The 72089-nt window shown below is 33.6% G+C and overlaps 2 protein-coding genes, 1 long non-coding RNA gene and 2 pseudogenes across 4 annotated transcripts; 3 read left to right on the top strand and 2 right to left on the bottom strand.

The window, feature by feature from the left end:
• Positions 1 to 15318: 15318 nt before the first annotated feature.
• LOC145564976 (uncharacterized) lies at positions 15319 to 22577 on the top strand (annotated as a pseudogene).
• Positions 22578 to 22752: 175 nt separating this feature from the next.
• LOC145562318 (uncharacterized) lies at positions 22753 to 26358 on the bottom strand. The gene is made up of 2 exons (XR_014094319.1): positions 25416 to 26358; positions 22753 to 23285 (listed from the first exon to the last, which is right to left on the bottom strand). It is a non-coding gene; the product is annotated as an uncharacterized LOC145562318 (long non-coding RNA).
• Positions 26359 to 34167: 7809 nt separating this feature from the next.
• LOC145563739 (putative glutamine amidotransferase GAT1_2.1) lies at positions 34168 to 37671 on the top strand (annotated as a pseudogene). The gene is made up of 4 exons (XR_014094589.1): positions 34168 to 34577; positions 35718 to 36449; positions 36620 to 36829; positions 36951 to 37671. The product of XR_014094589.1 is annotated as a putative glutamine amidotransferase GAT1_2.1 (transcript).
• Positions 37672 to 39311: 1640 nt separating this feature from the next.
• On the top strand, positions 39312 to 44106 carry LOC145564975 (uncharacterized). Its single transcript, XM_081625115.1, has 8 exons — positions 39312 to 39421; positions 39571 to 39989; positions 40606 to 40710; positions 41834 to 41892; positions 42219 to 42281; positions 42409 to 42453; positions 42543 to 43209; positions 43299 to 44106. The coding sequence occupies exons 1-7, from the start codon at positions 39312 to 39314 to the stop codon at positions 43095 to 43097; spliced, it is 1356 nt and encodes a 451-aa protein (XP_081481241.1). The 3' UTR covers positions 43098 to 43209; positions 43299 to 44106.
• Positions 44107 to 49077: 4971 nt separating this feature from the next.
• On the bottom strand, positions 49078 to 51939 carry LOC145564974 (uncharacterized). The gene is made up of 2 exons (XM_081625114.1): positions 51876 to 51939; positions 49078 to 49658 (listed from the first exon to the last, which is right to left on the bottom strand). The coding sequence occupies exons 1-2, from the start codon at positions 51937 to 51939 to the stop codon at positions 49078 to 49080; spliced, it is 645 nt and encodes a 214-aa protein (XP_081481240.1).
• Between the last annotated feature and the right edge of the window lie 20150 nt (positions 51940 to 72089).

The raw sequence follows: 72089 nt of genomic DNA, 5'->3' as shown, positions 1-72089 counted from the left end.
ATAAGTGATCATGGACATTGAACACAGAAAGACTGCTATACTTTTGAAACATCCTCCCAGAAATTGAATCCTTGGGCCATCTCCTACCTTAGACCTCAATAGGTAGCACATGTGAAACGAACTTTTTGAAACCTCCATGTCTTCCTTAGGTCCCTCAAAAACAATAAATACAAACGCTTAGTCCGAAAATGATTAGGGGTTAGCTACCATGAATCGTCATAGGGAAGTGTCTTCCTAAGGTCCCTCAAGTCATTTAAAAAATACTACATTTTCTAATCTTGATGAATTTGTTGATTTGTACCTCTACGTACTTTTTAGCTTTTGGGTGTCTACACTCTGCAATAATTGAATTGATATTAGGTCATTCTGATCATTTTTCATTGTGACTTGTGACATAAACAAGGTGTTGAGTAATTAGGTTTTGATGATTATAAACTAATGATGATTATCTATCTAACATGTTTGTTTAGTTGTGCATAGAAAGAACAAGTTATGCTTGGAACAGGGTACAAGAAACCTGAGTAATGACAGGTATATATCAGGAACTTAAGCAATATAGGATAAGCAATAAAGGAACAAGAACAATGATGAGTGTTATGGTTGATAAGTATGATGATGGCTAAGGAACCATGAAGGTAACTATGTAAATAGGTGTTTGCATATGTTAGCTTCATGAGGTAAGTGCACTATGCATACATGAGTCGTATATGTATAGGAGTATTTACATAAGCTTTAAGTTTAATCCGTTCTCTCACTTGAAGTTTTTTTATGACAAACAAACTTCAATCTAATGTTTCTCTTAAGTGTTTATGTGAAGACAGGAACTGACTTAGGTGAAGTCAATGGGTTGGAACATAGAAAACTTTAGGAGGAACAAGAGAGAATGAATGAACCTAAAACAGGTTCTCCCACGAGAACCAAACCACGAAGGAACCTGAAGGTATTCTCTAACAAGATCCAGAAGGAACCTTCGACAGGCTTTCCCACGAGAGCCGGAGCATGTTCCCTAACAGGTACATAAAGTGTTCCCTAACAGGCGCACACAAAGAGCTTCCTAACAGAAGCATGACAGCAAGTTCTAGAGGAGCTTGGACTGCGAAGATGACAGCAAGTTTCAGTTAGGAACTTGGCCTGCGATTCCAGAAGTGGAACGTTGCCCCGAGATCTAGAATACATCAAGACTACAAGATTCCAGAACAAGAGTTTTAGAGAAACAACATGAAGACAGATAAATTGAAGTATATCGCTCTAGGATTCATGTAAGTATGTTGGACATAAAAGTCAGTCTGGAACAAGTCTATAAAACCAAGGTGAACTCCAAACAGTCAATGAAATTAGAGTTACTAACTTGTCAGGAACTCCGAGACTGTGAGAGTTTCAGAACCTAATCGGAACTTAAGTCTGCACGTCGTTAAAAGTCGGTTTTAATGATATATATATTTACCTAATACGTGCATATCTTTTAGGGACTTGGTTTTACAGAATAAAGATATTTATTTTCTAATAAATCCCTTTTGGAAAAAGATAAGTTATTTTTGGAAAGCATTTTCAGCAAAAAGAAGTTTTGAATAGAATCTGATTTTATGGTGAATATATCTTATTAATATTGACAGAATATATTCTTAACCAAAAGATATATTTTTGGAAAACTTATTTTTAGAAAATATCTTTTAAACATATCTTTCGAGAAAACTTATCTTTTACGAAAAGAATAATTTGGGTGTACTATAAATATGCTCATATGTATCCATTCAAAGTTGAGGCTGACGAAGTGGAGTAGTCGTGCTTAATGGTTTCATCCTTCACCACGAAGCTAAGTTAGTCCTCCAGGTCAAAGTTCCAGTCAGGTTTGGTTTCTGTTCGTCCAGTCAGTTCCAGACAGATATCGAGTGTCCAGCATATCAGTTTTATCTCTTAATTCATTGATATGTATTTAGAGTTATTCTTTGAGATCTTGTAAAAGGGAAAAAGGGTTTTGAGTGTTTTATTTATTGGGGTGCGAGAGTTCGTGAGGATTCTCGTTATTGTAATTGAGATATTGCAAAGTGTGAGCTTCTAGGGTGAAGTCGAGTGAGCTTCTAGTGAGAGGTCGAGTGAGTAGTACTCAGGGAGTACGAGTGAATCTAAGTGTGGGGCTTAGGTTGGGTAGGATAGGGTCCTATCGAGTAGCAAGTGTCCTTGGTGGATCTTGTGAGAAAGGTCCGTGTATAATAGGATGTAACTAGGTGTTTCGCCCTATTATAGTGAAATGGTTGTGTTGAAATCCCTTGGAGGGTCGAGGTTTTACTTCCAGTTGAGCCCTGGAAGGTTTCCTCGTAAAATCCGCTTTGCATTGCCTAAGTTCCTAACAACAATCAGTTTTATATTCCGCAAAAAGTAGGCACTAGGAACATACTACAATTCACCCCCCTCTTGTAGTATATCATCCGAAATAACACAAGGTGATTTCCTAATTATTGTCTTGAAAAACTTACTGGAATAACAAGCTACTTGTGGCACCCAAATAGTTAAAGTTATACTCATGTAATTAAGGGATCATTCTGAACATATTTTTGACTACCATCTCTCCAATCCCTTAAAATTATGAAAAAATCGACTACCATCTTCCGTTAATTGGATTCCCCAGCCTGTTTAGGTTTTAAGACATCTGGCCATGAGGTAATTTTTAGTTCTAATTTAATCATATTTGTTCCAGGTTCCCGCCAATACTTCAGTTAGTTGATCTTTTACTTACATGCTATTATTCTTTTTCGTTTTGTTGTTCTTATAACTTAGCTATTTTAATTTATTTAGGCTTAAATACTATGTAAACAATCATCTTTAAGCAAGTTCAAAGCTCAAATATCAAAATATACTAGTATATATGTAGGGAATATTTCAAGGATCCTACAGTTGAGCCCCACTGTGATCATACACTTAAGTATGGTGGCGTCCAAAGGGAAGGAAGCTAGAGTAAAAGAGTCGCCAACAAGTTTTAGGAGCTTGTAAACCGTTCACGGGGTGAAGGTTACACCCCTTCACGATCCATGAGATCGCTAACTCCATAGTGGTCTGGAACCATGACTGGATATTCAGGGATGAAGGTACAAATCCAACCTAAAAGAGATTGAACCTGCCCTAAAAATAGGCCTCTACTTTATTCTTCTCGTATTCATGTGCGCTTTCTGACTAACATATAATCAATAGATTAACCCTAAACCTGTTTAATCTATGTTGGTTGAATTTAATGCACAAGCAAATCTATTATTTGCGATCACTTGAATTATAATCATATTAGCCTAAACAAGATTATTAATTATCTTATTAAGCGTGATTACAAGTACAAATTCCCTTTAAACATGCATAAAAGGCGTGATCAAGCAATAACAAAATAATAATATAATATCAAGCAACATAATAATAACAATCATCATCATAATAATATTCTCAATAAAGCTTAATAATAATAGCAAGATCCTAGGCATGATACTAACATGATTAATAACAAACCCTTGCATGTCACTAAGCAATAAAGATCAAAGCTTTATCCCTAACATGATATTTAGAAAAGAAATAGGAAGCATCATAAACATACATGCTATCAGAAATCTTAATTATTGCCCTAAACATGATACTAGGAATCATAATAATCTAAGCATGATTCCTATATCAAAATAACAACAATTAAATCAATTACTTAATTCGATGCCTCGTATCTCTTTCTAATAACAAAATACACGCGTTAGTAACTTCAAGGAAAATAACAAACAAATAATTAAATTAAATAATTGAAATAGGAATTTGGGACCAAACCCTCAGAAATTATAAAGCTTTCACGTCTAGGGCGAAGACAACTTCGAACTTGGCTAGGTGTGTCTAGAACTTGTGTATGTGGAATTTTGTAAAAGGGGAAGGTTAGAAAAAGAAGAGAGAGAAAGCTTCTAGCTTTAGAGAGAAAGAAGAGATGATTGTTGATCGTTGGTGATTATTTTGTGTCGATGATCGAAAACGGGGAGATACGACCCCTATTATAGAAAAATAGTCCGGAAACAAATCAAGTCCTAATCGAAATAAAACTGGCATCTGTCGACAGGCGACAGACATCAGCGCTAGGCGACATGATTAGCGCCAGGCGACAGACTCTGTCGTTTGGCGCTAATTAAAAGATAAAACACGTTTGTACGCGGAATACTCTTCTTAATATGATTAAGCAGCAAATACCGTGTTTATCAAATTAAAATCAGGTTTATCATAAAACACTTATTTTATTCCAAATAAAACTCTTTAAAATATAATTATTAATCCTAATACTATTAAAATAAATATTCTAGAAGATTAAAATCAATCCTAATAACTTTAGGAATAATAATTAATAGGCCCTCCTCTAAATCATTGGGCCGCATATAAAATTCATTTCGGGCCCAAATTTAGTTTAAGCCATAACTTCCTCATTATCCATCGGAATTGGGCTTATAATATATCGCTGGAAAAACTCTTTTCGAGCCTGACCCAACTACACTATAATTGGACCCTACATCATGGACCAAACTAAATTGGACTGGCTATTTTCATAAATAGAGTAAGAAAAGAAATGTTTTCAAAAACAGAAAGAAAGATATTTAAAAAAAAACATTCACATCACTAGACCTTCCACACTTTCACTTCGTTCGATAATCAAATGACGTGAAAGGTATCCATCACTGCGTTTGGTTTTGGGGAAACACATTTGGGTGTTTACAATATATTATTGAAAAAAATAAGTACTGACTAGACAACATCAGAATGTTGCATGAAGGAATGCATGTAATATATTTATCATCACTTTCTTTTGGATTACCGTACCAATGAAAACAAACTTTGGCATTAGTTATACTGCTGATTTTTTTTCATCATCAAATTTCACGTACACAGTACTACCATTGGAGTAGGTTTGGAATTTGAAATGAGTATGTGAATGAATGGTAAGTTTTGAATGAGCTGAGTGAGTAATTAGTGTTTAGGTTTTGAATACTGACTGAGGGGGCATGCCATTAGAGTACTACCCCGAAGCTTGGCGTTGTAAATGTGAGAATAAGTTATACATGAAAAGAGAGGGAGAGGTTTAATTATTGTAGGTACTATGTAAACGAAATTTGATGATGAAACAAAATCAGTAATGCAACTAATGAGATTAAGCTAGCTAGGCTATCAGAATACTCTTATTTCTTCTAATGTACTACTTTTACACTAGGAGTATTATTATGACTATTTACACTAGAAGTATATATTTACATTGTAGTGAAAAAAACAAAGTTTGTTTCATTTCATACTGTAATAAATTAAACTATATCTTATAAAAAAATTAAAAAATAAAAAATAAAAACTATGTGAAATCTTGAAAAGAAAAATTAAAAAAAAAACTAATTGAAAGTAAGATCACATAATACTACCTCCGTTAAATGTTATGTGCAACTCGAGGTAGTATAAAATTTAGACCATTTAGTTATAACTCATTATGTTGTCTACTAATAATATATATGTAGGAACAATCTTCTCTAATCTTTGTAGGTGGTAATAATATATAAACTTGTTTAAATTAATATGAATCTTTTATATAATTTAAGAGTTGTTTTTCTAAGTCTAACCAAATTCCTTAAGAACTCCAGTTCCTCAATTTTGTGCACTTTTTTTATTTTTATTTTTCCAATAACCTCCTAATAATTAACTTCCTTTCTCCAAAAAAAAAAAAAGAAAAAAAAAAGAGAAATTTTTTTGGGAAATTCTCTTTGGTAACATCAAAGTTTTTAACTTTCTCAGTGGTGAATTGTAAAAAAACTTATTATCTCTGGTAACATTAAACTTTATGTATTAAGCTACTTATAACATTAATGATTAATTTTATTAAAATATTAACTATGGTTAGAAGTTTTTGGTTAATTTTTTATTTATTTAATAATTAAATTATTATAAAAATTATTTTTTAGAAATTAAAAACCACAACCCTCCACCTACCAGCAGCCCAACCCCTTCCCCTGGCGCCGCTCTGCCTCCACCACCCTGCCGGCGACGCCCAGCTTCCCCTATCCCCGTCGACAATTTTCGTCCCCACCCAGATGTCCCTTTTCGATTCAGAATAAATGGGCGAAATCTCCTCCAAAATAGGTTTGCTTCTTGTTGATAATTTTGGCTTAATTTAAGCATCTAACAATGGCGACTTTACCAGAATCAGCTTCAAAATCAGAGAAACTATTCGCTATACAACCAAGATTTCCTCCAACATTAATGGTGCAGCAACATCAGCAGCATCAATAGCAAATGGCAGGGATTGCGTCATCTTCGTCTGCGAATTCGCCGCCATTGAGTACACCACACTCAGGCCACCCGTGCTCACTTAGTGTCGTTCCAAACATCCCCTACTTCTCCGCAACCGATTGCGGTTGCTTTCTCATCGCCAACTTCCTTCTTCTGCTTTGCCCCCTTCCTACAAAACCCCCAAACTCGACGCAACTCGCCACCAAGGTAATTGAAACCCTAATTCCTCACAATTGAACAAGAAATTATGTGAATTCCCGGTAATTGGAATTAATTTGACGTTTGTTTAAGTAAAAGGAGTCGCCGGCGGGGATTTACAGTTTGGGGTTCGTCGTTTCGGGAAAGGGAGTGGGTGGGGGCTAGGGGTGTCGAGGGTAGGGGAAAGGGGAGTGTGGATGGAGTGGGTGGGGGCTGGGGGTGTCGAGGGTATGGGAAAGGGGGTGGGGATGGAGTCGGCGGCAGGGGGAGGATGTGCGCCGGCCAAAGGGGCTGGGCTGGGGTCAGGGAGGGGGGCTAGGACGTCGGTGGCTAGTTGCTGGTGGGGGAGGGGTGGTTGTTTTTATTAAAAAAATTATCTCTAAAATAATACTTAAAAATACAAAAACTAACTATGGTTAAAGATTTTAATTAAAATTGTAGTTATCTTTGGTAAACAATAATACGAGTTTACCAAAGATAATAAGTTTTTTTACAATTCACCGCTGAGAAAATTAAAAACTTTAGTGTTAGTAAAGAGAATTTCCCAAAAAAATTTTACTTATACTATTTTCTTCTTTCTAACTATACATACAATGTATATCCCGTTTATAAGCATGGATGCACTCTAGTTAAGTTAATAAAAAAAAAATAATAAAAATAAAAAAAATAAAAAAAAACGTTAAGGGCTAGTTATGATAAATCATGAGATAAGAGTGTATTTTTATGAAGTGTTATCTTTACTACAAAAAGAGTGTTTTATTGACGCTTACCGCTCGACGCTAAACATGTATCGCCAGCTTAAAAGTAAACTACGCGTGTTTTATCGACACTTGTCAGGGTCGAAATTAGTTTTCGATAGGAAAAAGCGTCGAAAAACACTAGCACATGCTCCACACGTGAATGAAAACCCACGATTACAAAATTTAGGGGAAAAACCCCAAACTCCGTGCTCAACAATTATAAACCCTAACTTTTCTTCTCCTCTTAAATTCATTATTCGTAATTCTACAAAGAAGCTCACAGAATCATGGATTTCAAAATCCAATCTATGTCCCTCTTTGAGTTGATTTTGAAATGACGTATATCAATTAGAAATTCAGATCTTCATCTTCTTTGAATCAATTTCGAAGTGCGTTAGATCATTTTCAAAATCGGATCTTCGTACCTCTATGATTCTATTTCGATATGAGGTAAAACAAGATAAATTTAGATCTTTGTCTTTCTCTAAATCAATTTCTTATTAAGTTACATCAATTTGAAATTCAGATCTTTGTCTAATTGTAATAAATTTCGTCCCTTATCTATGTGCCGATAATATTGAGGTAAATCTGTTTTTTTTTCCTTTTTATTTGGAATTGATTTTGCGGATTGTTTTTAGAGTTTTTTTTTTTCTCTTTCAATAATGCTACAAAATAATGGTCAAATTATGGGTTCAATTGATGAACAATAGAGATTTCAAGATTTCTTTATGTATATGAATTATTTAGTTTAATTTTGTGCTATTGTTTAATTCAATTATAAAAAATTGGCCTTCATTTATATTCTACATTTGAAGCACGATTCTTTTGTGATACTATTTAATTCAATTTTGAAAAATTGGCCTTTAGTTATTGTACATTTGAAGCACGATTTTGATGAGTATAGTGCTATATGATAGACTCTTATATTGATTAAGTTATGATTATGTTATTTTTCTTTAGGAAATGTGTCAGGTGCTGCCGCTACGGATCTTAAACCTACGGAATAATGTAAGTGTCGCTCATACAATGCAAAATTTACCATGAAGTTTATAGCTAGAGAAAACAATGCCATGTCAGATCAAATACTCTATAATGTCAGTAAATCTAATCCTTTGATGAAAATTGTTGCTTTTTGTACTAAATCATATTAATTGACATGTATGACTTTCAATAGTTGCATTATGTGAAGAAAAAAAAAACTTGCACTTGTGAAGTTGTGATGTCTTTATATGTATGGAATATAATTGTAGAAGCTTTTGTCTTAAGTGTCTAATTGTCAATTAGTTGGTATTCGTTCCGAGCACAAAGTCATCAATTAATCTGTTATAAGCTTTTTCACTTTCTCCTTCATGAGACTCTAAGTTGCTCAAAGAATATATATGGAAAATATTTTAATTTATTGTAGGATGATGTAGTTTAAACACCTTTGTCCTTTCTCCTAGTAGCTCCATATAAAAATTATGGTTTTAGAAGCAAATCAAATATGTAGGGATCAGACTTAATTACAAGTTTCTTCAGGTCGTGTTTTGAGAAGAGAGAAACCTACAGATCATGTTCTATTTCATAACTCTTTGTTATTATTCTGTTTTGGGGATGTGTTTAGTTAATGGTTAGTGGATTGTCTAGCAAGTTGGCTTGAACTTGGAGTATGCATGGGTTGTAGGTCTATTCATAATCTATTCTAGTGTTGCTTTTGTAGTTGTGTTTAATTGTTGGCTGTTTATTGGTAAAAAAAAAAATAAAAATCTAAAATTGCCATACTTAATTAACTAGACTAATTCCTTCTATTTTATTAGTTTATTGTGATGTAGATAAGCATTATTATATTGATTGATTTGACTATTTGCAAACAGAATAAGGGTTCAAAGGAATAAATAACCCATATTTTCTAGACATCCTTCTGGTAAGGCAAAGGTTTTATTTTGGAGTGAAGGAGTGAAGATTTTGTGATCAATTTGCCTAGAATTTAGTTTCTGCTTGGTAATGTTGATGTTAAGGCTGATTTTATTGTATTATACTATTGAACAAGAGTGTGGTCAAAGGGCATTGTTATTGTTTAGACTATAAAATTAATTCGGTAATTGAACAAATTGGGCTATAGCTGCTTTGACAAAGAAAAATTATTGTTTATTATGATCATTCTGGTGATGCTTGCCTATTTCTAATCAGTAATTTCCTTATGCAAATTCTCCTTCGCGTATGGACATGAAGGTCATTACTTTATCTTCTCTAAGCTATGTGTCATTTAAAGATAATATGTATTGACTATCATATCATGATGTCTCTATGAATTTTCCCAATGGATTTTCAGTGAGCTCCATCAGTGATTTAGTTTAGAAGATTTAATTTGAATTAAATGCAAGATAATTTCCATACAACATACTGCACAAGAAAGTGAAATGGAGGATCTTTAGCAATAACATAATATGATCAAATAGAAGTAAGTTCCACCCTTAATCCCTGCAATATTGTTATGATTTGAATTTCTGTTGTATTTTTGTAATACTACTCAAATCTTATCAGAATTGGGTTGAATTTTTAGATGAAAGATTTACGTCTACAATCAAGCATAAATTTAACTTTGTAACACAATATTATTATCTGTATTCTTCAACTGAATTTTGAGACTGTTTTGCTAGAGGTATATGCTGAAACAATTTTGTGTGGGCCTTGTCTTTGAGTGTCTGTATAAATTGAATATCATGAATGTCAGTTTATGTTGTGACTATTAAAGTTCTGTTTTATACAACAGAATAGATAATTGAGAAGGATCTCTATCTCGGCACATATATCAATTAGGTAATCTTAATTAATATTTTGTGTGAAAAGTTTGGCATTTGATATGAAAAGTTGGTTTGGTTAGTTTTTTTTTTTTCCTTCTCTGTTGTTGCCTAGCATGTTCTTTGTCATCTCTCTCTCAGTCTCTTAGGTAATTTTTACTTCATAAGTTGTTTTTTCATGCCAATATTGGACTATTTGTTTCTTAGATCTTCATTTTTTCTTGAAAGGTAAAATTAGCTGGGTATTGGTCTTTGTCCTGCTCCTCTCCTTACATTAAGATGCCATAATTTTTTTTAATTAAGGATTGTTGTCGATTTCTTAACCTTCAATATTTTCTTTTAGTATACATGGTTGATATATAGGTCAATAATATACTTAAAATTAGGGCCTAGATACCTATAGATTCTAATGTTAGTGACGTTTATGAGATATTTTAACTTAGATTGGATATACAAGTTTGCTATTATATGCTTGAGCTTGCAGGACAACTATGCAGGTAATGACTCTAGTCTATGTCATATTCTTAGGCTATAGAGTCATCTTGGTGTAAAAACTATCTCCTATTTAAATTTTATGAAACCTTAATTAATTGTGACATGTATTATGCATATGTTACAGAAAATTTAGAACATAATAGTTGTTTTTAAACACTGATTTCTTATTTACATTCTAATTTAAGAGGGGCATCAACTCTGAAGGCATAGATCCATGTTAAATTCTTGTATAAGTCACTTGTTAGTCAATCTCCTTACCGTATTCTTGTAGGCTGTACTCAAAATAAACACTAGACATGTAATAGGAATAACCAAGAAGAAAAAAGGGACTTCACCATCCTCTCTTTTTCTATTAATACTCTGCATATTACCTTAAAATTAAAATTTATTACAAAAGTCCAAACTTAAGAATTTGATAATATGAGCAAATGATATCTTTTCTTCTAGGTATGGATACCCTGATACTGTAATTTCTTTACTCTGTAATTAGTTTTGAAGGTAAGTTGCGATTTTGGCTTAATTAGATGGAATGTATTTTTTTATTTTTTATCTTTATTTTTTATTTTTTGATATATGGCTCCCTAGTGTTACTAGTTTTGGTATGTTATTTTAATTAGATTCTTTTGCTGATATCTTGTTGCTAATGCTGAACTGTGGTGCAGGGTTAAGAGATTTTGCGACATCCATTACATGTATGAATACCTAGAAATGGTAGAAAAGGCTGATAAATACGGTGCAAGATTACAGGGATGGAAGAAAGATAATTTTATAGCTATTTAAATATTTTAATTATGATTTAAAATTTCAGCCGATATAATTAGTCAAGAATGAACCATTATTTGTAATTATATCTATTATAATAGAAAACTAATTACTATGAGATATTGTACATGTGCTATAATATATTTATATGCAATAAATATTTTTGGCATAATATTGTTGTGTGTGTGTGTGTGTGTGTGTGTGTGTGTATATATGTATATATATTAGGTAATACAAGTATACTAATTAGTAATAGTTTTCAGTGACTGAAATTTTACATATTTGTAGGCAAAAATTTGTAAAAAATATTTTTAAGGACAAGAAAATGCGTCGTCAACTTTGAAAATATAGACAGAAAAAAGCGTCGCTAAACTATTAGACATTAAAGGTATGAAACTCTGGACATAAAAAAACGTCGCTAATTGTAAGATTGTAGACAAGTAAAAGCGTCGCCAAATTTGAGAAAGTGCGCGAACTGTGAGAATTGCGATGCTTAGTATAAATTTTTGGACAGTAAAAAGTGTCGATAATTGCGACGCTTTTTAGTGTCTTGTAAATTTCTGGACTCACCTTTTTTCGACGCTTTTTGAAGCGTCGAGAGAAATATTTTCGACGCTTTTTGGCGTCGAAAATAAGCCTAAAAGCGTCCTTAAAACACGGAAATTCTAGTAGTGTATAAATGAATCATCGTCCTATCAAATCACATGCTTTCAAGGTCCTATCAATAAATTTGTTTTGAAGGTCTTTAAAAGTTTTGAAAATGAGAGGTAGGTTTGGAATTATACTGCTATGTTCACATAATGTAATGTATGTTAAATGGTTACTTGCATCAATGTTTTGAGTTTATTAATGTGACAATGTGCAACATCTAACTATAGAAATTGAAAATGAGATTGACATACAGTAGAAAGGAGAGAAGTGAACTTCATAGTTAACAGTAAGAAGTTAACTACTTTGTGCATGCATGACTGCATGTGCTTTAAAAAAAAAAATTTGTTCCAAATTCTTTATTTATTCTCACTAACACAAGTTATTACAAGGTATAATTTATACTCAATAATCAATACCCAACTGCTCTAGCTTAGTCCTTAATTTATTATGGGTTGTAATTATTTACTACTAGTACAATTATTCACTATTTCAATTTGCTACAATAATTGACTATTCAATTCTCATCTAAATCTGATTGATATTTCATAAATTCATTAAGTTACATAATAAATGATCACGTTCGAATATTATGATATTATCATTGTTATACACACCGTGTTTTGTAATTCTGGATACGAAGACCCTAATATCAAGTGTTCAGATGTATGTTAAATGGTTACTTGCATCAAAATATTTGTTTTGAGTTTATTAATGCGACAATGTGCAACACCTAACTATAGAAATTGAAAATGCGATTTACACATGATGTTTACTAGTAAAAAGGAGAAAAGTGAATTTCTTAGTAAACACTTAGGGAGTGTTTGGTATAGGTTTTTTAGAGGGATGGAAACGGAATCATGTTAGTTTTTCCATTACAGTGTGTTTGGTTACGGACTAAAGTAACACAAACCGTTAGTAAGGGGTAACCCAATCCACCCAATTGTTTCCGCTATAATAAGTGAGGAAACAAATTCTCTTTCCTTCCTCTAACACAAAAAATAAAGAAAGCTCGACAATTCTCAAAATTGCTCGACAATTCTCTGAAAATTCCCAAAATTGTTCGACGATTCTACAAGGAAAGCTGCAATTCTCCAGATCTTGCTCCTAAATTTTCAATTTTTTACTGCAAATCTTCATAAATTATCACAGGTTTGCGATCTTCATTTCTCTCATTCAATTTCTAGGGTTCATGTAGTATCAATTTTTGAATGTTTGAATCTGATTTTGTGCATATGCATTGATCAAAGTTGTTTTTGTTTGATTTTTTATTGTATTATTGTAATTACTTCAAGTTTCAGCTTCGAATGTTATTATTTTAAGCTTTAATTCATTTATTTTTGATGTCAGAATATTGATATATGTAAAATCATCTTTTGTACAATGCATTTGATGCAATTAATCGTAATATTATGATGTGAATCTTAGCTCAATAGCTATGAATTATCATCATTGTGGTTTAATGGTGTATGTAAGCTGCGATTTCTATTGATTGCGGCTCATATTAGGTGATTCATTTGAAATTATTTAACAAACATTGGAGATTTGTATAATTTCTTCATTTGGTAATTATATCTATGTTATGAATGTAATAGATTATTACTGGTGTTGAACATGTCTTATTTTGGAGTTTTGTATAAGGTTACTTATTTTTATTTTGTGTTTTCCCCCTAAATTTCCCCAATTATTAAGAAGTTCATTAGAATTTTGATTTGGGATGGTTATCTAGATATGAAATGACAAATTCAGATTATGAAATTAAAGAATGTATCTGAAGAATAAGAATGTATCTGTCTATGTTGGTATGAGGTACTTATTCATTGCTAAAGGGCATTACAGTGAGAAAGTTGCCGCTACTATTTTGAGTATATAGATCATGGTTTTCTGCTTAATTTTGCTTGTTTCTTGACTAGTTTACTCTTCATGATCTGGTTGACAATATTTGTTATTTGATTAACTAGAGATTGATATAACTATTGTTTTGTCGTTTATCAAGTTCAATTGCCATTTATTTTCTGTGTTTCTTGTACAATGCCTTGACTTATGCGTTCTATAAGGAAGAAAAAGCTAAAACAAATACAATTAGTAATTGCAATGGTTATTATTATGTTGATGATGTATTGGATGTGGTATATAATTTGCATTGTTACAATAAGGGGGGTTCAAATAAAAGAAAGGAAAAGAAACAAAAAATTGTTACAAATGTTAGTATTGAGAGGGCTTTATAAGGGAGAGTGATGTGAAATGCAAGAGTGAGCTTCGCGTTAATAAAAGAACTTTCAATATTATTTGTGAGATGCTTAGAGACATTGGGGGTTTGAGTGGAACAAAAAACATGTCGCTTCAAGAGATAGAGCCATGTTTTTATACACCTTGGCTCATCATAAGAAGAATAGGTCTATTGGACAATACTTCTTTAGAAGTGGAGAAACCGTGAGCCGACAATTTCACCTTGATCTAAGGGCTTTTCTCAAGTTGCATGAAGTACTACTTTACAATCCCACACCAATATCGGATGATTGTGAAGATGAAAGGTGGAAATCCTTCAAGGTATTGGTATTTTCTAAGCCCCTAAATTTTGCTAGGATTTTCTTATTTTTGCTTGTTTGTAAATAATATTTTTTCCTATTTTTGTAGAATTGTTTAGGGGCATTAGATGGGACTTACATTAATGTAAATGTGCCTTCACAAGAACGACCAAAGTATAGAACAAGAAAAGGAAGGATTGCTATGAATGTATTGGGCGTTTGTGCACCTAATATGCAATTTATTTATGTTCTTCCTGATTGGGAAGGTTCGGCCCATGATATGCGTGTATTTCGAAATGCTCTTTCTAGACCAAACGGTTTTAGGGTACCTCGTGGTAAGTGAAGGCCTTTTTTTGTGAGTATATATGTTTTATTAGTTTTGGTAAGTAGTAATCATTTTGTTTAATAACTTTGAAGGTAATTATTATTTGGCTGATGCGGGGTATACGAATTGTGAGGATTTTCTTGCTCCATTTAAAAGTCAAAGATACCATTTAAAATAATGGACGTATCGACAACCCGAAAGTGCCGAGGAATTCTATAACATGAAACATGCTAGGGCGCGAAATGTGATTGAGAGATGTTTTGGCCTACTTAAAGGAAGATGGAGCATACTTAGAAGTCCTTCATTTTTCCCTATCCGAACTCATGGACGTATCGTGATGGCTTGTTGCTTATTGCATAATCTAATTAGAAAATTCATGCCTACGGATGATATAAAAGAAGATGAATTGAGTGAATCCAATGATGATTCCGAGAGTGATTCCGATGATGAGAGGGAATTTATTACAAGTGTTGCTACTTCAGATCATTTGACCAATTTTAGAAACACATTAGCCCAAGATATGTTTAACGATTGGAGGGAGAGAGGTAGACATGGTCAATAACACAAAATGTATGTTTGTTGATGCAAAAGACAAAGCTACCGGAGATGCAAAAGACAAAGCTACCAGAAATGAAAGTGAATCGTTTGTTGATGCTATAGAAGATATGGATCAAGAGACTGATAAGAAACCATTGAATGTCGAGAGTGATGAAGAAGATGATGTGAATTCTACTCATTCGGACACTTATTCTTCTACAAGTCAATCCGGAAAACGTCCCATGAAGATAGAGGATGATCATTCAACTCCTTCAAAAATGGCAAAAGTGAAGGCTTCTACGATTCATTCTTCCGCAAGTAATTCCACTACTCAATCCGGAAAACATTCTACAAAAGCAAAGGAGGCTAAGGTAAAGGGAAAGAACAAGGTAGATTTGAAGAGTTTGTGTAGGAATGATGATGATGATTTGGTGGCCTCCCTCCATGATGTTTCTAACAATTTTGGGAAGATATTTGAAAATATCAATGTTAATCTTGGGACTATGGCTAGTGCATGGTCTAAAGCGGAAGAAAGAGAGCAAAGGATGGATGAAAAAGTGAACAAGGTTTTGGATGAGGTGATGAAGTTAGATGGAATTTCTCCATCCGAAGCGTTAGAGGTTGCTACAATTCTCATGGCGGAAGAACATAAGCTTCGTATCTTCTATCAAGCGCCAACAAATATGAAGAAACAATATGCAATTGATCTTCTTAAGAAGAAGTAGAAAGTTTTATCCTAAGTTGTTATGAAGAAACAAGGTTTTGGATGGTTTTTGAATGCTTTTTTTTTGTTATTTGTTTTAATTTGAGAATACTAGAATTTTAATGTTTTTGTAATCAACAAGTTATGTGACTTTGCCTATATCTAGCATATGTTATATTATGGTAATCGGTTCAAAAAAAAAAAAAAAAAAATATATATATATATATATATATATATATATATATATATATATATATATATATATATATATATATATATATTATGGTAATTGGTGTTGCTCTACATTGTATAATGTATAGCAAAAAATAGCCAAGACAACAAAAACTAAAAGGAAAGCTATTTGTTTCAAGTTATCTATGCCAAACAAAAGGAAAGGGATTGGTTATAACTTAGTAATACCAAACAACTAGTAAGGGTAATACTATACATTACCCTTTCCCCTCCTAATTTGTTTCCATTCCATTACATTTACTAATTTGATACCAAACGCCCCCTAAGTGGGGAAATTCCGGCCAAGATATCAAGCTGCATCAACCTACAAAATCTTTCTTTAGGTATCAACAATCTACAGTGGGAACTTCCAACGGGATTAGGAGCATTATCCAATCTCAAACACCTTTCGGTTAATAAACTCACTGGTAAGATTCCTCCATCTTTTTCTAACTTTTCCTCTCTTCTAACTTTAGCCTTGTCTGACAACTAACTACATGGGAGACTTCCTATGGAATTAGGAGCATTGCCTTGTCTCCAATTCTTGGTGCTTCCTTCAATAGTTTGACTGGTATGATTCCCCCATCCATCTTCAACCTCTCCTCCCTTCAAATTATAGATTTGTCGTACAACCAACTACAGGGAAGATTTCCACCTCTTTTTTCTTCACTTCCTCAATTAAATTATATATATCTTTCCTCTAACCATTTGTCAGAACCATTACCAATATCCTTATCAAACCTCACAAGTCTTCAAGGAATTGAGTTGGCTTTTAACTACTTCACAGATAGCATTACCAATTTTCATTTTAGACACCTCCATAACCTGCAAAAGCTAAATCTTGGTGAAAATAGTTTGAAGGTGACATCTCTTTTATTAGTTCATTGGTTAATTGTAGCAAATTGGATAAACTTGTTTTGCAACAAAAATTCACAGGATTACTACCAAGAGTAGTAGTCAATCTTTCCACTACTTTAACATGGTTTGATATTAGTAAAAATTTATTAAGTGGAGGATTTCCTAAAGATTTTAGTAATCTCATCAATCTTAGAATCATATTCATGTCAAGAACTAGGCTCCTCACTGGAACCATCCCTCAAGATCTTGGAAAGCTTCATAAGCTTGAGGAATTATATCTCGATAACAACAAATTGACAGGTGAAATTCCTATTTCAATTGGAAATTTATCGCGTTTGAGCATAGTGAACTTATCATATAGCAATTTGCAAGGCAGAATACCTCCAAGCCTTGGCAATTGCAAAAGCCTATTATATTTGAGTCTATCGAATAATAATTTCAATGGACCATTGCCTAAGAATCTCTTTGCAGGATCTGCCAAGTTTATTGTATTAGATTTATCTTATAATAAATTAGAAGGGCTCATACCTATTGAGATCAGCAAGCAAGTCAATGCAATAGTGTTTTGTGTGTCTGGAAATAAATTGATACGCGAAATTCCTGATGTCTTTAGCAGCCTATCTGAACTTTCAATACTGTACATGGATGATAATATGTTCTGTGGTTCAATTCCTACAACATTCGCCTCTTTGAAAAGTCTTTCACAAGTTGATCTTTCAAAGAACAATCTTTCTGGCATCATTCCTGAATTTCTTTCTACCTTTCCCATGATAAACCTCATAAACCTATCTTGCAATAATTTTGAGGGAAGTGTTCCAACTACAGGAGTATTTGCGAATACAAGAGCAATAATTCTGGATGGAAATAGTAGGCTTTGTGGCGGAATTTTGGAGCTGCATCTACCAAGATGTGTGAAGAAAAAAGGGAAGAAAAGAAGAATGTTTCATACTCACAAGCTGACATTTATGATAATATGTGTTTTTTTTTTTTTTTTTTTTGCTATCATTCATGGCCACATGCATATGGCTCTACCTGAAACGTCGTAGCAAAAAAGAGAAATACTTATTTGATGCACTACGGAAAGAGTCATTCCTGAAAGTGTCCTACGATATGCTGCTCAAAGCAACTGATGGATTTTCTTCGAGTAATCTACTTGACTTGGGTACTTTTGGGTCTGTGTTCAAAGGAATGCTTGATGGAAAGACGGTTGCCATTAAAGTACTCAACTTGCAACAAAGAGGTGGGTCCAAGAGTTTCATGGCAGAGTGTGAGGCATTGAGGAATATTCGTCATCGTAATCTGGTTGGTATATTAACAGCATGCTCAAGTATGGATTTCTAGAGAAATGATTTCAAACCTCTTGTTTACGAGTTCATGCCCAATGGAAGTGTTGAGAGATGGCTACACGAAGATGGAAATATGAGCCTTCTCCAAAGGTTAGATATAGCCATTGATGTGGCCCATGCAATAAATTATCTTCATTATGAGTGTGGAAGCCAGATTGTGCACTGCGATCTAAAATCGAGCAACATATTGCTTGACGATGACATGGTTGCCCGTGTAGCAGATTTTGGGTTAGCAAAGGTTCTTGATCCTCCCATGCATCCAAAGCAGTTCAATTGGCATTAGGGGAACTGTTGGCTATGCTGCTCCAGGTAATTAATATTATGACATCACAAATTTTTTTTTTGGACAATCTTCCATTAAAGAATATTTAAATCACTTAATTATCATGCATGTGATTTATTATAGTAATGGTTTCTATATTTACATCTAAAATATTTATTATATAGAATTTCTACAAAATATTTGGGACATTAAATATAAAATGAGTATATTATTATAGGCATATATAGGTAGGATACATAATATTCTTTTGCATTCATGGATATATAAACTATTTGATGGAAATTTGTTTGTCATTAAGAGTACGGCTTGGGAAATGAAGCATCTCTTGAGGCTAATCTCTACAGCTACGGAATTCTACTTCTTAAGCTAATGACAAGAAAGAGACCCATCAACGATATGTTTAATGATCACTTTAACCTCCATATGTACGCAAAGGCAGCATTACCAAATCAAGTGTTGCATATTGTTGACTCAACACTTTTGGAGGAAGAAAGTGATGAAGCAGATGAAACAAGACCACGAACTCAAGTGATACTTCAAAACCGAGAGGAGTGCATGGTGTCTGTCATTAAGGTTGGAGTTGCTTGCGCAAGTCAATATCCACATGATCGAATGAAGATAAGGGAAGCTATAAGCGAGCTATATCATGCAAGAAACATCCTTTGCAAACCAAGAGGTACACTAATATAAAACTTGTCTAATCAACTATTTTTCTTGTCATTCAACTAATTATAAAACTTGTCCAATCAACTAGTACAATTGATGGTAATGTTAGTGCCTAATTGCAGGGGCAACGTATCTGTACACGAGATGATTGGCCGTCCTAAATCCATAGCAAGCCAAAGAAGCTAGCATGTTGCTACTCTAGAGGTATCTAGGGCATGATTATAAAAGAAATGACACATTTTAGTATGAGCTCAAATAAAATAGTTAATTTTTTTTTTCTTTTTTTTTTCGTGTAGCTATTATATCATACATGTAGTGCTGTCAAATTTCAAACCGAAACCGTTTAACTGCCCGAAACAAACCGACCCAAATGAGAACCGAACCGATTAAAAACCGTTTTTTTGAAACCGAAAACCGACCCGAACCGTATGTGAATGAACTCGAAACCAAACCGATCCAAATAACGTTACACCGTATAAGAACAGAACCCGTTAATGAACCGAACCAGTTCTAAACCGAACTGAAATCAAATCGAACCGAAAAAGAACCGAACTGTTTCTAACCCGAAACCGCTTTCAACCCGAAACCGTTTGAATCGGGATAAAAATCATTTACACCGAACCGTTAACAACACGCGACCCGTTTGCACCGAACTGTATATAAACCGAATCGTTTATTAACCGAACCGCTTGCAAACCGAATCGTTTTATGAACCAGACAGCTTATAAACACTCGGCTACAAACTAGTAAGATTGGTATGGCTAAACTTGAAACAGAACATGATATGTATTTATAAAATCAATGAGAATTTGTATATAATTTGATTCCTATTTATGAAATGATGAAGTCTCGACTTAATATAAAACTTGTTAACCAACAAAAGGATAGCAAGTACTATCAAATTTCAAACCAAAACCATTTAATTGCCTGAATTCAAACGACTCGATAAAAAATCGATTTTTTGAAACTGAAAACCGACTCGAACCGTAATTTAGTAAACTCAAAATGAAACCGATCAGAATAACGTTAAACTGTAGAAGAACCGAACCAATTATAAACTGAATCGAAAAAGAACCGAACTAGATATAAACTGAATCGAAAAAGAACCGAACTAGTTATAAACTGAACCGAAAAAAACCGAACTGTTTCTAACCCGAAACCGTTTTCAACCCGAAACTGTTTGAACCGGGATAAAAACCATTTACACCGAACCATTAACAAACCACGACCCGTCTGCACCGAACTGTTTACTACCCGGACTGTTTACAACCCGAACCGAATTAAAACCGCTCAAGAATAAACCGAAACCGAATCGAATTGATAACAATTTAAACCGAACTGAAACCGACCCGCGAGACACTTAAATCGATTTCAAACCGACCCGATTTAATACCAAACCGATTTCAAACCGAACCGAACCCGAACTGTCAAACCGTTTTGACAGTACTACATACATGCATCCAAGTATTGTAAGTAACTACTGTTCTTTCTTAACAATATAATTAATTCATGTTCTATGATTATGTCTATGCAATAGTTGAATTAGAAATTTCAAACTAATTGTTCTTTTATTGTCCTTAATTTTTGACACTACAAAACAGAGTTAACCTCATTATGGATACCTTAAAGTAGATAAGTATACATAAAAAAAATAAAAAAATAAAAAGACCTTGACACCAAGTGACCTGCTGAACTATTCAATACGTATGTAAAGGTTGTCTCCCTCAAATCTTTTAGGATTCTCATCACAATTCACCAAAGATTATTGAATAATCTTGTACGAAGTAAACAACTAAGCTCGCCATGATAGACACGGTAGAAATAAAAAAAAAAACGAAAGCTGGCCGTGTTAGACAGTGTACCATTTTTAAAATCTTTGTGAACTTACAATAAGTTATTGGCTTATCGTTATATCTTACACGAACTATATAATGAAATGGAAAAGGATGGCTATAATTCAACACAAAACAAAACCTGCAAATACTTTAAAAAAAAAATAAAATAAAATTTTAAGGAAAAAATAATACAAATTGATGAAGTCAAGCCATCTCAACTCCCAAGTCTTTCATATGTACAATCACAAGCAATCCTTTCCCTATTGCTTGTATATGGAATGCAACATCTTAGAGTCGCCAAGACGCCAATGCCTTTCGTAACCAGTGACGGATCCAGGATTTACGAGATAATGGGTCACCATCAATTATTAATCACTTGTGAAAGTATATATATATATATATATATATATATATATATATATAAATTTAGGTCTAGTTCATTTAATTTCAATCCAAAAAATATATAAAAAATAAATTATATTACAATCAAATCGATTTCAATCCAAAAATAGGGCACAAAACCCATACTACAACCAAATAATACTTAAAATAAAATCCATCTTACAACCGGAAAGTACTACAAATAACATGTTACAAACAAATGTACGATAGAACATTTATTTAAAATTTTTAAAATGGGATGCAAATATATAAATACATAGTATATAAATAGAACCAAAAAAAAAAAAAAAAAAAAAAAAAAAAAAAAAAAAAAAACTGAAACAAAAACAAAAATGAAATAACTTCAATTTTAATTTTAATATAACCATTGTCTTTTAAGTATAGAAAGACAATGTAATTGCTGTTTGTATCCTTTGATAAAAAAAAAAAAAAAAAAAAAAAAAAAAAAAAAAAAAAAAAAAAAAAAAAAGTATAGAAAGAAAGCAGTGTGAAACTCTAAAAATGCAATAGCAGCATCAAAGAGACCTGTCTTTTTTATTTATTTTTTTTTAATCGAACTTCAATTTTCTTTTACTGGGCTGATGATGCACGTGCACCAATGTACACCTACATAGTTCCACCACTATTTGTAACGAAAAGATTATATGCGTTGATAATTGACCATTAGGAGTAAACTTATTGATCATAGTCAGTGCGGAAATTCCCACCAACATTTCCGATGTAGCTAACATTTCGGGTTGCATTAGCCTACAAGTTCGGTTTGCATTAGCCTACAAGTTCTTTATGACTTTATGTAGCTAACAGCTATATGCAGGGAAAACTTCCGATGGGATTAGGAGCATTCTCTAATCTCAAACAATTGTCCAATAACTATCTTTCAGAATCAAATTCTTTGGAGGAGTATGATCCAAACCATTGTGATGAAAATGCAAAATCGAAAGAAAATCTGAAACAGAGATTTTGCATCTAAAATCATGTTCATGGAGTCAAATTTTGGTTTATCTACAGTATCTAGTTTTCTATACCTAATGTCCCTTGTCACTTGTAAACAAATGTGTAAAATGATGAAAAATAATGACTTGATAATAATCCTTAATTTTCCACACTACAAAACACATAGTTTACTTCATTTAAGGCAGGCAAAATTGATAATGACCTTAAATTCATTCCATATATGATATTTCCGCATCAATGCACACAAGTGACCTTGACACAAGTAGAGACAAAGACCTTGACTCAAGTGACTACAAGGTGAAGGCATAAACTTGATGAGTCATTTGTAGTTTTCTTAAGTCAAGTCAAGCGGAAACAGTTAAAATTACATCTCCCTTAATCTTTATACGTAGTAGTAGGCTTCTCATCTGTCAAATTTGCCAAAGAATTTTCAATACGAGTATTAGCCCAGGTCCTTTCTCCGTATTTAATGATTCCAGAGACAAACATTGGGATAGCTACATAGTTGAGCTGGGTGAGTCTCAAAGACTAGACAAAGATGTAAAATGCAACCAATACCTGTACTAAAAGCCCCAGTAAGTGCCGCAACCACAATGCATTTTCTTCCATGGAGTAAGCAGTAATAGTATCTGGACCACCAAGGTGCAAGAGAAGAATTGGCGCCCACAATGCTTATAGTACGTTGCTGGAATCGACTGTGTCATCACCTTGTTGATTAGACAAACTGCCAAGAGCAACAGTAGCAACCCAGTCAGCAGATAAGTAGGCAAGCCAAAGTGTGCACAAAATTAATGGGAGAGAATTTGGTCAACGTCGCCTATTAAAGCGGCTTTGGAGGGCATGAATTGGAATCTTGGAAGTGGGAGATATAAGTGCTCAAGGATTTAAAGAATAATGGAAGCAGAACTGACGCTTATTGCATCGCTAAATATGGATCAAAATGGGTTCGAACACGGACAATTACAGACAGCTCTAATCCAATGTGGAATGAACATCATCGTTAGGAGGTTTTTGATCCATTTACAGTCATCACCATTGCTGTGTTTGATGATTATCACTTTCATGATTATGGTGGGGCAAATGAATCTAGCATGGGCAAGGTCAGAATTCGTGTTTCTACCCTTGAATCTGGACAGATTAACAGGCATAGGTACCCACTACTAGTCATGCATTCCTCAGAGGTGGAGATGACGGGGGAAATTGAACTGGTGGTAAGCAGCACTTGTACATCATGGATTAACATGTTGCAACTTTATTCAAGACCTCTGCTCCCTAAAATGCACTACATTCACCGTTTGTGTGTACGGCAGCTTGACCCCTTGAGAGACATAGCCACTCAGATAATCTCAAACTGGCTTGGTAAGGCAGAACCGCCGTTAAGGAAAGAGATTGTTGACTACATGCTAGATGTAGACTTGAATATTTGGAGTTTAAGAAAGAGCAAGGCAAATTTCCTCAGAGTCATGAATTTTCTTAGATGGTTTGATCAGATATATAAGTGTGAGAGGCCTTTTCTGACTATTTTCTTCCACATTCTTCTCACAACTCTTTTGCTCTACCCTAAGGCATTGCCATCCATTATCTTTTTCTCACTCTTCTTGATTAGCATCTGGAACTACAGATGGCGGCGTGCTTGGCACCCACCTCATATGGACTCTCACTTGTCTCTTGGTGATATTGATGACCCCGATGATCTAGATGAGGAGTTTGATACATTCCCAACCCCCCAACCATCTTATACTGTCAATATGAGATATGATCATCTCAGAAGTAAAGGGAGTAGGATACAGGCTGAATTAGAGAAGTGGGCTACTATAGGTGAAAGGTTTCAGTCCCTCATTACCTGGACAGATCCTAGAGCAACTCCAGTGTTTTTGCTTTTCTGTATTTGTACCTCTATACTTTTATATTTCATAGAATTCAGGATAATTGCAGCTATTCTCGGCTTTTACCTACTAAGACACCCATGGCTCCGCATCATCAAGTTTCCTAAATCACTAGTCAACTTCTTCACAAGGTTGCCTTCTAAGGCCGACTTTATGTATTTGTAAACACTAATACAGCAGCAAAAAGCAGTGAAATCCAGTGAGATGTAAGAGGTGCACTCGTCTGATCTTTTGTTAATAACATACATCGTAACCTTGTTCATTCAATATTTCAATGTATTGTTATACAACTTAGAACTTCTTGTTTATTCAATAAATCTTACTCTCTTTATCCCATAATTTAGAGTCCTATAAAAGCCCTCATTTCTAAGAATTCTAACACACTTCTCCTTGCGTCTATCCTAATAATATTACTCCTAAACATGTGCACAAAGTTACATAAATAGGACTCTTCCCAATTCATATGGAACAAAGAGAGTATCACCATCAAATACCGTTTTTACAAGAGGTACACCAATACACAACAAAAAATCACCTAATGTTTACCATAACCCGCCTTCGATACAAGCTCAGCCCCAATCCTTGTGGGCTGGTCTCAGGCTCAACTTAACTTAACTAAACTTAGCCATAATACTACCTACAACTAAAAAACAACACCATAGTTGGATTAACAGGCATTCAATGAACTGGGTAATTAATTTCTTGTAAAAAAGAGAAGAATAATTTTATATACCAAAAACAGAAAATCCCGATTCAATTCCAGAAAAAGAGGATCAAATTCACAATTAATAACTCTGAACAATATACAAATAGGTTCCGGTAATATAAGTTCTGGGTATACTAAAGTAATTATACTATACAATTATTAACAGAGAATTAAGCAGCAAGCCAAAAATAAAGGAAAAGATATATAGTGAACAATTTAATCAAAAAATTAAGAAAGAAAAAGGGAGAATTTAGCTACTTACCAACCCATGAAAAGAGGGGTAAATATTGCTCGGATGTAATCAATGAATTGCTACTGTATTTTACTTGATCTTGTGGAATTATCGCCATTGATGATGTAAGTGGAAACTTTCAGCAGATAATTCTTTCTCTGCTTTTTCTTTTTTTTTTTTGAGGGTTTGGTTTTACAAATTAAAGTCCTACTCAATTCATCTTAATTTTTTTAAAGTGAAATTATATTCAGGAAAATTTCACAAGAATAATCCAACCTTTTGCTGGTTTTCCCAAAATAATGCAACCTTTGAATTAACCCTGAATAATCCCACCTTTGATATATATTCTCCAATACCGAGCCTAAGTAACCGGTTACCTTAAGATTAGGTAATTTAATTTTTTTTTTCCTCCATGAACACCTTTCTTCCTCCTTCCTCCATGAACACAACCTTCATCCTAACCTCCATTACCACCTCGTCCTTCATCCTTCCTCCATCACCATGAACCGCAATAACCACCACCTCCATCTTCGTCCCAACAGCCAGTCAACCACCTCCATCTTTTCTCCATATTACAAACCACAATCACCACCACGAAGGGAGAGAGAAGGAAAACGGGGAAAGGGAGGTTTTGAAAGTGGAGACAGGAGGGGGTGGTTTCCATGGGTTTTGGTGTGACGGTGGGGGTTTGTGGGTTGGTTGATGGTGGTGCGGAGGTTTGTGGGTTGGTTGATGGTGCGTGGAGGTTTGTGGGCTGGTTGATTTTGTCACGGGAAGACGGAAGTTGGGACGGCGGGGGTTTCTGGTTTGGTTGATGGTGGTGCGGAGGTGGGTCGGTGGGTGGATCGACGGTGGTGTTGTGGGGCTGTGGCGGTGCGGATGATGGTGGATTGACGGTGGGGTTGATGGTGGGAAGCTAAGGGTGGGTTTTTGTTTTTTTTTATTTTTTCCAATGTTTTGGGATTTTTTTATATTTTTTTCATTTTTTAGGATTTTTTTAAAAATTAAGTTTTAAATAACAAAAAAAACAAACAAATCAATTAGAAGCTAACACGTGTCTTGGCAACCGGTCATAGGGGGTATGGTGAATTGCTGGGGGCGGTGTGGGAGAATAATAGATAAATGTGGGATTATTCGGGGTTAATCCAAAGATTGGATTATTTTGGAAGAACGGGGTTGGATTATTCTTGTGAAATTTTCCTTATATTTATTGAACTTAAATTATATGAGTGACAAATGTTTTGGGTGTTTTTGTCCCTCGGGAAAGTTACGTCACAAAGACTGGTCCGGCTCGAGTTGTACTTGCAAAAACACGGAGATTCCGGGTGGTGGAGCTCCGCCTCCGAAGATCAAGTTAGTAACTTGAAAGAGAATAAAGAGTACGGAAATTTAGGTGGGGATCTGCTTGGATTCCAAGCTCATGTGTTTCTCTGATGAGAGAGAAAGTAGGTGTAATAAATGATTGAATGTGTCCCCAAAATGGAGAAATATCTTCCTATTTATAGGGTCATTGGTAGGTGTGCCCCTATCTAGGTCACTTGACCTAGATTTTAGTGGGCTGCGCCGAATTACGGCGGTTTCTTGGGATTTGGGCCCTTGAAGGCCGCCATTTCAGAATCTATCTGAAGGTGCCACGTGTCAGATGGCTAGGGAACCACTTGGGTCAGTCTGGTCTTGACACGTGGCCTTCTCTTATTGGGACACCTGTCTAGGATAATTTTTACCCTAAACAACTATCATCCATCAATAGTTTATTACTTAAAACACCAAAAAAAAAAAAAAAAAAAAAAAAAAAAAAAAAAATAGCATTACTTATCATCTCACTTATTTAGGTCAAGTATTATAAGTCATTGATAATTCGATTTTAACTTGACTTCAAGATAATAATAACACAAGAATTGATCGAATGAGAATTCTAATACTCCATAATTATTAATGACTCGTATAAAAAATGAGACACGAATGACTTGATATCGATCCAATAGTACGGTAATAACTCGATAATTACTCTAGTTTAATATTAACCTTTTTTATTTTACTATTGAATTTGGGCAACCCAATTAATTTTCAGTCAAACATGAAAAGTATTGGATTGATTCAAAATTGAATCATCCTTATCTTAATCAAACTAAACTTAACCGAATCGAAATCAACTTGATCCAATTAACTGAAACTAACCAGGTTAAAAGAACCCGATCTAAAGTCCAAACCGAATATGAACCAATATGAAGTTTTACCCTACCCCGACTCAACAGACCTTGACCCAAAATCGACCCAACCTGAAAATGACCTAAACTGATTCGGGACGGGTTAATAGGGTGACCTTGACCCAAACATACCCGACCTGTTATGAGTTAAACTAAATTACATCATATTATATATCCAAATGACACCTTTATTGAGTCTAGTTTAGTAGTCTATACAAACTTGTAGCCCTACCTTATAAAAAGTATAAGAAAGCTCTTATGATTTATTTTTTTTTTTTTTTTTTTTTTTGTGGTTGGTAAGGAGAAGGCAGTTGTTGAAGGCTGGTCTCGAGACCAGGTACATACTAGCTTAAGACCCGTGCCCTGCACGGTAAGTCTAATTTTTTTAAGACAATTATATCCAACAAATAAAATTTGATAAAGCATACAAATCAAATATATAGAAATTATAATGTCATAATCTCTATTAATAGGCAAAGTAATAAATTATCTAAAAAATGGATTTTTTTTAGTCTGCCCGAACTCAAGAACTTTTCAGGCCGGACTTGATCAGGTCTAGTGGCCATATTAGTGAATACTTATTTATAAATGCATTTTTAATAAACATCAAAAATCAATCGAATAACAAACTAAAATTGTTTAAAACATTATTAGCAAAAGTGCAAACATACACAAAATTACAAATAATATATCACCTTTATATCTAAAAAAATCATTTGTTAAACACAACATTTATTTTATATCTATACTATAGTTTATAAATCAATTTGTGATAATATGTACGTATAGTAGTAAAATTTCACAAACAAAATTGTAATTAACTTGAATATATAATTATTTTGAATTGAAATTGAAATAAAATATTAGCTAGAGATATTTGAAAACAAAAAATTAAGTGATGTTTAAAGTAATTTATGTAACATCTATTAAATGAATCAATTTATTATAATTTTTTTGGCAAAATCTAATAATACTCCATTTAAAAGATAGTTAAAAAGGAGTTGAAATAATAATTTTTTTTTTTTTGAAGGAGTAGAAATAATTATTTAGGTAATTTTTATAGAATAATTATGAGCACCAAATAAAAAGGAATATACACTACTAAAAATTGGCCAAATTGCGACCGGCGCAAACGGTCGCAAAAAATAGTAAAAACGGTTGCAAAACATAATTGCGACCGTCAACGGTCGCAACATGGCGGTCGTTATTATCATGGTCGCAAAAAAAAAATATTACGACCGTTTGACGGTCGCAGATTTTTTACGGCCGTTTTCCCTATTTTCAACGACCGTTTCAATAACGGTCGCAAATATTAGAAATTGCGACCGCCTTTTGAAACGGTCGCAAATATTGAATTTAGCGACCGTCATAAGCCGTCGCTAAAAGTTTTAAAAAAAACAAAAAAAAAAGAAAAAAAACCCACCCACCCACACCCTTAACCCAGATCCTACCCTTAACCTAGATCCCACCCACACCCTTAACCCAGATCCCACCCAAACCACCACACTGCACACCTTAAAACACCACCTAATCACCACGAAAACCCCAGCCAGCCACCACGGAAACCCCAGCCACCATGAAAACCCCAACCACCACGAAAACTAGCAAAAATCAACCCAAAACAAAGATAAAATCAAACCCAAAAAGCCAAAAAATCCAAACAAAAATTCAAACGAAAAAAAAAGACAAAATTCCAATGAATAAAACATGGGAATTCGAATTAAAACATGGAATTTCGAATTAATAAAAAAAACAGAGAAAATTCAAAGTAATTAACCATAATCAACCAAAAAATCAAATTCGAAATAAAATTAACAAAAATCAACCCAAAAATCGAAACGAAAATCAAGCATACATAGTAAAATTAACAAAATAACAAAAATCAAACCCAAACATTAACCAAAAAATGAAAACGAAAATGAATCCCAAAATGAACAAAAATTAACATTCGAATACTGAAATTCGAACAAAAAATAAAAAAAAATTCGAATAAAAACTCAGACAAACAAGTATAAACACGTACGATAACATACCTTAAACCTCGAGTTGACTTCGAATTTCACCTCAAATTTGGTTTAATAAGGCCAAATTCGACAATGAAAAGTCTAGATCTAGACTTTTCATGGTCGAATTTGACCTTAAAAACCATCAACTTGCTTAGCCATAACATTGTGACGGTGGAGATAGTGGTGGTGGGCTAAAGCTTGACGATGGGGGTCATGGTGGTTACGGTTGGCGTCGGTTGAATGTTAGGACGATTTTCGATCTATTTCCGGCAATAAAAGTCAATTAATAATGAAGGAGGAGAAGAGGAATGGCAAGAAGGAAAGAAGGAGCGAAGGAGGAGAAGAGGAATGAAGTAGGAGAAGAGGAATGGCGAGAACGAAAGAAGGAGCGAAGGAGGAGAGAGAAACAACTGTGAGAAAAGAGAGAGGAATTGAAAGAGAAAGAGAAAAGAGAGAATGAGCGGCTGCTGAATGAGTGTGAAGTAATTAGGGTTTGTGAATAAGGTATGCTTTTATACCGTTTTTTTAAATTAAAAAATAGGTCTTTTACGACCGTCTTTGCCGGTCGCAGATTATTATTATTATTTACGACCGTCTCTTTGACGGTCGCAGATTATGACATTTACGACCGTCAGAGACGGTCGCAGATTTTGACATTTACGACCGTCTCTTTGACGGTCGCAGATTATGTCATTTACGACCGTCAGAGACGGTCGCAGATTTTGACTTTTACGACCGTCTCTTTGACGGTCGCAGATTATGACATTTACAACCGTCTTTGACAGTCGCAAACAATTTATTTTAATTTGGAATTATTTTTAATTGTTCAAACAGCCTTGCGACCGTCTAAAAGGCTAAAAACGGTCGTAAAACGGTCGCAAATTTGCGACCGTTGTCGAAGCAGTCGTAATATTGCGACCGCATAAAAAACGGTCGCAAAATATGAATTTTGCGACCGTTTTTCAGACGGTCGTAGAAAAACGGTCGCAATTTAGCCGAATTTTAGTAGTGATATATTTGTAATAAAGATAATATAAATGATTTGGAATGATATTATTATAGAATCAAATATTTAAAAAAAAAAAAAAAAGTTTAAAAGGGGAAGGGGAGTTTTGGAGGAAAAACAGCACCAGGATGTGACACGTGTCATTCCCGGTGTCTGTTTTAGTATTAAGTTATTGATTCATGGTCCCTCATTCAGAAATGAACATTTTTTAACTGAACATATTTTACAATAATTTTGTCTTTGTCAATGATTAAATGTTCATTTTGATGCACTATGATGTTAATTTTAATAAACTACTAGGGCAGCCAACGCACGCGTTGCGCGTGGAATGGCTAGCCTTTGCAACTTAATTTTACTTGTCTTGTGTTTGCACTTTACATGGAGGAATAAAAGACCGGTAAAGGAATATAATTATATTGCTTAGGCATTGTTTGTTTGTAGTCGTGCTAAGTTGAATGTTACGTGTGAAATATCTCGTATATTAAAAAAAATCTTTATTTTTATTATTTGTATATGGTGATTCTTTTAATTGGAATACTATGTAGAGTTACATTAGAATATAATTGTTAGGTTTTTCAATGATAATGCAGAAAAGGAAAAATGTTAGAATTGTTATTTGTTTATTTTCGCAGTGTTAATATTAGCATTACTTAATTGTGGTGGTACAATACAAAATAGAGAAAGAATCATCAATGATGAAACCGAAACGACCAATTCCTAATCCACCACAGTGGCTAACAATATTAATCAATGAGTTCATTTCATCCATCACAGAGGCTAACAATATTAATCAATGAGTTCATTTCTAATTTAAAAGTACAATCCTTCTAGATGAAACCGAAACAACCAATTCCTTCACACACTTATGCCCAACCGTACATGATATGTGTATATATTATACTAAAGCAGCCTATATCCACCTATCAAGTCCAGTCTAACCAATGAGTTCTTAGACTTAAGAAGTCCTGTATAATGTATAGTGACTAAATTCAAGTCCAGACTAAATTATGAAATTAATCTTATCTTACACTGATGAATTGCTCATATGCTAAAATAATGATCTGTAATAGAATCCCAGTGTTATCCTATCATTACAGGTTATGAAGTTCAAAATCCATAGTAGAATGTTCTTAACTTAATGATAATCCTGTTTTAAATCTATGGACTTTGCTCCCAGAAAATTCGGCCGCCCTCTTCCACCGCCTCCCCCTCTCCCTTCCTCAGCGTTCCCGTTTCCAGACCATCGATAGCGAAAAAGGTCCTCGTTATATATTCCTTTTCCGCTATATATTGGTATAGTCGACTTTTTTTTTGCCACAATTTGATTTGGAAATTTTGAGAAGGTGGTGAACAAAGATGTGAAATTTAGTACTTGGAAATGGCAAAGATAGTGTGGAGAGAGAAAGTTAAAAGCTTTCAAGAGATGGAGTCATGGAGAGGAGGAGAGAAAGCTCAAATGTGTAGGGAAATGTAGACGGGTAAGAACAATTTGAAGTTGGACTGTTGGAGAACAAAATTACAAATAGGGGTACAAAGGTAAAACACATTTTGAAGGGTAAATAGGGGTACAAAGGTAAAATAACATTTTGAAGGGTATAAAAGTCCGTGTACTATTCATAAGAACAACTTTCTACTTTTTATAAGGTAGGGAAATGTTTATTTTCATGTCGTATGATGTTTATTTGTAATAAAATAAATCTTCATTTCTTTTTTAATTATTACAAATTGTTGTGTTTGTTCAATTGTATAAAATATTCGTTTTTATAGTAAAGGATATTCAATTGTATAATGTTGGTGGTGGTGATGAATGTAAACTATCAACTGATATCGGCGTCAATTCCAAGTGTCTGTTCACATTTACTGAATTGAGCTGAACTAAACTGAATTGATTGGAGCTGAACTGAACTGAACTGATTGGAGCTGAGCTGAACTAAACTGAATTGAGCTGAAATGAATATTTTATGAGAGAGGGAAATTAAGAGCTGAACTTAACTGAACTGAATTAAACTGAACTGAATTAATTAGAGCTAAACTGAACTGAACTGAATTGAAATTAAATTAAGTAAATGTGAACAGACCCCAATTCTGGAGTTGGAGAAACTAGATTCCTGCAATAAATTACCAATATTATTTTAGTACCCAATCTCATGAATAGAAATTACATCATGCTCCTGTGTGACAAATCGAAAGATAAATACATGAATTGCTCAGTACTACTCCGTAGTACTTATTCTATACTCTGGACCCGGTGTCATGAATTGCATTACAATTATACTGTTACCGTTTTTAAATACTTGATCTATTTTTCCATGTGCGGAGTTTTAGGAATAATTGAAGAAAGTAATAAAATATAGAGGTAGTGGGGTAGGTGGAAGAAAAAAAAAATTATAAAAAAGAAAGTAGTTGAGAAAATTGGAAGATAGAGAACGTGATATTAATAAAATATGATTAAAGGTGGGTCCACTAGGTGAGAGAAATTAATTAAATATTGTTAAAAGGTTTCTAAATTAGAAAATGAAGCAAGTATTTAAAAACGGCCGGAAAAAGAAAGTGGAGCAACTATTTAAAAACAGATGGAGTATCATTTATGGATAATTGTTCACTTGTTTGGTTGATTACTGTAAAAGCTTAATTAGCGAGTTATATATGTTCAGTTATATAGCAACAAATGTACAATCTTTTTTTCAGTTTCATAGTATAGTCTCGTTATTTTATTCTTATGCTATAAATGTTCATTTTCATATATTACAATGTTCAATTATTAAATGTTTTTTTTTTATTTTTCCTAATAAATGTTCATTTTTTTTCTAGTATATGTTCATTTTTGTGATGCAAGACCAGCCAACTATGACTGGTTGCGAGTCCAGCTAAAAATTTGCAAGGAAAAGGGCCCTATCGGGCGGAAACCTCTCACAGGCCCACCCGATCCGGGTTAGCGGGTTAGACACTTTAAAAGTGGGGGGAAGGGTAAGGGGATCCCCACTCCTATAATGTCTCTACTGGGTTTAATCCCACAATTTCTTGATTATGAGATCTCTTGCTTTTATGCATAGTCTATGTACAATTATATCCCTTAAAATATTTTTTTACATATATGCACCCATTGATTATGCATAGTTACTCCATATCGTATAGAGTATTCTACAACAAAAACTTACGTCAACACTAAGATAGGGATAGAAATGTGGGCCTCCACAAAATTAGATACACCGTATAGTCCGTATGTCAAACCACATTTCAACCCAAAAAAAAAGATGATTCAATCTAAAATTCCACCTCAGCATCTAATCATCGTTGACTTCCAAGCTGTAATACACAGCCAGGATAAAGCTGGTAATCTTATAAAATTAAGAAAGAATTAAAATATCATTTATATTTTAAGAAAATTACCATATTTGCATGTGTGCATATATTATAAACAAATGTCAATCTCACAAATAAATACTCCGTATAAAAAAAAAAAAACCCAAAAACCTCCCATTATTAAAGAAGCGGCGACTCGACTCATGAACGTGATCTAGCTTTGAGTAGTTAAGCTTTCTTTTTCTTTCCCCCATAAAAATTTTCATTCAACCCTAAAACTTTATTCTTCCAAAAATTTAATCTTATTAATCTCATTTACAACTAAATCTTTCGGCTTTATTGTGGAACAGAGAGAATAATAATTTTAATTAAAACAATCCGTTGTAATCTCGAGGATTCGTGTTATGAAAGGAAAATTGTGATTTTCTTTGTACAAATTTTTTTTATTTTTTTATTTTTTTATTTTTTATCCATATCTAGAATTTAAGATTTTATAAAGTTTACCAAAGTTTGATCGATTATTCATTGTATATTAAAATCGAATCGATAGTTTGGTATTGAAAAAAAATGACGTCGGAAAAAGTAAGCTCGGATCTGTCGATGATTTTGCCAAGGGTTCTCATTGTTTCTCGCCGTACTGTGCGTAAGAACAAGTTCGTCGATTTTGTAGGTTCGTTCTTTCTTTCTCCTTGATTATAACGACATAATTTATGTTTGTTTTCCGTTGATTATGAAATACTCTCTTCGTCTCTAAATGTTATGCATATTTTTATTTTTGTGTGATAATAACCATCAAATTATGAAAAACTTTTACGGAGCAATTTATTTATGAAATATGGAGTATTATTATTCCGAAATCTGTTGGTTGTTTGTTAAATTAAATAATTTTAGTTGTAGGCATGAAATATTTGATTGAAATTGAATGTTTACCTTTGATCATCGCCGTAACTTGTAATTTCGTTACATTCACATCGGTTGTTGTTATGTTACTAGTTCAAATTATACTTTGTATTAGTTTGTGGTGTTGTTGAGTAATATCGCCTCGGTAAAGATTTTATTTTTCTTATTTTTGAGGAAGTTCGCAGTTGTAAGGGATATGAATTGGTTAAAGGGGGTATATTGTTGAGTATGTTGGTCAATGCTGTTTAAAATTAACCTCATTGGGAAAGTACTAATCTTTACAATATTGAGGAACATAGGTTTAAGTACATGAAAGCATTGGTTTGTACCTTTTTCTTTCTTTCGAAAATTGTGGGGAAAGATATTCAAATTGCTTTAATATAAAAAATATAATAAGATTTTTTTTTTTTTTTAAAAAATAGCATCTAACTTGGTCAACTTTGCCAACATGAATTTTGGAATATGCCTAAAATGTATTGATCAAACTCTTAATTAGGTGGGATTCTGATGTATGTCCACCTACTCTTTAAGTGTCTGGATCAACAAGTTAATGAGATTTTCCGTCTTAACCAAAGTTCCTTTAGTTGGTGTTTTCCCTTACTCGAACCCAGACTAGTCGGAGTCTAACAAACTCGAGATTACTTAATGATATCTCTTGAAAAAAGTTTGGCATACATAAACACGTTAATACTTTGGACTGTTGGAGTTAAAATTTTGTGATTGAACACATCAAAGTATGTTATACTCTAATGTAAACACCATATGGTAACATAGCTACTTTTTTTTTTCTTTTTTTTTTTTTTTTGAGGAATTGTAACAAAGCTACTTAATGGAGGATTATTGAATAACTTCTATTATATCGTTAAGTCATTTCTGGAAAATATTGTAACTGGTTCACTTTTTTACTCAGGGGAATACCATTTAGACCTTATAGTAAGCTATGGTGCAGTACCAGTGATTGTGCCAAGAGTTAGTGGTGTCTCAACGTTGCTCGAAAGCTTTGAGCCAATTCATGGAGTACTCCTTTGTGAAGGTGAAGATATAGACCCTTCTCACTATGATTCTGAACTGTCAAACTTCACTGCTGAAGAACTCGAAGAGATAAGGCAAGCACATGCTAGTGATACAGCTATTGATCAAGAGAAAGACTCAATCGAGCTAGCCCTTGCAAAGCTTTGCCTTGAAAGGAACATACCTTACTTGGGAATATGCAGGGGATCACAAGTCCTAAACGTCGCTTTGTGGTGGTACTCTTTATCAAGATGTTGTGAAAGAACTCTCTAGGGAACGCCCTGAGTGCCAAAGAGTATCCCATATTAACTACGACGATTATGATGGGCATAGGCACGCGGTGGAGGTGGTGGAGAACACACCTATACATCATTGGTTTAAGGAGTCTTTGGCAGAGAATAATGTGGAGATTTTGGTTAATAGTTATCATCATCAAGGTGTTAAGAAGCTAGCGCAGAGATTTGTTCCTATGGCTTTTGCGCCTGATGGATTGATTGAAGGGTTTTACGACCCTGATGCTTATAATCCTGAAGAGGGCAAGTTTATTATGGGGCTGCAATTCCATCCAGAGCGAATGCGACACCCTTCCTCTGATGAGTTTGATTACCCTGGTTGCCCTTACGCTTATAAGGTAACCTCAGCTTTTTGGTCATTTTATAATCTTCATGTGCTTTCTGTTGAGATGGTCTTGTGGGTTGTTATTATAATGTACTGGAATGATAGTAGACGTCGATTTTACTGTGAAGAAATATGTTGCCTGTAAAGATTATCAGTGCTGAATATTGTTTGGAAGGACTGCAGGAATTTGTGAAGGCTGTGATAGCTTATCAGAAGAAGCTAAGCAGTCAAGCAAGCGTGCCAAAGGGTCCAAAGCTTAACAAAGAGCAGGAAACCAAGAGAAGAATGATTGTCCGAAGCTTCTCAATTGCAAAGGACATGTATATATCAGGGCGGAACTCTACTGTTGCTGTCAAGGAATCAGAACTTGAACCAGGTGCAGTATTCCTTGAGGTAACGACAACTAACTTTGAGCTGCTATATATATCAGCAAACAAGAGCTGTTTGTTTGTTGCTTCTTTTAACTTATAATCCGATTTAAACACATTTTAATTAATAAAATGAACATGAACAGGAAAATACAGCTTACAGTGTATTGAGTTTACAACAAGAACATAGGCTAAGGCAGATGGGTGCAACTGTGAGGAACGGACATGGTTATAAGAGGCTGAAGTTGAAGGAAGAGCGGGAGAAAGTGGCGAGGTCAATCATAGGGAAGATGTCAATCGAGCAGCTATCTGATATGATGTCGTTTTACTATATGATGGGGCAGATTTGTTCCGAGGTTTTGGAGACCAAGCTTCAACACCTCGAATTGCTTCACATGAATGATAAGTCTTAGCAGTGGAGATGTATTTTTTTTTTTTTTTTTAATTTTTTCTTTTTACTATTATTGAAATACAAAAGGGTAATAGTTGAACTCCTTTGTTGCTATTACTTGCATATCCTCCATTAATGATAAACCGATTTTTGTGATGGATATATTTGTTCATCTCATTCAAGGGGTGATATAAAAAGTAGGAGGATGAATAGAGGGCAACTTTTTATCTATTTATAATTGTTTTCCTCTGCATTATGTCTCAAAAATTACAATTTCAAATGACAAGTTTAAAGTAGGAAAATTTTCATTTTGGTGTCCTGGTCTATAGCTATTATGATTTAATTTTAGTCATCGGTCTAATATAAGGCATACCTGATGTGAACTGGTGTGTTTGCTTTGGATGTTTCAGTGTGAGCTGCCTTGCTTTGAACACAGGTTTATATGATTTTCCTTCCATAATGTTGGTTGTGCCTGTTCGGAGAAGAAATTTAATACCAGTACAAACATTAGGATATTAAATTTGTAAATACAAATTCACAGGGCACCAAAATGAAAATGTAAAAAGAAATTAAACTCGAGATAATTGGTGAGTAACATTGTCTTTTTTTTTTTTTTTTTTTTTTTGTCCTTTTTAAGGTGCAGCTGTAGGTAGTACATACATTTAAGTTGAATTTGAATGATGTATTAAGTATTCAGTCGCTTGAATATGTTGATCATAGGGATTTGGGCGACTGGCTAATTAACATCCAATCCGTAGCTCTTGTCAAATAAAAACTTTGCATTTTACCCTTCATGAACTTTGCTTGGAATGTTTTATTGATTTGGTAGCGTAAGTAAAAGATAATTATCTGGTGGTTGTCCTGTTTTTGCTGACCTGTTACTTCGAGAACAATGGAGTTTTACAGGGCTTCATCTCATACATTCTATGGGAAAATTAATATCAATGTTGAAACTGTCATGAGTTGCTGCAGGTCTTGGCAGAAGATGGTTTAACTATTTGTTTGTGTTTTACGGCTTGTGTTGCTGTCTTTTTAGTAAGACGATTCTAGCTTTCTTTGTTCCTTCCATTCCAGGTATGTGAAGAGTGTTTTTCCATACTTTCTCTTCTTGCAGTCCCACTCTTTGTTTCCTTGTTCTTAAGCTTTGCTTTTAAGTTACAAGTTATAACGTTTGTTTTATGTATGTGTTGCCTCCACTTACAGTCTGATTTATTAGACGCTAGTTTTTTATTTTTTATTTTTTATTTTTTTTTAAGACAATGGCTATAATAATAGAAAGCAAAGAGACTAGAATCCTAGCATCTGCGCATATGAGTCGCTGCTACATGTGCTGGGTGGACCATCTCCCTCTGGACTTTTAGGCACACAAGAAATCCGGTGTTTGCAGCCATGAGCCTTATTTCCTCCACTATATTTCTAAGTTCTAATGGCGCTTGAATTGGATCTATGATGGCCTTTAGAACTAGCTCACAATCCGTCTTAATTATAATGTTGTGAAATCTGCGATAGTTGTCCTTCAAAGCCCAGTATACAGCATACCCTTCCGCTTGAACAGCGTTCACAGCGTGCACCTTCCTTGCTTCGCCTATGTGTCGCCCCTCCTGATTCTCCATCAGCCAGGCCACAGCTGCGCTCCACCGCGATCCCGTTCTACCATCTTCTCGTTTCCAAGCCGCATCCACTAGTATTGAAATTGTTGGCTCCTTCGAGGGGGTACCTGCAGTAAAGACATAAAGAGGTTTGTGTATATGAGTTTGATGCTGTCCCTGCTGCTGCTGCTCCTGAGCACGAAGATCGACAGCCTTGAACCACTGATTAGCATGTACCTGTGCTAGCTCCGGGATACTCCCAGAGTTAGCACTCATGCCCCTAAAGATAACATCATTTTTGTGCAGCCAAATTGCTGCTAGAGTCAGCAAGATCAACCAAGAGACATCTTCTTCTCCACCATGTTTGAACATATAGGAGAGTATGTCTTTCAGCCATCTTTATAGGTTTATCTGAGAGTTTTCCATAACCATGAGTCCCAATTGGCTACCCCTCCATACCTTTTGCACTAGAACACATTCTCTAAACAAATGGTCTACTGTCTCTTCTTCTTTGTTGCATAAGACACATGAGGTGTCAATCATTATCCCTCGCTTTCTCAATCTGTTCTTGTGGGTATCTTGTGGTTAAGGATTCTCCACCCCAAAAGCAGAAGGCTTTTATGTCATTCATTCTGAGGTTCTTGTGGTCAAATACTAGGAGTATAAGACCAATATACTGGGCAAGCAGGAACCTTCTTTGTTCCCACGAAGAGAGGGGTGGTCTTGAGCCCTGCTTGTAAAACAAGGGTGGAGGATATGCAATAACCCAGGCCTCTTGGTCAGCAGACTTTTTATAAGTAAGTACGGAGAAGACCCTATTAGTCTGGGGTGTAAGAACAACATCCCGAAAGTAGGGTCATGGGCTGCAAGAAGTATTGTGAAGGCTGCTTGGGAGCTGAGGAGCTTTGTAGGATTCTCTATGTGCAATGGGATAGATATAGATATTAGGGAAGATGTGGTGGGGAAGAATAAGGTGAGGATGAAAAATTTTGAAGGCTGTCAAAATGTTAAGTCAGTAGCTGACTTTATCAACCAATCGAACTCTTGGAACGCTACTCTGCTATGGAAAGCCTTCTCCAAGGATGATGCAAGGAAAATTATGGCTATCTGCTTACCAACTGATCGAAAAGACAAAATGATTTGGCTTCCTGATCCGAAAGGGTGCTACACGCTTAAATCGGGCTATTGGTGCCAACAGAAAGAGGGTTGGAGTTTAGAAGAGTAGCAGTTCTGGAAAATATTAGACGCTAGTTGCTACATGATAGAAAGAACAAAATAATAAATTAAAAAATTCAAGGTAAAAGTGTTCTTGATCAATAGAAACTAAAGTAATACTTGTATGCTAACACAATCTGTAGTTTACTCAAGATTGATATGCTTCTCCAACTTGAGTTGGTCTCTTGTTATGCATGATATTTAATGACATCCAAGAAAAAATCCGACTGCCAATTTTCTGCAGCAGGGGTACCTTATAAAATTACATATTACAACTCGAAAATTAGTGAGGTTTCAAAGTATGAATTCTAGCCTCTCTAAACTATGCTTCTCCTTCTCACTTCATGTCGGCATGCTGGTTTTCACCTTGCACGCGGTTTTACAAATAAAATGGCATCCCCTTCTCTTTCTATGGGTTCACATTTGCATTTATACATCAGTATTTTCCTTTAAGCTTGACCTCTAACTTCTACACCCGCGTTAAATTGTCCTGCTTAGCTTGTGGTTGTGAAGAGTCAGCAATTTTGGAGCAACAATTGCAGTGAATATGTTACGCACTTGACACCATTGGTTGAACATTAGCTGTTGTATTATCAATTGATGCAGTTCTTCTTTCATCTGATCATAATTTTTCAGGTTCATATTATTGCCTGTCTTCAACAACGTTAACTATACTTATTGGATTGTTTTCCTGTGGAAGCAGAATTCCAGGTTGGTGATCAACATTTGTTCTTTCCCAGGTTAGGAAGAGTTTCTGCTGAATGACAATACCTGAAATTTTCTGCTATCTTATTTTGGTACGTAGTAACATTTCTCCATGTTTTGATTGCTAATTCACTTTGTTTTTCATCTGTTGATTTACTGCATTTTTGTTTGTCATGATATTCTACACTTATTCTGCTTGTATTCATGTGTTGGCCTTTCCATAGCATGTCTTTAATCACTTTACATTGATTAGGGAATAGGGAGCTTGAATCTGAACATCTCTAGACCCCGATTAAGGCAAGGTTTATCATTCATACCTAGCTTTAATCTCGTACAACGAACAGTTTCTACTAAATATTTGTGATGAAGTACAACTCTTAGGGGGTGTTTGGGAAGTGGGAATTGTGGGTGGGATTGGGAATTTTAATCCCAATTGAAAAAATAAGTCATGTTTGTTTGGTGGGAATGGGAATAAAAAGGAGATTGAGAATGAGATTATTTATGGGTGAATTCCCACCATTTTATTACCTAAGGAGGGTAGGTAATAAATGGATGGGAATGGGAATAGGGGTGAAATGACATTTTTGCCATTACTAAAAAGAATAAAATAGTAATCTTAGTAAGGGTATATTTGTAAAATTGTTATTTATTCCCTATATATTCTCACCCACTATTCAAACAAGGTATTGGCATATTTTCATGTATTCCCACCAATTAATTCCCAATCTCATTCCCACCTTTTAATCCCCAAACTCCCATTCCCACAATCCAAACGCCCCGTTAGTTTTTTTACGAGAAAAATTACGGGTAATTCAAGTTTATCTTCTTGATTTCTTTAATATGTTAATCTAAGGGTACACTGGGTATTTCACCTTGCTTAGTTGAGGACGACGCTGTAATTTCCAGCTGCTGAGTAGGCCTCAGACACATGCTCTGGTTGACTAGGCGGCCACGTATCATAGACGGAGTTAACGAAGTCGGTAACCAGCTTGTGAATCTAGGGTTACCGAGTTCAACTACATCACACCAATTGTTACTGCTGTCTGTTTTGAATTTCAACTAAATTCATTTCCTTAGATTCTCAGAATAGCATTGCTCAGTTGATACCTGAAGTTGCCATAGCAATCAGGATGGGGCAATTGGGCCTTGGAACTCAATGAAGAGGTCTTTAATATCGAGGAACAAAATGTAAGAACTCTTGTTGTTATGATTGTAATCCCCAAATTTGTTAGCATTCTAGTTGTTCTGATTATGAAATGATTATTACGAAATCCTGAATTTATTAATTTAAGAAATCTTCACTTAATTGGTAATACCTGTTGAATAGGCAATAATCCAGTATAAATTTGTTAGCACTCTTGTTGTTAAGACTATGAAATGCGTATTAGGAAATCATGAATTTAGCAATAGAAGAATTTTAAGGTCAAATTGGTAATACTAAATTTGTAATACCTGTTGAATAGGCCAAATGTAATAGGAAAACCCGATGTAAAGAATTGTTGTTGTTGCTGCAGATAGGTGCAAATGGAAAAGGATTTGTTCACAACATAATACATTTACATCCGGGACTTTTTAGGGTATGTTATCTATGAATGGTAATCTGATTTTAACTGTTACTGATTTGCTTAGTATTACGCAACACCAACACTGACCTTAGGCCTTGGATTGTAGGATAACTCACTAAGCGTTGGTGGTTGTGTGTAGGCACGAGGTGAAGTGATTAAACAATATTCGGTTGCAATGACCAGAGTGAGTTTATTGCTTAAGTTGTGCTATAGGTGTTTCATGATTTTTAAAGCCCATATTTATCCTGTTTTTATGAATTTGGTAAATGGCAGCCCCCAAATATGAACGGTAGGGTGGAGTCATTTGGAAGAATATGTCAAAAATTTGATGAAAGGAGAGCAAGATGGGTATGTGAGATGGGATTTGGGGGACTACTACATTTGGCTTCACATATGCACTTACCGCGACAGTTTGCTTATTGGCTAATGACACGCATTGATCCAATGAATAAGTGTTTACTTGATTCAAATGGGAGGGTGTTTAAGTTGTCTAAGAATCAAGTACACTGGATTTTAGGAATTCCTAATGGGAAGGAAAAAATCCCAACAACCAAGCAATTGTCCGGTGATGTTCGTTTTAGGGTGCAATCAATTCTACTTAAATATGGAAGGACATGGGAGACTAAACCAAATCGTCCTTGTGGTCGTACTTATAGTTCTGTTGGTATTCCATTGACTGTACAAATAATGGATAGATTGGAGGGACATTTCGAGGAGTGTGAGGAAGAAGAATTTAAAACATTATTCTTAATCATTGCACTTCAAATGGTGTTATGCCCAACACAGTGTACAAGAGTAGAGCTGTGCTATGGATTCCATAAAATATGATTGGTGTGAACTTGTGTTATCAAAATTTTTGGAGAGTGTGTCTAACTTTATATGTAAGTTTTATGCAAATGGCTATGCGGGTGGATGTGGTGGATGTTCTATTTTTGCCGTTGTAAGTGATTATATATGGAGGTTGACTATCATGATTTGCGGTTATTACATTAACAGGAAGAATTTTGTAATAATAACCCTTTTTTGCAGATTTTGTATTTGGATCGATTGAATTTGGATCCAAATGAATGGGGCACATATCCGCATGTGAAGGCATGGACCATGGAGCTAAGCTAGACAAGCTAGACAGAACTATAACCGGTGACTATCGAAAACTTGGGGTAACTTTATGTGTTATTTAATTATTGTATATGAAGTATTGAATCTGAATTATTTGTTTACTCTTGTAAGTGTCGTGCTAATACTTATATCATTGTACTATAAATTTCAAGTTGTTAGACGTTGCATATGGGGAAAGCCACCCTTGTGTTGCCAGGGATACATCAGGTCCTATGGAATCTCCCATCTACGATGGGAGTGTTTATTTTTTTATTTTATAAAGGTTAATGATATAATGAAAATTCAAAAAATGTGCCTTTGATTTTACTCATGCATATTTGATTTGTAGGATGTATCTCAGATTTTGTATAGTAGATGCAGAGGGAAGCGTAGATATACTTGAGTTACGGTGGGGGCCGAAGGAGGTATGTAAGGGTACTGACACCCTTTGGAAGAATGGTGTAACCACCACGGAAGAAGTGGGATGGGGCAACAATTAAAAAGATGATTAAATATTGTTCAATGTGGTTAACATGTAATGTAGATTGTACTTTGTATTGGAATATTATATGGACAGGCCCAGTTTAGTCCTAGTTGGTATGAGAGTATGTGTGTGTGAGTTGTTGTAATTGATAGTAGTAGCCAAGTAGTACATACAAAGAGGCAGGGCCAGATGTGTAATACTTCCCTTAAAAGTTTTAAATTGGGCCATATCAGGCCCACTGTGGACAACACAACAATGGCGGATCATGGTTTTCACGGTTTTCAAACCATAGGTAGCACCGGATCTATAATATAATAATTACCTTGTTAATCAGAAATTTGATTTTAAGTGCTCGTGTACATATATATATATATTTATATATATATACACGAGCACTTAAAATCAAATTTCTGATTACAAAGTGAATAACATATTCTCCTATTGGAGGATCCCTTGAACTAGGTAAAAATAAAAATAAGAGGACTTTTGTGACTTTACAACACGTTCCAAAAAGACACTAAACTCATGGTAAAAATCTCACAATCTAAATTACCATTACGCAACATTCATTGTAACATTCTAGTTTTTTTATAGAGTACATGTAAAATTGAAAATCAATAATACACAAAAATCAATCAAATTTTTATTAAATTTTCTAATTAATCTAATATTCTAATTTATAAGTTCTACTATTCTAATTTACAATAAAAAATGAAAAAAAAATAAAATAAAATAAAACAATAAAAAAAAGGGCGTAATCAAGTGACCCAAGTTTCCAATATATATATATATATATATATATATATATATATATATATATATATATAGGGGAGGGATCTGGTAAGAACCCCTAGATATATAAGAACCCTAGATATATAAGAACCCATCTCAACCGTAGGATTAAGTTGTTTTAGACGGTTAAGATTAAAACACGTGTCCAACTTTTTCAATCCCCTTACCCACCTCCCAACCTTTTCTCTCTCTTCTTCCCGGATCTCTCATTTTCTCTCTCCTCAAACCCCCAAAAATCTGATAGAAGTTGCAATTTGAAGGATTTTCGCTTCAGGTATGTTTTTCTTTTCGATTTTGTTCAAATTTTCATGAAATTAGCATGATGTTCAAATGAATTTGCAGTTTTAATAGGTGATTTTTGCGATTTTTAGGATTCGGATTTAAGGTTCGATTTTTCCAATTTTTAGGAGTCGATTTTTGCGTATTATTTTGTGCGATTTTTGAGTTGGATTTTTGGATGGAGTTTGATTATTTTGAGTTCGAGTTTAGCAAATTTAGGGTTCGAATCTTTGCGAATTATTTTGTTCGATTTTTGCAAATTATTTTTGTTCGATTTTTGTTCATTATTTCGATCAATTTTTGTTCATTATTTCGTTCGATTTAGGGTTCGAATGATTGTTGTTGTGTGGGTACTGCTGTTGTTTTGCGGCTACTATGGTGGTGTGAATTTGGTGGTGGTTGTTGGCTGTGATTGGTGGCAGAGGAATGAGAAGGTTGTGATGTTGGCAGAGGTGGAGGGTTTTGCGTGAGGGAGCAACAGGGGGTAGGCCGAATTGGGTGGCTGTGAGTGAGGGTGTGGATTGGAGATGCGGTGTAGGATAAGAGAGGGAGTGGTGAAGGTTTAGTGGTTGAGCAGCAGGGGAGAAAGTAGAAAAAAATTTAGAGCACAGGTTTAGAACATAGGATAAATTTAAAACATAGGAAAAAAATTTATAGAACATAGGAAAACATTTAACATAGACAAAAAAAAATAATAATTTAGAACATAAGAAAAAAAAGTAGAACATATGAAAAAGAAAATTTAAAACATTTGAAAAAAAAATAGAACATAGGCCGAAGAAATAAAAGTATAGAACATAGGTAAATTTAGAACATAGGCTATAGGTTTAGAACATAGACAAAAATGTAATTTAGAACATAAGAAGAAATGTAAAGTACATGTTTAGAATATAGGAAAAAATTTAGAACATCGAAAAAAAATAGAACATAGGAAAAAAATTTAGATCATAGACAAAAGTATTTAGATCATAGGTAAAAAGATTATTTAGAACATAGGGGAAAAAAATTAGAACATAGGTAGAAAAAATTTAAAACATAGGAAAATAAAACTTCAAAGCATGAGTAGACTAAATTTAGAACATAGAAAAATAAAACTTTAGAACATAAGTAGACTAAATTTAGAACATAGGAAAATAAAACTTTAGAACATAAGTAGATTAAATTTAGAACATAGGAAAATAAAACTTTAGAACATAAGTAGATTAAATTTAGAACATAGAAAAAAAAAAAACTTTTAACATAGGAAAATAAAACTTTAGAACATAAGTAGACTAAATTTAGAACATATGAAAATAAAACTTTAGAACATAAGTAGACTAAATTTAGAACATAGGAAAATAAACTTTAGAACATAAGTAGACTAAATTTAGAACATAGGAAAATAAAACTTTAGAAAAGTAGACTAAATTTAGAACATAGGAAAAAAAAAAAAAAAACTTTAGAACATAAGTAGACTAAATTTAGAACATAGGAAAATAAACTTTAGAACATAAGTAGACTAAATTTAGAACATAGGAAAATAAACTTTAAAACATAAGTAGACTAAATTTAGAACATTGAAAAATAAAACTTTAGAACATAAGTAGACTAAATTTAGAACATAGGAGTAGGCAAAAAAAATTTAGAATATAGAAAAAGAATATTCTGCTTATGTTCTAAAGTACGTAGTATGATTATACGAATCTTTTTTATATTCTCAGTCATGCTTTAGAACAAATTCAGTAAATTTTAGAACAAATTTAGTATATTTTAGAACATATGCTAAACCTATTAGCTCAATTGGCAGAGCACTATGCAAATGCATAGAAGATGTAGGTTCGATTCCTACATAGGTTAACTCTAAAAATAATTTCAAAAAGAAAATTAAATTATCACTAAGTTATATTTCGTACAAGAATAAATTGGTTGATCGAAATGATTCACGACTATGGAAACTTTGTTACAACTTAACTCGCATACAAACTCTTATCTCCGCACTATGAAAATGAACTTACGTGGGATTCGAACCCACATCTTTTGCGCATTTGCACAATACTCTACTCGTTGAGCTAGTAGGTTTAGCATATGATGATTTCAACGTTATAAGATTTAGAATAAATACTTCAGCTTTAATTGTGTGTCTTACAAAGAAAAAAAAAATTGTGTGTTTGGATAAATTCAACTAATTGTTCCGATAATTGTGTGTTTGGAGAACATGGTCAATTAAAAAAAAAAAAAAAAAAAAAAAAAAAAAAAAAAAAAAAAAAAAACATTGTTTTTGAAGTTCCTTTAAGATAATTGAAAACTAATTATCACCTACTCACATTAAATGACTCATCATTCTTTATCACATCACGCAGACCAAGTTTATGGTCCATTTAGAGTTATTCCTTTCTATAAATATCCTAGGCAGTAAGGAGATAATTCCCCACAAAACTCATAACCCAAAAAATATTCAACACCCTTTAGCAATGGCCAGAAGAGCAATAACCGATGTGGAGGAGTTGCTCTAATGTTTTTTACGCCATCTTCCGGCCTTGTGCCTGAGATGGATTTCACCTCCTTCGAGTACCTTGTCAATGACCCTGCCAATCCAAACAATTATACTGTAATTTCCCTCGAAACAATTGGCTATTTAATCTTAAATCCATCCAACTTAAACAACTCCTCCCTAACCAATCTTTGGATGCCACCCGCTGGTAGCAACACAGCTCCAATTCCTGCTCATCTACCTAACTACCATGACTCTTACCCAATAAGAGATGAATTTCAAATATTTTTAAATTGGTGTCTTGGTTCGACACAATACTCTCAATTCAACCCAAATAATGTTATACCTGCTATGCATGTTTTAGATCCTAGGCCTATTTTAAATTTTGAGGACCCTATTGTTGTATTAGATCATTACACTCCATTGAGGTTATGGATGGGTCCTTTCACTGATGCTTTTCAGCTTATGAAAGGTCCATCGTTCCCTCATGTCCTTCATGTGTGGGTTTCATTTGACAATTTAAACCAGTATGTTGCAGGTTTTCACAAAATTGATTTTACTTGTTATCAAGGTGCGAGAGCTGCCTCTGTTGTGCATGGGCCTTTCATTGCTATGCCAAATGATACGGTCCTTTGTTGTTGGAATGTCCGAGGGCTAGCTAGGTCTTCCTTTGTCGAACATTTTCAACAACTCTATGCCTTTCATGCCCCTGGTGTTGTTGTGCTAGTTGAGACAAGGCAAAGTTTTCAGAACCTTGCCATGGTGGTAAGGCAATTACCTGGAGCTCAGTTTTTTATATTCTCCTCCCAAAGGTCTGTCTGGGGGTGTTGTTGTGATGTGGCGGAATGAGATCATTGCGGTTGATCAGAGGCGGATATACTCTACTTTTGTTAAAGCTGATATGTATTTCAAGGTACCTTGAATTATTTGTGAAGTATTTATATGTATATGATAAATTAACCATATTCTGACTCTAATTTTGTTAATTTAATTGCAGGGACATCCCGTGGCTAGGCGCCCATTATTTCAAGGTTGAGGCTGTCGTTGCATTTATGGAAGGGGGTGGGGTGGGGTGGGGGGCTTGGTATAAGGTGTACTCGAACAAGGGAGATCGCTGTCCTCAAACAAGGGTGACGATAAAAAATAATTAGTATCTTTAAGGATGTTTTTAATTTGTGTTTTTCATTAATGCATATATACTGAACGGGGTGAGAGTTCAAGCATATGTTACAACCATATGTACTGAACGGGGTGTTTTTCATTAATGCATATGTTCCCTTTGAAGTATGATAATCTGTTCATGCGCCTCAGGGAGTGAGTTTGGTAACTCTTCTTTCCACTTGAAAAATCGACAATCTTGAACTCTATTCTATTAAAAAAATCACCGAACAAGCAATTTAAATAATTTCGTATTAACATTTTTTTTTTTTTTGAAAATTAGGATGCATAGATTAATTAGGAGTTATATTACAAGATGTTTCCACTGGGACATCACCAGCATTCATAGTTACTGAAAACTCAGTACAATTAGACAAGTCTTTTACAAAAGCTTCATTACAAATCACAGGCAAATGATCCAAAATGCAAATTTGATTCCAGGCCTGGAGGTGACACCTAGCATCCTTAGCTAATAGATCCGCAACTGCATTAGTTTCCCTTGGTTCAAAGCGCATATCCAGATGGAGCTACGTTTGAAGGACCCTGCAATTTGAGATTAGAGAAGGAGCATTAAGAATTGGGTCAGTTGAATTAACTTCCTTAATTGCTCTCTTAGCATCAGAGCATAAAATTGTATTTGTCCATTCCTTCTCTCGAATAAGATTCATAGCCAATTCAATAGCCTTGAGTTCCGCATCATGACTAGAGGGTAAGAATCCCTTCCAAACTAACCCAGTGACCCACTGCCCAGAGCTATCTCTGCACACTACAGCACAGCCTGCTTCCTTTTTGTGATCTAAGAAGGATGCATCACAATTAACTTTAATAGAATTAGGGGGAGGAGGGGACCAGTGCACTGAAATGGGCTTTAGACTTTCAGAGGATGACTTAGAGAAGTAAAACTCCGAAGCAGCCCAAATACACTGGTGGACTGATGATGACAGGGGGGTGTTAACTTTTGAAAATGACCAAGCATTGCGCCTTAGCCAGAGATGCCATAATACAAAACCAAAAAGGACATTCCAAGGTATGTCCCACATAGAGTTTGTGTCGACGCTGAGGTTCTTGGCTAACCAATCTTGCCAGGTAGAAGAGATGGGGATAGGAACTGGACAAGGAATACGATTCCAGAACTCAGAAGCTCTGGTACAATGGATGAAAATATGGTCACATGTTTCTTCTTGAGAAGGACAGAAGATACAATTTGGAGAAATGTGAATCAATCGAGAATGAAGATACTTCTAAGGATAGTACCCGCACATGCTGCGTGCGTTAGTAATTTAGTATTGATACAACTTTTAAGAGTAGAAAATAAAGTGTGTGTGTATATATAAATATATATATATATATATATATATATATATATATATATATTTAATTGAATTAAATATTATTGCAAAAGTAACAAAATTGGAATTAGAAAAAAAAGTTAACAGTATTATCAAAGACTAAAATAATATATAGCAGTATTGTTTAATCATATTTACCTCATTTTTTTACAAATGTAATACCAAATAAAAGACTACTTATATGTAAAAATATATTAGTTGGGTTTATATGGAGAATTATTATTGTTAAGAATTTTAATTGGAAGAAAGATATTTTAAATTATTATAAATTGATGTCCTTAAAGAATCTGCGTAAAAATGAAAAGTAAAATGGGCGGAAAAATTGTTAATAATATTGTGACAAGTGTCATTTTAGGTTCGCTTTTATTATAGGTTAATGATGTATACATCTATAAGAATAAATATTAAAAGGATTTATCTGTGAAATATCCATCCATTGTTAAATTTAGTAGAAATACATCGTTTAGCAAACTGTTTACAAAATTAGTGAATCAAACTAGGTCAACAAATTAGTCAACTTCTCCTACAAGATGAATAGTTCATTCACATGTTCTTAATTACTCCAATTGACTTTTTTCCAAAAGCCATTTGATAATGACCACATATAGATGGTCAACTACACATATGATAAATGGCATTTTTTTTTGCCATTAATGTGTTCCGGTTTCCTTCTACTCTTACGTAAGGGAATTTCTAAGTGAGTGCAAGATGTTCAATAACTCATACATGGGATAGTTTATGTTGTTGTCATCCATATTACTCAAAATGTGTTTCACTCTTATTAGTTATGGAGTATAAGTGAAACATAATTGACATAAAAACAAAGGTGGTGAAGAAAATAACATTGGCTAATTTATATGATAAATAAAAAACAATTACATAATTGGTATTCGAAAAAAAGCCCTAATAGAGAGAATAATTTTTACAAAATTATAAATATTCACAAACTTGAGAATAATAATCAGTAAACAAAATAAAAATAACTATTAATTGTGTCGATGACACAGTTATATATATAATCAGATTTCTTAAAATTACTATAAAGGACTTAATGTGGAGTAAATCGCTTATTTGGTTGAAGGTTTTTCATTGCTAATGATCAAATTGTGCCCATTGCAACGATATAAAATCTCATCTTTTTATGGATACGAAACAATGTTATCCATTCATATTACTTTAAAATTAATTTTAATAGAAGTTCGCGTAATATATAAAGTATTACATTAAATCATAAATTCCTTATTAAACTAGTAACAAAAACTTTTGTTTCAATAAAGGGACGGTAAATAAAAGAGGCAAAATGATATTTCCTAATAATCTTCACTATATAAACTTAGAACAAAATTGTCAAAAATAATACGACCTTTCAGCGTTCCGCCAAAAATAAGTCAACCTTTTGATTATTTCTGAATAATACAACCTTTTGGGGTTATTCGCTAATAATAAGTTATAACCGGTCAGTGACCTATTTAACAAGTTATATAGGACACGTGTCATCATCTTATTCATTAGAAATTTAATTTGTTTTTTTTAATTTTAAAATGATTATTACTATTTTTTTTCTAAAAAAAAAGCTCCACCCAAACCTCCAGCAGCGACCATCCACCACCACCGGCGCCGACCGCACCTAGATCTCCCTCCCCCAGCTGGTGGAGTTTATTTTTTTATTTTTTTTAAAAGAAATTAAATATATTAAATAAAGTTGTTATTTAGAGTTAATTACATTGTTAAATGAATTTATTAAAAAGAAAAAAAAATTAACCGGTTATTTAGGTTGTAGGTATAACTTGTTTAAACCGGACACCATCAAAAGGTCGTATTATTCAGAAATAATCAAAAGGTAAACTTGTTTTTGGCGGACCGTTAAAAGGTTGTATTATATTTGACAATTTTTCCTATAAACTTATATCTCAATTACTATAGAAAAAATTGCTACATAGGTCTCATGAATTAGTTACTGTATCGATCTAACATACCACTGTAGGTCATATGAAGGGATTGAAGGGTACACTTAAAATCAACACCATCCTCTTCCCCCATATTAATTAATATCCAAAGTCCTTGTCAATGTTAATAATAATCATGAAAATGATTTAGCCCAAAGTCTCAGTAAATAAGTCAAGAAATAAGTATCAACATCTACCAACAAAGGTAATTTTATGTTTTTTTGTTCATAAATTTTACTTAATTAATTTGTATTTCATTGATTGTGTTGTTTGTTCATTCTTTGTGTTGTTTGTTGATGTATATATTAGTGTTACATATTATAATGTTATTCTAATATTATATGGCTTATACTTAAAATGTAGAAATGTTTCAACGAAGTCCCCTATATCTTCTCCAGTGGGTGAAAATACTTTTAAAAAAAATAGTTATTATGAATTATGAATTCTTCAAAGATTTTAAGGTATTAATTTCACTGTACAAGTGTGGATGAAGTGGTTATTAAATTCAAAACATATTGTTTTATTACCAAAAATATAATTTCATAGGTTTTTGGTATTACTTATTTTAGTTTGGTGATTCTGTATAATTTTTTGAAATATTCAACATGTAATTAAGTTTGCAAATAATATCATGTACTATTGATTCAATTCTAATAGAGCTGAACATGGAAGAAGAAGGTCCAAGTTGGTTTCAGTTTATGGTGAACGACTCCACACGTTCGAAATTGGTAAGCGACGTAGATTTCACCGGTCCTGGTAATATTGTTTCCTATATTCATTGGAACGATCTTGATGATGTTGTCCACATTTTATCAGATTGTTCCAGCTAGAGTCATTGAGGTGCTTGATTCGGACAGTGGTAAGTACGTGATTGCTAGAGGTCACCGCCGTAATCAATTTCCCGTTATAATGCAGTTGGTAGACATGGGTCAAAAATTCAGATATGAGTTCGATGTTGGATGGGCACAATTCATTGCAGAAAATGCATTTTGTAACGGGGATGTAGTTGAGATGGTATATATTGGTAGTCATTATTTTAGGGCTAGGGTTATTCGTGAAGGTTATGAGGTTAAAGCTGAGGATAATATTAAGGTTGATGATGATAGCCACACCACCAGTTTCATTGATTGTGATCCACCTATGTTCAAAACTCGCTTTACTACCCCTTACATAAAAGTTGGGAGAATGGTATAAATTGATATTGAATTTCATAATATTATTATCTGAAAATATATAATATGATTAATGTTTTCCTTACAAAATTTCAGTATGTCTCGGTTGAGTTTGCAAGGGAAAACATGAACGGATACCCTAAATCTTATAACGTTGAAATCATCGTATGTAGATCTCCCATTGTTTGGACTGCGGTCATGGAGATCAATTATGATTCAGAGGATAACATTGTTCAATGCGTTTAAAAAGAGGAGTTAAAGCTACGGTAAAGGGTCAATCTTTTAAAGCTGGACAGTCATTCATTGTGGAGTTTTATGGTGATGCTAAACCTCCTTTATTCTACTTACCATTAACCAATTAAGAACTACGGGATTGTGTATGTGAAATTAAGTTGGGAAATAATCATTATCTTGTGTCTTACTTGTATCCATATGCCCCCGACTAATTGTTTAACTAAATTTCGTGTGACATTATCCCAGTGCTGTTATCATTCGTGTCACAATTCTACCTACATCGTCTCTCAATCTTGTTACTCGAGATTTTATAGATGAATTTAGTTCTACCAATGTTATTCATGATCATCTGTTAAAGTAATTGAACTTATAATTTTATCTCGTGACTACCAGAATACGGTTTTAGGACGTTATGATTTCCAAACTATAATTATCAATTTACCATGCAATTTTGTTACATTTGTAATTACGGCTCTAATTATTTACTTTTATGGGAACTTCATGAAAAAATATGCAATTCATTTTATATGAAATAAATGACTAAATGAGTGAAGTGTGTTACATTTGTAATTACGGCTCTAATTCCTCATTGGATTATTTGCAAGACAAATTTCAATAGAAAAAAAACATAAATAATAAACAATTAAAGAATAATATATTACGCAAAATGCAAAATATTACGCAAAATGCAAGAATAATATATCAATGGAAAAAAGTTGAAACAATGGCAGAAGATAAATTGAAACAAGAGGAGAGAAAGGAAAATAACAAGAGAGAGGAAATAACATACTTCAGTATTACTTAAAAAAAGTAATGCAATATTTAAAAAACTAATGAGGTGGTAGTGGCACTTGTGACCAAAGAGAAGGAAACCTTTTAATTCCTTAATCAAATCGCCGCGCAATATACTAATGTAAATCCGGTTTTTTTTTTTAAAATATGTCAATTATTAGACTGAACGTGCATTAGTAGGTTGTAGATTTTAAACAATTTTTATGTCCCACTTTTTAGTCTTATTTAGTCTAAGAAATAATCTTTGGTTTTGTTTTTTTTTGAAACCAGTTTAAGAAATAATCTAATAAAAGTAATTCGCTGATACGGAAGGAAAAAATCATTACAAAATTAAAAATTAAAAATTAATTAAAACTAAGGATATAATTTAGGGAAAAAGCAGTTATATTGAGTATATAATTTAGGAAAACTGCAGTTTTATTGAGTATATAATTTAGGAAATTCTTAGAAGATATGGCCTTTAACTTAAGCTAGGGTATCTTGTGTTATCTATCTTTTGAGTGCAACTAGGCGCATAGCTCCTATATGTTTAGGATGCATATAGGAGGGTTAATTGGTAAATTCACTTAGTTTTTGAGTTTTTTTTATTACTACAGTGGTATTTTTAATGTACCATTATACTTACAGTGGAATTTTTAATGTACTACTAAAATATAAGCTATTTTAGTAGTACTATTTATAGCTATTTTAGGTAACAGTGGTATAAATATTGTACCATTGGGAAAAAAAAAATTCACCATTCTTTTGTCGTATAGCTGCTATTTACTTGGCATGTAAATAGCAGCTATGCGCCAATACTTAACCCTTTTTGGTAAGATATCAATTCTGAGTGCATCTTGTCGCATAGTCCCTATATGCATTAGTTGCATATAAGAGGGCAAAAGTGGAAAAGCGCATTCAGAATGGTACTTTTAGTAGTCTCAGTGGTACATTTTTTTGTACTATTATACATTTATACATGTATATTGTACGATTTACATCTTAGTAGTACTATTACATCTCTCGGTAGTATAATATTTTGATGTAACATTTACATACTTATTTGTACTATTAGCATAATATTCATACCACTACAACATTTAATGGTACTACTTACCTATTAAATGGTACTTTGACTCCCACTACAACTTCAACTTTATTACCACATTGCCGTCCTATATGCAATGTTTGCATATAGGAGCTATGCGCTAGAGCTTAACCATCAATTCTATCACCACATAGGGTTTGCCTTTATTATATATTAATGAGTAAACATTAATGTGAATTAAGCCTTGTGTGTGATTGGATTAAGTAATATCTTGAACTTTTACAATTCATATATTCTAAAACAACTATGAAATATGTCAATGTGTAACCTGATGATTTCCATCTATGCCACCGTCGGACTCATCGAACAATGTATTCACTGTCTTTTTATATTCCAAACAATATTTTTAATTTATATTAGATTGGATTATCTTAAATGAATATTATACACATAGATCACTAATGCAATTATACAAAGATAACAACTACCTTTTTTCGATTATCCTAATCAAAATTTTCTACTATCTATAATGAATACTGGTTACAAATAGGGGTATTTTTATACTATAATTCAATCCCTTCAATTTTATTTTTATACATATTACGTAATATGACTCGATTTTTATTAACCAAAAAATATTTTACACGCTATTTTTCCAGAATTGTTTATTAAATCTTGATTTGACGTGGGAGGGTAGTCTAGTAGTAGCTATATTAACTATAGGTGATAAATGATAAATAGGGCTTGGGCACCAGTTAAATAATTAATTATATGAAGAAAATCAAGGGCTATACTTGAACATATGGGGTTTCTATAAATGCTGAGTAAATATGATAGATGGAAGAAACAAATGAAGAAGTGCCACGTCAAGTAAAGCCTTACTAAAGAAGCTAACATGGGTTTGCCTTCTCCAAAATGCAAATTAATATGTCTGTAGGACCCCAAGTGTTAGATTGTGATTGGCCAAATATAGCAAATAAATGAATTTACTTTACCAATGCCTTACTGCTACTCTGTCTGCATTGAGATGCAAAAATAAGAGGGAAGTAACTGATATGTCAGGCATTAAACTGGTAGTTGGGGATTTTATTCCTCATACTCCACTATGCATTTGGGAGTTTTTTTTTGTAAGTTTGTGTTAGGGTTTAAACCCCATCCATCAGTTTCATTGCCACTACTGTAGCAGTAATATAAATATTCCGTAACTAAATTAATGGGTTTATTTTATGTGGTTGGGTACAACGGTTTTTTATGTAATAATAACCATTTTTAACAAAGTATTTTTTTTTCTTTCTTTAAACGGCCATTTTTAAGTTAATATATAAAACCTAGTTAGATAAAATTATTGGGTATGGGGTATGAATCCTAATTTCAAGTTGTAAATAACTACTTAAATTTGTTAAGCATTTTAAATATCATGATGATAACTTTTTAATTCTATTGATTCATTAAATTTTGGATTTGATAAAATAACACAGTCACTTTAATTAAATATATTGTTTCATTAAACTTTGGATTTGTAATTGAAAATTTTGCCAATTACTATCGCGTATTAAAGCGTATTTGAAAATTACTACCGCGAAATAAAAAACTGTGACTTACTACCATAAAAACTTCCAAAAATTTGCGTTACTACCAAACTCCAATTTAAGTCCTTTATTACGTCACTAACCCACGTTAAACCCATGGTTAACCTATTCAACCACCTAAAAATAAAAGAAAAATAAAAAAAGACCTAACCCATGGTTAACCCCCCCCAACTACCTAATTCAATTTCGCTCCTCTGTCTCTCTCATACTCTCTCTCTCTTATTTACTCTCTCTGCAAACTCCATTGACGAACAGTGTGATAGTGACGCTTGATCTGTGAAAAAAAATTTGGCTTTGCATAATTCACCATACAGTGACGCGAGCTATTGTCATTGCAATTAAGTCTCTCTGCCAAATTGTCATTTCTTCATCATACCACACAAAATATTTGCAACCTCTTGTATTGTTCTCCGCATTAAAGTCTGGACAAGCTATAAACCTCCTACCAGGGTTTTCTTTTGTCCAGGACTTCATAATTGAAGCGTTCAACCCACATTTGCATTTCTAATCCTTTGACCTTGCCCCCCTAAACATCTCCCTGTCGAGCCAACAACAAAAATAGAAACTTCTATCACTTATTATCTTTAAATCATAGTTTAATTCAAAGTAGTATACAATACCCCTAAATTTGCCAATCAAAATCACAATCCAAAACCCTAAATTGCGAATTCCAGAAAATTTGTTAAACCCTAGAATTCTAAGACAGTTAAACAATATGTTTGGGAGTGAAATTAAACAAATTGAGAATTTACCTGAATCGATTTGAGGATAGCTTTGAGGTATTAGTCTTTAATTTTGAGAAACAGTAGCAATTTGGAGAAATTTCTAAACTGCTCAATTTTCTGAACAGGGGGAAATGAGTGAAAGAGGGAGGTTTAGTTATGTTAGTTGGGGGGGTTAACCATGGGTTAGGTATTTTTTTATTTTTCTTTTATTTTTAGGTGGTTAAATAGGTTAATCATGGGTTTAACATGGGTTAGTGACGTCATAAAGGACTCAAATTGGAGTTTGGTAGTAAACGCAAATTTTTGGAAGTTTTTATGGTAGTAAGTCACAAGTTTTTTATTTCGCGGTAGTAATTTTCAAATACGCTTTAAAACGCGGTAGTAATTGGCAAATTTTCCTTTGTAATTTAATACTCTTTTTCGGAGTTTTTCCAGGGATTTTATGGTCCATAACTAAATTAAATATTAACTCTTGTTGGTGTTGGCAATTTTCAAATAATTTTATGGTCTTCATTTAATACATTGAACATTTGAACATATATATTTATAAGTAGCGGTGTACTCTGTTTGAAGAATTTAGTTTCAAGGTTTTCACAGTATTGTACAAATATTTACCTTACAAAATTCAGTTTTAATTTTTTTTTAAACACGTAGAAAAAAAAATAAATAAATAAATTGATGGGTTTATTTTTTTAACTTCCCATTTAGAAAAGGGCATGAATAGAAAAAATTTTAATTAACGAAACTCAATGTAGGGGAGAAGGGAAGGAGAAAATAAAAATTTATGTCAACAACATCACATGGATTAAAGTGAGAAAGGTGAATGAAGTGTGATGACATGCATCTAAAATGGAGAAACAAATTTCATGATGGTTCACAGTTCACACCTAAGGCGTAAATTGGGTTGCATACTCTAAGTTGAAGGTTATTTATTTAAAAAAAGATATATATATTTTTTTAAATAGGATAACATTTATAAAATTTATGTTGTTACTAGTACCCGTAAGTCCCAAATTCAGATGAATTTATTTAAGATTACGTTCCTTTGCAATTTTACAAAACGTAAGTTAAGTGTTAAACATATTATCAATCATTTCTTGGTTAAGAAATTTCTCTACTAATATTCATCGTAATAGTCTTGGTTATTAAACTTTTAGTACGCTTTCCCGGTCAAATACTAATTTTCAATATCTTTTAACCTACTATTTAACTATAATGACATTACGAAAATACTTATTTGGTCTACGACCATACTTTATTTTGGACATTGCTAATTATTAGTTCATACTGTGCATGCATTAATATCCTAATATTTTTTTACTTGATAGAAAATAGGATCATGGTCCTCAATCCTCATTCACTACTTCACTAGCCACGTCACAATGTACATATACCAAGTTTGATATCAAGGATCACTTATATATCAGCTATCGTGGTTTGATTTCTGTATGCATATTTCTCAAAATGAAATTAACTCTCAATCATATCACCTTTAGAGCTATTCTAATGGCAACCTAATTGTCAAATTAGATGATTATCTTCTTATCTATCGTGTGACCCAATGGTTGGATTACTTGGATACTAGTTTGTTATTAATTAAAATAATGAACCGTCTTTGGTTATTATTATAACTTTACAATAATTAAGGAGATTGAGACCAATTCTAAATATATGAGTAATGTCATATTCTAATATTGGACGAATCCCATATAATAACCAAATGGAAAAAAAAACGTGGAGGTGAGCAATTACATGGCAAACTTTTTTTTTTTTTTGAAAGAATACAATGACAAATTGTTAAATATAGTAAATATATTTTTGTATTTATAAATTAGGAAAGCCAATATTCAACCCCTTATATTTAGGCTTAATGCATGCTACTTTGCTAGTTGTATTCTTTATAATTAGGACATATCATTTTCTTCTCATAAACCTTGTTTGGTACGTAGAACACAAGTGTGAATTTTGTGATCTGTTTATAGCTCAGGAATTAACTCATGTGTACTTTGGTTATTACCTAAAAAAGAAAGTTTATTGAGTTTGACGAATGACCATATGTATTTTGGATATTGTAAAAATTCCAATTTTATGATTTTTTCGATGTGGAGCCGAGGAAAACAACATTTTGATTTTATTTTACAGTAAGCATGTCAAAAAAAAAATTAAACGAATCTGATTTTATTTTAGAAAAGAAAGGCTTAAAGTATGTCCTTAAAAAAAAAAAAGATAGATTTACAATCATAAACCTTAATTAAATTATGGTATTTTCCTAATTTTATCTTTTTTGAGTGAAAATACATAAGTTATTATCCTAAGATTTTGTTAATATTCTATTAACCAAATTGCGTGAAGAAATAACAAAATCTCAGGAAAATTTAAAATTTGAGGGAAAGTAAATCAGCTATTATCTTAAGATTTATTAATATTCTATTTACCAAATTTTATCCTCTTTTAAAATTCATTTTACATGATTGTTTATCAAACATTCCATGTTTATTGCATTATTAAAGATACATATTACCATAATTCTAGGCGTGATAAAAATCAATAATTTTACAAAATCATAGGATATGTCGACAAAATCAATAATATTGTTAAGACCATTATTCCACTTAAAATATTTTTTATGAATATTGTTAAGACCATTATTCCACTTAAAATATGTTTTACAAATTTACAGATTTTAAAAGTCTGAATAATAACAGTTTTGAGACTATATAATATACTATATAACCATTGGGTCACAAGATAGATACAAACTATTTAGACAATAAAGGTAACAAGATATTAACAAATTATAATCTAAAAATTGGTAATGTCCATAACATTTTATGACCATATCCAATAATTAATTAATTTGTTTACGCATGGTAATCCCTTTTGGATGTTTGGTAAATTCCTTGTTCATAAATAAGGTTTAAATTTCAATCTAAGTTTTTTGGGATCAAACAATACAAAAAAAAAAAAGGAAAAATTGATTCTAATAATCCCACCTTTGACCGGTTCACTATTAATAAACCCTGCTTTGGATTATTATGTAATAATCCCACCTTTATAGGGCATCTTCTTTTATTGATCCCTAACCTTTTGGTAACCTGTTTTAATAGATTAAGATGCTATGTATTACTTTGTGATTGGTTGAATTTCTTAAAAAAATAAAAATAAATTTAAAAAAACTACAAACATAAAAACAGAAAACATAAAAATAGAAGAAGATGCACTATAAAGGTGGGATTATTAAATAATAATCAAAAGGTGGGATTATTAATAGCAAACCGGGCAAAGGTGGGATTATTAGAATCAATATTTCCAAAAAAAAATTGTTAGTTTCTCTAAAGTATTTAATCTGATATTGAAGTATATGCATACATAAAGACCACCACAATAGTAAATATATATTAGTTACCATTTATACCAAACGCGGTTAACATGAACTGTGGTTGTCCATTGAAGACCACATTCATATTTACTACCAATTGAGAAGATAACAAGATATTACTGAATTATAAATCAGTAATTGGTAATGTCCAAAAGAACTTAGTGTCATATGTTTTTAATCAACGAGTGAATTTAATAGGTAATTTCCTATTAGCATTTGGGTTAATGCCTTATATGCAAACAGAATTGAAAACTACATCTTTTTTTTTTTTTCGGATCAAACAAGTATTCCAAGACAAAAATCGTTGTCTTCTCCAATTTACCTCACAAACCCAGATTTCGAAACATTGTTATTTTTTTTATTTTCGCATACATATAATGACTGATTTTGCATCCCTTGTTTGCGATTATCCAATTAACATATGTTGTTTTAGGATTAAAAACAATCCCAAATTCATACAAATATGAATCCAAATTTCGAATGAGCTCTTCACATATAATATGTAAATCGATGCATATTTCTATTTTCATTGAAGTACGAGTGTAAATACGGGACAAAGATTACCATATGTAAATCGATGCATATTTTCAATTTAATCTTTTTTTTTATTTAAGTAAATACTAATTTTAATAAATGATTTTCGAAAATTATAAAATGATTTTTGGAAAATCAGTAATTAAATTTTGGAAAATAAAAAAAAGGATTAAAAAAGGAAAATACTAAAATTAAGGTTTGACCAAGGTAAAAAATAAAAAATAAAAAATCTGCCAATGATATTTCAGTATAGTGATGGTCCAAATAAAGGGGACCATAGTAGAATTTTTGCTTCTATTTTCACATCGGATCAAATCAGATACGAACAAATAACACACATTACATTAAAAAGGGACCACATATAGAAATTGACTTCAACAAGTAAACTCTTCAATCCCATTATAAAATTGAAAGAGAAAACTAAAGTTTTTGCCATAACTAGTACACGGTTACTCCTCTTCCATCTATCTACTCTTTTCTAAAAATAAATGTCAAAAACTCCCCATTAGTTATGTCTTCTTCCTCCGTTCCATCCATATGCAGCCCACGTTCCCCTGGTGGTGCGTCTCGATCACGACGTAGCCATCTCCGAGGAACTACTACAACCAAAAAAACTTACAAAGAGAGGTTGAAGTCGAGTCGAACTAGGGCCATAATAAACAAAACACTAGCCTGCATCCGTAAGGGTGGAAAACATAAATGTAATGTTGAAAATGTTGAAATTGTTGAGCAAAAAAGTACTTCCGTCCCTATACAAGTTCGACCCATGAATTATGGTAAAACCATCATTGACCTTGAGATTGAGCGACCCCTCAACTTCCTTCCCTACTTACCACTACCACGTGAGGGTTTTGCTATTGTGGCTGTTATTCCCTCGGCACTTGCTCCTGGATACCGCATATGGCTACCTATTGTAAACGATCACTTCATGGATGATCTCTACGATGGAGAGGTGGTGCCATTGTATGCCTTCACCATGAAAAGCATGCAAGAAGGGGATCTAGGTGTGATATACTATGTGAGGGGTAATGAAACTTTTCAGCGCGTGTACAATGATTACGCGAAGAAATGTGATCGACTTGTCCATGAGATCATGATAGCGACGACAAAAGGTTCTTACATCGATATTATGGACACTCCCATGGGACTACAGTTGTCTAATGCCCAAGAATTGCATGTCATAAGTGTGGTAAGATGTATTTAAATTTACAAGTAAAATTTCAAAAATATGAAATACCTTTTTGATATTTTATAAGTATAAAAGTATGAACGTGGTCATTTAACTTGGTAAGTTGGTAGCATTAATTAATTGCTAGAGATATTCTACTATACTGTACTTAATTCATATAGATAATGTATTTATTTAGTCCAAAGTAATCTGTTGCGAAAACAATTTTTTTCGTTAAAAAAAAAAAATTGCTTGAATTATCATCGTTTATTTGCAAATTAATTTGTGATTAAGTTTGTGGTAGTTCGCAATGTTAAAGTCTAATTTAATGCCTCCAATTATGTTTACACTTAAATATAGTTTTGTTGGATTCAATTTTTAATTAATCTTGGATGACTAATGTTTTTAATGTCCTCAATTATTAAATATGCAATTGTGATAAGTCACGTTACTCAGTAAGTTTTAATTTCACTCCAAAAGCAATTCATATTTATTACATATTATTATAATTCATGTGTGATGGATCATTAAATGTAGTTTTATTTATTTAATTTTTCTGGCTTATGTATCAATTATAATTTTGTGAGATAGGTTTTTTAATATTTACTCACATGATTGGTACTTGTAGAAGGATGATTACAACCTAAATACTAGGGTGAAGCACTTTTACTTAAGGGAGCACGTCTCAAGCCCATCGGTGTTGAAGATCAGTGTAGACATCAATGCGAGGTTTCGTGGGTTGTTCACTCTCTATAGTGAGTACTCGGGGAATATGGATACAAGTTGAATGTGGGTGACTCGCGAGAACAAAATGCTGACTATGTATTCAACCGTTGCCCTAGCACATCTCAGAAATGAGCAGGACGTATATATTATGCCCTACCTCTAAACTATTTGAAGATGGTTGGTAATTAGTAATGTGCTACACGTTTTCCATTCCTGTGGTAGTGTGATCGGCATGGTTTATTAGTTATATTTCTAGATTATTAGTTAATGTTTGGTTATGTCATGGACTTTAACTACGTCTCAATTTGTATTTGCGGTTTGTATTTGCAACATGGACTCTATTCTGGTTATGTTGGGTTTTTCAATTTGCAAGTATGAAATGTTTATTGTGTCACTATCTCTTGTGTTGCCTGTTTCTTATTATATTATTATTTGTTTAAATGTTTCTGTGTTAAGTGTATTGAGAAATTTTAAGATATATCATGTACAACGCTTATTATAAGCCACTAATTAAGCTACTTATAAGGAAATAAAGAGCTAAGTATAAAAGATTCTAGGCTACAAAAAAGGTAACTAATTATTTACAAAGACCCTAAGATATATTCTCACTAATATATCCTAACAAAAAATAAATGCATTTAATTGTCGCTCGATAAACTTTTTACAATTTCGAAAACACAATAGCTAAGGAAAGAGCACTAATGGCTTAGTATCAAACATTTCATTAATCCAAGATATTATTGTATTATTTCGATGTAGTTATCAGGAATGGTGGAAATTATATATATATATATATATATATATATATATATATATATATATATAAATAAAGTGACTAGTGTTTTGATGGAGGAAATTATGAAGCAAGTTAGTAATAAGAATTATATCTGCAATTTATTACTATTAATTACTACGTGTTTTGTGTCCAAGTATTTTATGTCTTGTATGACCGTATAAATAGTGAAGCTTAATTATGGATTTATGTGTGGCCTTGGACATTATTATTTTATTGTTAATTATTTGTAAATTTTACCTTCTTTTAAAAAATTAACCCAAAATATTTTATTTAAATGGATAATATTTCCAAAACAACAAATCAGATCGAGGACTTTCTCTTCTTAATATTTGTAAGCATTTATGGTAAAAGAGGAGTAGACTTTGTCTAAATGAACATAACATCATATTGGTAATTAAAAAGATTCGTACTTCACTCATATTAGATAAAGATGTGAAATAATTAAAAAATATAACTCATAAAGCTTTTTTCCAACAACTTTACTCTATGCCCCGGCAATTATTAATTTTTATAAGCCGTTTAAACTTATTTGTTACTATAGGAAATAACGTAAAATAAAATTGATCAATAACTGAAATAATAATAGGTGATTAACATTTTTTGTATTATGCCATCCCGTGTGACCCTTTGTTTGAGAATAATGTTTTCTCTATTCGGAATACGTACTCATATCCGTGTTCTAAATACCAATTCATTTGTAGTTGAGAGAGACCTTAAATAAAGTGGGTCACAATTGAGCTATTTTACTAAATAAATGCAACATTCTTCTATTTAAAAGAATTTTCTCTTACTTTGACATTGGCATTGATAGCACTCCTCACACAGTCCCTCAATTCTCCTCATACACGAAAAGCATTAAGTATAGTAAGAATTGTTTCCCACAAAAGCATTAAGTATATCTCAGGTAAAAGAAAAAACCCTACAGAGTAGCAATTACATTTCTAAAATAACCCGAATTATTCTTGAGAATGAGTTCAATCCCATGTAACTCTACCTACAACAATTCACCAATTTCTCCGAGAGGGTTAACTAGACACGGACCAAAGGTGGGTCTAAAGGACCAGCCACCCCGCCAAGGTGATATAATTCTCCCTATGGTTGTCGTTGGCAAGTTTATTGATGAAAGGAGTTTCTCGCAAAAGAGGGTTGAAGATTGGATTTACTGTAGATGGCGAACTCATGGAAAGATAGTTGTAGAGAAAGTCAGATCTGTTTTCATGCTTCACTGCTCTGACATTCGAGATAAAGATAATCTGGTAGATCAAGAAACTGGATCTTTGGAAGGTGCGTTATTTGTCATGACACCATGGTACCCCCAGGCATCCGTTCAATCTTTTACTTTCAAGTATGCTTATTTATTGGTGCGCGTTGAAGGACTCCCTTTGACTGCTGCTTCACCAGAGTTCGTGAAGCCAATTTTAAATGAAATAGGAAGGGTGTTGTACTTCGACGAGGAGTCAATGAGTCATCGTACTAAGGAATTTCTAAGGATAAAAATGCGCATCCCTCTTTATTTATCACTATTCCCAGGATTTTATTTCGAAGCAATACCTGGGGAATTTGTTTAGGTTCACCTTAGATATGAATATGTTTTTGTTTTTTGCAAAGTTTGTGGTAGAATTGGCCATGAAGGGGGGTGCAAGGTGAATGTCTTGGACATGCAAAACCTTCTTTGAAAAAGAATGGGTGTGGTTGCAAAAAGCCTTAATAATGTAAAGATGGAGGATTTTCATGAAGACATGTTCACAAATAAGCTCATAGGGCTAAAACGAGCCAACATTTACAAGACCTCCTGTATTAATCTGGTCAATTACAAGCGGTGTAGACCAAAAATGGTAATAAGGCGTAAGAAACCATACTCACTTAGTAGTGACTCTAGCAGTAGTTCTGAGGGTTTAGATTCAAGTACTAGATCAAGAAGGAAAAGGAAAGTCCGAGCTAATTGTAGTGTGAAAGTAGAGGGAGGGGTATGTTGGGCAGATGGTGATGAAGGGCGATTGGGAAAAAAGATTAAAATAACGGTACCCATTTTTATACGAAGAGGTGTTGGGAAAGTTGAACTAATCGTTTGTACAAAAAGGAGTTCTTACACTGATTCCAGCGATGAGTCAACTGAAGATAGAGCATGCACTATGAGTCCAGGAGGACAAGTCAATGAGGAAGGAAAGAGGAAGTAAAGTGTGCTTTAGTGTAACGACATAAACTCGCCACTTTAAGTGAGTAACTATTTATTAATATATGCTAATATTCCTAAATTAAAAACGGATGGCATGCTTATGTTTTTGTAATAGTCGACTGTATTACTGATTATGTTTTTGTATTACTGTTTTTAATATTTAGCAAATTATTATATAATATATTTGCAATCAAAAACTGAACTTTACTCATAAGTAAATAAATTCTACTTATTTGATAGTTAATATATGTATTAGTGATTTTATGTTGTCTTACACTATGGGTTTGTAATCCATGTTGAGGCCGGCCCAATTCATTCTGGCCCATAGTCACATAGAACCCATAGTGTAGGACAACATACACTCTATTATAGTCGGCCCTATTCATGCTGCCCTAATCCATGGTGTAAAGAGGTAGAATTAAATGTCTTGGACCATGGACCTTCGTGCAGCGGCCCACAATCATGGTTCCAAGTTAATACTGGTTCGGTTCGATTATAAGTACTTTATAAACTAAAAAACGAATCAGTGGTAATAATAACTACGCACATGAAAATTCTTTAAGAGGATGATTTTCATAACTGTAACCGATAAGTCTCATTACAACAACATCAAGAGCTACTGCATCTTGATTTTGATTTTATTTCAAACATGACCAACTACGTCCGATTTTGCTTTAACGTTTCCCATTCAAATACCCCAACCACAGTCAATGTCTTCTTTTCTTTGTTCCTACTACATTCGATGACTTTGTAGAAATTGAAGCTTGCTTCTGGTTATTGGCCTTACGCTGGTCATTTTCTGCCTTCCGCTTCCTCTGTGAAAACATAATAATAGTTGTTAGTCAAATTGTTGTACTTCATTCCGTTGTTATTACGAATCACCTATTAATCAGCCCCAAACAATGATAAATCTTACGGTTCTTAACAGCTCTACTATCGGCACAGGGTCATTTATCAACTTCACCTTCCGCACCTATAATTAACGAGGGAATGTAAGTAAATAATACAGGAATGGTAGTACTATAATCAAACTGTCAACAACCACATTCTATCATTTACCTTTTGCCTATTTCCAATTGACGACCCCTGCGGAGAGGTTGTGTATGTGCATCCACTCGCAATCCGTTCAATTGGGTTTTTGGTTGTTGGTCTTCCAGTTTTCTTATGTGTTCCACTTTGTTCCTTGTTCTTTGCTTTACCAGCTCGCCCAACATTAGCTTTCTCACCTTTGACCTCTGAAGCATTCTTCCTTGTCTTGCCTTGTATCATTTCAGCGAGTGTCTTATTTCTAGAACCCTTAGGACACCCACGAGGTTTCTTAATTCTAACAGGATCTTTCACTGTGATAACTTGCTCCTCCGTTTCAGTGTACTCTCCGGTGAATAGGCGCCCACGTGGTTGTTCATTTCTAACAAGATCTTTCATAGTGACAATTGGCTCCTCCAGTTCAGTGTCATCTCCAGTATTTGGCATAGCCATGGTATTCGGAGTGTCACTTGCATCCAATCCGAATACTTGCCCTTGATCCGGACATGACATTGAGACACTCTCCGATGCCTTATTAAGCCTACATTGTTCCAATTCATTTCGTATGTGCTTCAAAGCATTACTTACCAAGTGTACAGCTTCATCATTCACCAAATCAGCATCATCAAATAACTCTTCAAACTCACCCAACAACTTATTGTATTTTTTCACAACCTCATCTTCATCCGGGTTGTGGTAAGACACCTCAACTCCGGTGTGTTTCCTTATAATATCCTTGCGCCATCGGTTCACCACATATTTTTGAGGTATTTCGACAACATGATTCTTATCAAGTATTTGAATCATATGCTTGCACATTATCCCATGAGTTATGAATTTGCGGCATTCACATTCCACCTCATTAGTCTCCTTGTTGAAGGTAGCTATAAGATACCTTCTTCTATCCGTTAGGACTTCTTCACTTTTCCCTTCTGGTACAATCCACACACGGTCTTCGACTTCATACTCAATTGTGTTTGCATCCAACACCTTCTTCTCCTTAGAATAGCAATGCATGATTCGAGTACATTCTGTTTGAACCTCTCGAAACTTGGAGTCTGTGTACAACCCTTGAAAACACTTCTCCGCCGTGAAACCTGTGACTAGTCTTCTTACATATTTCGCACAATTTGCATCTGCAATTGACTCATCACGAACTCGCTTCCTCATGGCCATCGCATACTTGGCAGGAAATTCAAATAGCATTGTCTTCCAATTCACAAAACCATCGAAGAAACTATTAATACTTTCCACCCGCTGAGTTGTCTTCATACCAACCCAAAAGGAGTCTCTCATGAAAGCAGGAACCCACATATGCCTTTCGATGTACAGGCTAGAGAGCCAGTCATTATTTTCCAAGTCATATTCTCTAATAAGCGAAACCCACATACTTTCAAACTCTTCCACATTCAAACTTTCATATACAACTGCCTTTAGAACCGGTATGAAATCCTTGTACCTGAAAGTCATTAAGATTAAAGATTTTTATCACAAAGGGTTCATAACTTTTACTACCTGAAAGTCAACACTGTGTATAACATAACTTTCACATTTCCCTAGTTTCTCGGGAATTTTGCACATAATGTGCCATATGCACCATCGATGTCGCGTCGAAGGCAATACCTCCTCTATGGGCTTTCTCATTGCAGCGGCTTGGTCAGTCAGAATTGCAATAGGGGCCTTGTTATTCATACATGACAACCACTCCTAGAATATCCATCTAAATGTATCGATGTCCTCATGAGCAACCAATGCACATCCCAGTAGTATTGTTTAACCGTGTTGGTTTACTCCTACAAAATTAACAAATGGTAATTGATACTCATTTGTTATGTATGTAGCATCAAAACAGACAACATCTCCAAATTCTTCGTATGCGGCCCTACTACGCCCATCAACCCATATCACATCCTTCAACCTACCCTCTTGATCTAATCTTTTGGAATGATAGAAATTGTGACCCCTTGCTTCCATTTGTTTCAAATATTTCAACATGGCAACTGCATCACCTCCAGCGATTTTCTTCCTTCTAGCCTTGTAAACCTCATGTTGTAGGTCTTTCACAGTATAATCAAGGTTTCCATTCGCTTGAGAAGCAAAGCACCCATGAATTTTTGTAACTGACACTCCTTGGTCATAAAAGTTAAGCAAGTTATTCCGAGCTCTAGAGTTAAATTTCTTCATCCCATACTCTTTCACTAACTTTGCTTTCCGTGGTGTTGAATCATGGGTATGTTCTAGCTGCACTTTCTTTATCTCCCATTCCCCGTCATGGTTAAGACTAGTATATACCTTAGCCTGACAAAGACATTTTTTGACTTTCTCTTGCGTTGCCTTAGGTCTTCAACACACACAGCAACACCAACTACCGAACCAGATACATCCATAGCCTTAGCTCTCTTCTTTTCTTCCCTCACCGCTCTCATATCTGGTCTGCCCCAGCATTCACACCTCCATGTGGTTGCAATACGGTCTCTAACTTCGCCTTTTGAATATACACCTTGTGCCCTTGTCACTCCAAATCCTTGTTGCTGAGCATATTCTTTGTAGTAAGATTCCACATCTTGTCAACTCTTAAATATCATTCCAATCTTAGGAGGTTCAACAATGTTCATTGCACTAACATTATTACTCCCCAATACTGTCTCTAATGTACCTATTGAGTTCAAGGGAGACATAAACTGCTCTGCGTTCTGTTCGATACACCCACCTTCACTTATCATGCCTTCCACATCAAGTGCTTCGCTTGCTACATCCGTACTATTAACATGCAATGACTCCAATCCTTCCATAGTATCCATTGTATCAACATCCAATAACTCCACTCCTTCCCTACTATCAACATCTAATGACTCCAATCCTTCCATACTATCAACATCCAAATATTGACAACCCTCCATACGACCCTCCATTAATTACACCAACAAATTTTTGCCATCAAAAGTGCACCTGCTTATATGTGTCAAAGTATTAGTATTAATTTAACCTATTATTCTCAGACAATTAGTACAAACATTCACATCATTCTTACATGTGTTACATGATCTTCATATACAAATTACTAATGCCAAGATTCGACTCCAATCCTAGTTAAATTATTAAGTTTTTTATAATTGCCAACTCATCATCATTCCTTAACACCGTATATTGTATCTTATTAATTATATTAATGTTTGGCAAAACGAAAAAAAATCATGTAGGTTGATGAAATCAGAAAAATAATGAATATATACTTGTATATCACAGTACAATTTTACACTAAATCCCTTTTTGGACTGCCAAGAGTGCAATCTATGCACCATTCAATATGCTAAAATTCTGGATTTTAGACCCCATAAATTAAGACATTTAAACAAGGTGTGTTACTTTCATTATCTCTAAATCTCTAATACTCCAATTCGGACCACTAATATTGTCAAGCTATATTTATTGTGTTAGTGTTTTATAGTTAAGCTACCAACATACCTATGTAGCAGTAGTCTTACTCTTACTCCTTAGTCCTTGATGTGCTAAGGTCGATATGACTCGACAGTTGACATGAATAAATGAATGCTGATCTTTCTTCGATTCTTAAACCAAAGGATAACTTTTACGGATTTTAGCTACTATAGGTTTATTTGAATGCTCCACCTATTATTTGTAAGCTGCATTTATTTCAAAAATGTCTAAATCATCAAATAAAAAAAACCAACTTCATTACTTCTGTAATTGTGTTTCATCATTAAGACAATTTATGCTAGAGCAAGGCATACACAATCACCATTTACTCATTTCGTTCAGTTCTTGAAGCATACGTATTTTCCAAAAGTAGGATCAGAATGAAGGTTGCATGCATATTATATAAGGGTAATTCAAGTTTATCTTCTTGATTTCTTTAATATGTTAATCTAAGGGTACACTGGGTAACACAGTTCTCTTATGCTAACCCAGTTACATAAATCAGTCCTAATTATAAATATACAATATGATATTCAGATCTGATTCATGATGTCCATAAATCCTATATTTTGGACTCTATATTAACAAAATTAACAACAATGTTACCAATATCAACGACATAAGCAGGATATGCCCAAAATGCTCTAAAATCATAATCTATTACATCGATGTGAATATAAACACTTACCTCCCCGCTTCAAATTGCTTAGTGATCATATCCGCAGCATCGATGTTCTTCTCTACATTGTACAAATACTTCACTACAATACATATCACATATCTCACTGGATTAGTATCATATTTCCTCACTCAAACTTCCTGGGATTCAACTTTTTGGTGATTTAGCGATTTTCTTTCATCGGTCAAACACACAACTCATTTGAATGTGCTATTACCAACTACCAACAATTAAAGCTGCACTTATTACCCACGGTCAACGTTAATAACGCCATAGTTAACGATAGTTAACGACTGCAGTCCTACGTGTTCAGTGCTACTGCTGACTCAACAACGATTTCCACGAATTGCTAATGTGTCCTTGAAGATTAACATATTACAACAATCAACAAGATCAACTGGGCGCGGCTTGAAAAATTATAATATCATTAATAATAAGGCATTTACAATAAAAATTTGTAAACCATAGATTTAGAAAGTAATAACGTTACGTTTACAATCAAAACCATAAATATTTTGCATATTTGACATAGGTCACACTCCACAGCTTCAAGCTTAATTGACACGAGCGATGTTATCAATGTCTTCACTTCTTTCCAAGTAGAGATTCGCAATTAGCGCTGATGTTTTGATCGTAGAGTTGATGAAAACCCCTAAACCCATATGAATTCAAATCACCTTCCTAAATATTATAAGAACCCTAACAATAAAATTCTCATCCATAAATGAGAATCAAAATCTCAGAAAATAGGAAAATTACAATTGTGCCTTAATTTAGTTTTAC

The sequence above is a fragment of the Chenopodium album genome, chromosome 10 (genome assembly GCF_948465745.1).
Source record: "Chenopodium album chromosome 10, dcCheAlbu1.1, whole genome shotgun sequence".
NCBI classification, from domain to species: domain Eukaryota; kingdom Viridiplantae; phylum Streptophyta; class Magnoliopsida; order Caryophyllales; family Amaranthaceae; genus Chenopodium; species Chenopodium album.
The sequence above is the reverse complement of the archived record's forward strand: the minus strand, read 5'-3'. Positions and strand labels throughout refer to the sequence as shown.

Excerpts from the sequence above, each read along its gene's own strand:
- LOC145564974 (XM_081625114.1), bottom strand. The coding sequence starts at position 51,939 with ATGGGGGAAGAGGATGGTGTTGATTTTAAGTGTACCCTTCAATCCCTT. Across the intron at positions 49,659-51,875 it reads CCTTCATATGACCTACAGTG|TTCCTATCCCCATCTCTTCT; the intron begins GTATGTTAGATC and ends TTCCTTGTCCAG.
- LOC145564975 (XM_081625115.1), top strand. The coding sequence starts at position 39,312 with ATGAGGTGTCAATCATTATCCCTCGCTTTCTCAATCTGTTCTTGTGGG. Across the intron at positions 40,711-41,833 it reads CTGTGGAAGCAGAATTCCAG|GATGGGGCAATTGGGCCTTG; the intron begins GTTGGTGATCAA and ends CATAGCAATCAG. Across the intron at positions 42,454-42,542 it reads ATTCGGTTGCAATGACCAGA|CCCCCAAATATGAACGGTAG; the intron begins GTGAGTTTATTG and ends GGTAAATGGCAG.